This window comes from Nelumbo lutea, chromosome 3 (genome assembly GCF_056320005.1).
Source record: "Nelumbo lutea isolate HS-2025 chromosome 3, American lotus-T2T, whole genome shotgun sequence".
NCBI classification, from domain to species: domain Eukaryota; kingdom Viridiplantae; phylum Streptophyta; class Magnoliopsida; order Proteales; family Nelumbonaceae; genus Nelumbo; species Nelumbo lutea.
In genome coordinates, this window is record NC_142686.1 from 7,984,067 (window position 1) to 8,056,155 (window position 72,089).

General features: G+C 39.0%; 2 protein-coding genes and 1 pseudogene across 7 annotated transcripts; 1 reads left to right on the forward strand and 2 right to left on the reverse strand.

Moving 5' to 3' along the window:
* Window positions 1-881: 881 nt before the first annotated feature.
* ABCB26 (transporter associated with antigen processing protein 1) lies at window positions 882-25,398 on the reverse strand. Of its 5 annotated transcripts, none has more exons than XR_016109904.1 (20): window positions 24,319-25,283; window positions 24,172-24,198; window positions 23,682-23,809; window positions 21,733-21,775; window positions 21,090-21,134; window positions 20,847-20,969; window positions 20,650-20,753; window positions 19,903-19,957; window positions 19,739-19,809; window positions 19,485-19,587; window positions 10,873-11,083; window positions 9,362-9,435; window positions 6,693-6,749; window positions 6,529-6,603; window positions 5,219-5,293; window positions 4,852-5,133; window positions 4,708-4,772; window positions 4,574-4,634; window positions 3,871-4,071; window positions 882-1,005 (listed from the first exon to the last, which is right to left on the reverse strand). XR_016109904.1 is itself a non-coding variant. In XM_088978028.1 (19 exons), exons 1-19 carry the CDS (start codon window positions 24,766-24,768, stop codon window positions 3,991-3,993), a joined length of 2,130 nt encoding a protein of 709 aa, XP_088834154.1. In that variant the 5' UTR covers window positions 24,769-25,283; the 3' UTR covers window positions 3,572-3,990. The 5 variants fall into 5 exon arrangements, 2 of the variants coding, with proteins under 2 accessions (XP_088834154.1, XP_088834155.1); XR_016109903.1 differs by lacking the exon at window positions 882-1,005 and adding an exon at window positions 2,910-3,187; XR_016109905.1 differs by lacking the exons at window positions 882-1,005; window positions 24,172-24,198 and adding an exon at window positions 2,910-3,187 and having other exon boundaries at window positions 24,319-25,398.
* A 10,830-nt stretch (window positions 25,399-36,228) lies between these two features.
* On the forward strand, window positions 36,229-37,003 carry LOC148862714 (large ribosomal subunit protein uL15x pseudogene; annotated as a pseudogene). The gene has a single exon (XR_016108895.1). The product of XR_016108895.1 is annotated as a large ribosomal subunit protein uL15x pseudogene (transcript).
* A 5,551-nt stretch (window positions 37,004-42,554) lies between these two features.
* Window positions 42,555-54,236, reverse strand: LOC148862715 (protein DETOXIFICATION 29-like). The gene is made up of 10 exons (XM_088974251.1): window positions 54,032-54,236; window positions 53,891-53,948; window positions 46,613-47,101; window positions 45,976-46,517; window positions 45,019-45,105; window positions 43,862-43,918; window positions 43,523-43,761; window positions 43,292-43,410; window positions 43,111-43,197; window positions 42,555-43,021 (listed from the first exon to the last, which is right to left on the reverse strand). Exons 3-10 carry the CDS (start codon window positions 47,015-47,017, stop codon window positions 42,953-42,955), a joined length of 1,605 nt encoding a protein of 534 aa, XP_088830377.1. The 5' UTR covers window positions 47,018-47,101; window positions 53,891-53,948; window positions 54,032-54,236; the 3' UTR covers window positions 42,555-42,952.
* Window positions 54,237-72,089: the final 17,853 nt, after the last annotated feature.

The following is a 72,089-nucleotide window of genomic DNA, read 5'->3' on the forward strand; positions in this document are numbered from 1 at the left end:
GTCAGTTCGGCGAAGTGTATTCCGAGCTGTTACAAGGTGGGTCAGTTCGGCGATGTTTATCCTGAGCTGTTACAAGGTGGGTCAGTTCGGCGATGTCTATCCCGAGCTGTTACAAGGTGGGCCAGTTCGGTGATGTTTATCACGAGCTGTTACAAGGTGGGTCAGTTCGACGAAGTGTATCCCGAGCTGTTACAAGGTGGGTCAGTTCGGCGATGTTTATCCCAAGCTGTTACAAGGTGGGTCAGTTCGGCGATGTTTATCCCAAGCTGTTACAAGGTGGGTCAGTTCGGCGAAGTGTATCCCGAGCTGTTACAAGGTGGGTCAGTTCGGCGATGTCTATCCCGAGCTGTTACAAGGTGGGTCAGTTCGGCGAAGTCTATCCCGAGCTGTTACAAGGTGGGTCAGTTCGGCGGTGTGTCCCCTTGTCCCCGCCTAGGCTTGGCCCCTTCTGCCAAACTGTCGTTTCTGCCACGTGTCACATAATGAAGAGGTCGGGCCAAATCTTCCTTCATCACGATTGATTTCATAATTTTGTTCAAAATCATATTAATAATGATTGGGTCGGTTCGAGTTCTTTGTCTTTTCCGATATGAATATATTATTAAATGTATATAAGGCTTTTTATTTTTATAATTTTTGTTGTATTTAATATTTGAAATGATAAATTTAATAGATAATATTAGTTAAAAATGTCTGTCCAATTTATTATTACATAAATAAATTTTAAGATTTTATTATCATTTTTATTAAGATTATATTATCAATTTTTAATTTTTAATACACCCGACCTTTAACCAAAATGATATTAGGTGCCATAGCATCCTTTCTCTAAAACAGAATAGACATATAGGGGACCCAGATGCGACAACAGAGCAGGTCCATATCCACCGCAGACTTAGATGAAATTTCCCCTTCAGGTGGTGTTTTTTTCTACATATGTTGGTCGGATCATGGAGTGGACTGCAAGAGGAATTAAGGCACAACATTTGATATAATTCACATCGCCTGTCCAAAAATTTAGGAGAATAACAGTTCAGCCCAGGGTTAGAATTCTTAGGCTCAAAGTACAATTGGATATGTTCAGAATTTTTATAAATCTTCTAGGAAAAAAAATCTGCAATAGAATTTAGCCTATTTTCTCATTTTTAAAATTAAGTGATTTTTTAAATGATATGACAGATAAAGGTGTCAATGGACTGGTTGAATTGGATTTCATCCAGTCCAAAATCAATTTGGACGGACCAACATGACATATTAGATTGGACCAATCTAGTTCAAAATATTTAATAAATTAGATTGGACCTGGCCCATCTGTAAAAAAATTATATTGAATTAAGTAAATATTTAGTCTATTGATATAAGATAAGAATATAAGTGTCAATGAATCGGATTTGACTTAAAATCAATATAAATCAAAACGAATTTGACCAAATTAAACGGTCCAAACATTGAATTGGATTGATATCCACCTGATCCCTTTATTGGACTGAATATATTGAACCAAATCCAATCCAATTGACCATGAGACAAACCCCATGTACTTTGCTTTGCGACAAAGACCATGACCATGAGACAAATACCCCCTTCCTTAATTTTCGTTTAAATCTACCATTTTAATCCCTATAATACCCTTATAATAAATATTCGAAGGGAGAAAAGTACTGTTTATCTTCTCCAACCTCGAACAACAGCGGCGGCAAAGATGGGTCATCATCGTCGCAAATGGTTTGCCATCCGTCGTCGATGAGCACCAGCCCCGGCGGGCAACCGCCCTCCACTAGACCCTTCACCCCCTCACACACTCCATCAGGATGTCCTTTAAGATAAAAGGCGTCCCAGGTGTACCAACCAAACTTGTCTACTACTCCTGGAGGAGTCTTCTCGTCCAGGAGTCTGAAGGTGAGCTTGTCACTTGTGTCGACCCGCTCGCTACACAAATGTTAAAGTTGTCGTCGGCGCCTGGGTGGGGAGAAGCACGGAATGACCCTTCAATGAGGGGAAGCAGCAGAACATAAGGACGGTCGAAGTCCGACTTGTCCAGAATCATGATCTGGGTCTCGTGTTCGACGTCGCTGCCTTTGTCTCCCACCCAATGCGTCGTCCACCAGACTTTGAATTTAAAGATGCTCATGAACTTAATTCCCCTGAGCTTGCCTACAGAGACGACGAGCCTACTCTTCGATTCTTAGGCATCAAAACCCACATAACAACCGACCGTGTTTGTTGCCTTGTCCGTAGATGGAGTCGCTACAATATCCAAAGGGACACCGGTGAGGTAACCAACGATGGCTCCTTTGAACAAACCAGGGGCCATGGGATGTGGAGATCCAAGTTAAGTACAACACGCACACAAAATAGAATGAAGAGATGAAATAGGTTTATATAGACAGAAAACAAAGAGCCGAGTCCGATCAAGATCAACGCATGCAAGGAAAGGCCCAGGAATACCGCCTTAAATAGACTAACCAAAAGGGGGAATCTGGATGAGATCACGGGGAAGATGAACAGTGCTTTATCTCCTCACAGACTGTCAGTACCTAACCAAAAGGGGGAATCTGGATGCGACAAAGAAGGGGCATTGTATCTCGTAAATCTAAGAGATCACGGAGATTGCAACAAGTGGGTTTCTGAGCAGTTGGTCTCTCTTTATCTCCTCACAGACGATCAATACCTAGTTCTCATAAAATACAACAAGAACTTCAGTTTCCGCAGAGAGAAATAAAAAGCAGACGATGACTAGAGGGGGATTTAAGGAGACAATCTACAGTCTTTTTTGCAGGAATTCATTAATAGCTCTGCTTTTTCACAAACAAATTTGGATTCAAGAAAGGATATTGCAAGGAGAAAATTTTTACCTCTGTTTTTCACAAACAAATTTGGATTCAAGAAAGGATCTTGCAAGCAGAAAATTTTTGGAAAAATAAATGGAATTTTATAGAAGAAAGCTGTGAGGTAAGCGTTTACAGAGAATGGTTAGGACTAAGGGCCAAGGGAAGAAGAGCCGATTGTCCAGAAATATATATACATGGAGGTCGAAATTTACAGGAAAATTAATATCCATTTTTTCCAAACATAAAAGAAAAATACAATCTACATCAGTCAGAACTCAAAAGAAGCCTGGAAGAAATTCCCGGATGTGGTGGTGGCCAAAGCCGACAATGCCCCTTCTTTGTCGCTGCTGCTGTTCCTGTATCGCAGAGGAAATGAACAGTGCTTTTCTCCCAATTGTTTCAATATTTATTACAAGGGTTGTATAGAGATTAAAACGGTGAATTTCAAGGGAAAACTAATTTGTCTCACGGTCATAATACAGGAGGGTCTTTGTCACAGACCGAGGTCTTTATAATTTACCCTAAAATATATAAATAAATTGGAAAACCTTTCTATAATTGGAATCAGTTCAAAACAGGCAAAAAAACAAAACGGACACAACTATTAATTTGGACAAAATCACAGAACCCCTAGGGACAATTGACGGAACGAGTGAACTACGACAGTTTAATCAGTTATCTGACGACTGACGAATTCACGAATCACGATAATGTTTTCAGATATTAAAGCCATGGACTGCTTTGACAGGAAATAAAACCATTTATTAGCCTCGAAATGAGAAACAGAAGGGGCACTCGGATCCTTATTTGCAGCTACACATAGTTTATAACTTTACTTTTACAGGTATATGGCCAGCAGCCTCCACCCCACTCACAGAAAAAATAAATAAATGAATAAAAAGTTTATAATTTTGAAAGCTGAAACATATTTCATATTTGGAAATTATTGCTAAAAATGTCGTTAATGTGGGTGGATCCAACCTTAAAAGCTGACCCCATATAGATGATGATGATCTATCCTTAAAGCTGTGAAACGAACCTGCAATTCAGCATTCTACTGCACGATCATTTGAAGGCATCAACCTTTCCTTCGCTTACTCGAGTTTTGTCCTTAAAAGCCGTAAAACAAAGTTGCAGTTGCATCATCCTATTGCATGGATCATTCAAAGGCATCAACCTGTCTTTTTGTTAAACGTGCGTATAAGCCATCTTTGCGAAGAAGCTCCATGTGGTTGCCAATCTGCAGATGCACAGATATTATTGTTGGACTCCAATACTTAAAACATGAATGAACATGTTGTCCCAACAAAGCTTTCAAATACGTTTTGAATATTCTATTCCTTCATTTTAATTTGTTACTACCATAAACTTTTGGAACATTAAAAGTTTCCTCTAGAATTTTTTGAGAAAATTTCTAATCAGTAGAAGTATGGACTTATCATTCGTCCACAGTTTTCAATTATAACTGAACTTGATGGTGGAACCATGGCTTTACTTAAGTCAATTATAACAGCTAATGATAGCATTCCTATAAATGTAGGACCATCAACAATTATAGTGGTATGAAGTTTACTGAATAATTTGCTTAGTCAAATATAAAACATACCACCATTAATTAGTGTAAAAGGGATGGGGCAAAGTATCCATTGTTAAAGCTTAATATTTTAAATTGTTTGGATACCAACTTCATGAAATAATCACAAACCTAAATAAAATAACCCTACAAACTCTAAAAGTCTCACCTGAACAATTTTACCACCATCCATAACAATTATTCTATCAGCAGATTGTATTGTAGATAACCTGCAAGATGTGTTTAATCAAGTTAAGATTTTTGAAGACATAGGGAAGGAAGACATTGTGAGAAAAATTTTACCTATGTGCAATGATAATGACAGTCCTCTTTGCCTTGGAGTCATTTCTGACAGCATGAATAACTCCCTGAGGATAAAGAATGATGCAAATATCAAATCATCAAAAATGAACCAACAATTGGTATTTTACGATGATAATATTTTACCTTAACATAATGTTCACTCTCTGCATCTAATGCACTGGTAGCCTCATCAAGGATTAAAATGGCTGGATCTCTAAGAATGGCCCTTGCAATGGCAATCCGTTGCTTTTGTCCACCACTGAGTAGATCATCATCAATGAGGGTTTTGTAACCATTGGGAAGAGATAAGATGAAGTCATGGGCATATGCCTGCTTAGCAGCCCATTCAATATCTTCCTGACTAACGTTTCTGGTGCATCCGTATCTTATATTTGAATTGACATCCATTCGGAAAAGACGAGGTTCCTGTGTTTTAAAAAGAAATTTTACAATAATGTTTTCTTCTAAGTTAATTTCATTAAAAGTGAAATAATGATGTATCTCTAAGAACCTGTCCCACGTATCCAATTCTTTCTCTCAACCATTTGATGTCCAACTCTTTAAGACAAAAGCCATCAATTAGTATCTGCGTTTAAATGGAGAATTAAAAACATTAGATTGAACTACCAAACATTGTATGCCCCAAAAAAATACCAACATAAAATATTTATGATCTTGGAATGTAGTTCTTCATATGGATGCATGTGTGCACTTGGGAACCAAGTATGAAGCCCAATCCAGCAGGCCTACCATGAAAGAGTCTAAAGAGAGCATTCTAGAGTATTTTGTATTTTGTCTTTATTTATTTTACTTACTGTCCAAACCGGGGTTTCCTTCAAAGGAATCCAAGCAAACTAATGTATAGTTAATGGCAGATCTCAGATTTAGGTCTTCAAAGTGTTCTCATTTTGGATAGAGTTTTCCCTCAAATGGTGGTGAAACTCCATTATTTCCATTGGGTTAGACTCCAATGTCCAATCCCAAGGTTAGAACGGGATAATGAGACTTCACGCAATAACCGATCCTTATTTCTTTGCCTTCCTTCTTTCCTCTCTCCCCCTTTTCTTCTTTCTTCTTTGTTTACCACCTTGGAGACAGTCCTATATAAAATACTTTTGCTCTTGTGCTGACTGTGCTGCAATTGGCCTTTAGAACCTTGTAATTGCATCCAGTCTCTTGGGGGCCAAAGGCTTATTCCCTATCTTAAGGAAGTAGCTATTAATACCTTATTTAAGAATAAATAAGGTAATGATTTTAGGGCAAACATGATTGGTCAATAAGAAGTGATACAAGATCATTATACATGAAGTTTAGATCTGCCATAAGGTAGAACAACATAAAGAGTCACAAAAAACGGTTCTAACCTTGTGCAATTTAATCATATGTCCAACTTAAACTAATCACACTAAAAGGTTGAGTCTATAACTGGTAAGAATTATCTCATCTCCCATCTGGAAGCATAAAGTTACAAACTATTTGATGGGTATGTGTCAAGAAGGGTGTACATCAAAAACATAAGAAGAACAACAGAATTCTTCAAAGCAGCTTGAAGTTCCTCTGTTTACATTTAATATTGGAGCATATATAGGGTCTGTGGTGCCAGATTAGTTGTTTATCTCATATATATAAGTATATATTATGCAGGTCATTTTTTGGGCCCTCTAGGAATCAAAACTCCTTTATCTTCTCTCCCTTATGTAATAATTTGTTCATTATTATCACATTTTCTTATGTTATTGTTTAGTTAGTAGTTAAGTTCAAAAGCATCAGTTGTTTTAAAGTACTTAATTTCACAAGAAACTAAATCTAAACGACACTTACCTGGCCATCTGTTGGTTCATACAGACGAAGCAGAAGATTAACAAATGTGCTTTTCCCACTACCACTAAGACCAACCTACCAAAATATTAGAAAGTGATTATATTCTTTGGAGAGAGAGAGAGAGAGAGAGAGAGAGAGAGAGAGAGAGAGAGAATTTCCCTTACAAGTGCAACTACTTCATTTGGGTGTACTGAAATGTTTACATGTTGTAAAACAGGTACCTGTTCAAAGGTAATATAATTAGTATAGATGATAAATTCTGTCAAAAGTAGCATCTAAGCGATCTATGGAAATATAAAATCACAATCAGATTATAATTAAGCAAAGCAAGCTAGAAAAAGAGAAAATACAATATCATTTGATTTTTTGCTCTTATCTCAACTTCAACAAGTTGTTGCATATGGAAGATTCTTTATGTTGAATCACAGCCTTGTACTGTAGAGAAAAAAATGGAAGGAAAAAAAGAAGGATAATATCCCATTTCTTCAATAATCATGAAAACCACCATCCCCTAAAAAATTACCAAAATGATTTGTTAGGAAGTATTTCGAAAAGTTGGCTCTTTCACATTGTCTGAAAGGAACAAATATTTGTGGTATCATTGAAGATTTCCATTTGATTTTAAAATGATCATATAAAATTTATTTTCTATATTCTCCATGCATCCTATTCCACCACTAGTAATAACTGTCTCAACATATATTCCCATTCAGTAAGAGAGTAAGCCTTAAGACGAAATTAAACTTCAATTTACTAAATAGAAACTGACATTTCATATTTTGGTCTGATAGCATTGCAACCACAAGTATCACAAGGTCATGTCTTCAGGTTGCCCAGCAAAATTGAATGTTTACTTATGTTTCTTGTGCTACACAATATTTTTTAATGTTTGACCATCTTAATTGTCAAAGTATCTGTTTGGCAAGCACATGCACCACCATTGCTTTGTAATTTGGCTCCTAATGCCTTTGTCAAGGCATTGAAAATTGAAAAGGGTCCAATACAATTCAGTTTGTCTTTTTAGCCACCGTTTTCCAGATAACTTGAGCATCTTTTGATTGATAGGCAGTCCCTTTTGAAGGAGTTTTATTCTAGTCAGGATATCCTATGAGAAGATTCAATTTGCATCTCTCCCTTTGTTGCACTATATTATCCAAAAACAAATAACACACCAAGTTCAAACAGCTTATACCTGTGGGAGTGTATTTGGATGTCTATTGTATACAATGTGCATGCATAAACTCATATGTTCTTATCTTTATTGTCTGGGGATTGGGGAATGCTTTCCATCATTTACAGATCATGTTCTGTCCGAAGGGATTATTGCGGTAAAGAAGTTACAAGCTTTTCAAAGATTGTTTCATTCTAGCATTTTCCCTCTTTATTCGCCTTGGGATTTTCCATGGGTCACATGTAAGTGATCAATAGCATATTTAGACTACCAATTCTGCTTCAGTACTTGTGAGCATTTGGTCTTCCCTGGCTGTAAATATTATTTTTAATGGTTGTTTTGTTCGGGACTATTTGGTATCAGAACTTTCAACATTCAAGAACAATTACTTTGTGGTCTAAGGGGCAAGGAGATTCCACATGAGCAGAAACTCACCATTTTCATATCCTTAAGTTCCCCTTCTCTTAGTTTGGAGAGGGTTTTGATTGAAGGTAATCCATCTCTTATGATTGGATGGCATGGCAACTTGACCAAAGACCCCCAGAGGTCTACATAGTATATCAGAGGGGCTTGTGCCTTTGCTTCCAGTTTGAACACGACATCCCCATCAAACCTCAGGTATGATAGCTCATAACCAAATGATCTTCCCAAAAGCATTACTAGTTTCAACATGTACTTCTTCTGCTCCCTACTTTTCTTTTTTACTTAAATCAATGGCAAAGATCTAATAATAAGAAGAGATAAGTAAAAAAAATTTGAACCTAAATCCACAAAAATAGAGGAGGTTGGCCTAGAAATGTAAACACAAATAAATAATAAGAAAAGGCTAACATAGCACAAGCAGGAATATTGGGACCCTGACAGAGAGTCATTCTGAAATCTCCCCTCTCCTTAGCAAGATTATTGGCCAGAGATTTAGTGTAATTTGGAATCCATCAAAACCAGGAGCAAATGGATAAGAAAGCCATTGCCTCTATAATATGATGTCTCATGCTTCAAGGAACATTCTAATACTGGAACCGGTTGATATTCTGGAGATCCCCTTCCTCTCTGTTCTCTTAATACCAGGCAAGAACCTCAGAGTCCAGAGTAAACCATGATACCTCAGCCCCATGATCCCATATTTCCATCCCTAATGACGCACCCTTGCCAACTAAAGGATGGTTCTTATTTTTCCTCTTTCAAAGATCATTCACTTTCTGTGCTTATTTTTAGCTTCAAGTGGTGATTTTTTAATGTCTACTCTCCATTCTTCTAGTAAAATTGATCATTATTAGAAGATAATCAAGCATATCTTTGCAATTGCAATATATAGAAGACTAGCGCTATAGAAGAAAAATTTATCAGTTTTAATATGATAATGTTTCTTGACAAGATACTTTGATTTGTAGACGGAATTTAACATCTGTAGCTCCAATACCTACATAAGAAAAATACTATGCATATCAGGTGCATTCATTATTTGGCATATTCTCAACTTAGTTATGCATATGAAAACTTCATGCAGTTGGAATTTATACAATAGATTACATGGACAAAAAAAAGTGCATCTCATGTTTCACATTAGCTGACCCCATATAGTTCAGATAAGGCTTGGATGATGATGATGATGACAATGTTTCGCATTAAATAACATAAATGATAAATAAATAAGCCATATACCGTTATCCTTGATGGATAATGAAATGATACATTCACAAACTTAATGTTCCCCATCAACCTTTGCAATTTCACTCCTGCAATATGGTAACAAGGCACCGTTAGAAATGACTAATTAGATATTTAGTCCTTCCAGAAACAGAAAGGCTAGCAGGATATGGGTTGAAGTAATAAGAAATGATTTAAGTGCTAGTGATTTAACAATTGATATGACACTAAACAGAATGGAATGGCAAAACAGGATTATGTAGTTGACCCCATATAGTTGCAGTAAGGTTTAGATGATGATGATGGGAAACTGCAAGGCTAGCAAGTGAATATATATTCACAAAAAAAAAAAAAGAATAATAAGAAAAAGTTAACCAAGTCTCTGAAGGCAACATATCTTTTTAGTCCACTTGAAAAGAAATTTGGTTCTGTTCAGCAACCACTAATACAAGTATACAACTAAATGTATGTATGGAAATACAGAAAAAAAACACATATCTTATTACAAAGGAACCAACTTATCTGATAAAGTACAATATGTAAAATAAAAACACAAAACATGGAACATAGAAGCACCATAACAAATAAATATAACCACACAATTAGGTCAGCCAGAAAATCCTCTAGTTTCTACACCATGTTATCCTGAAGAGTAAATGAAAACAATCTAAGGTCTCCCTATTTAACTAATAAAGAGTATCCAGCAGATGAAAGTTCAGTTGGCAAATATTGTTCAAATGAATGCCCTATCTACATTGAATAGTTAGTACCAATGAGGCATAATGCCCAATTGAATCTTTAAGAAATTTTACATATTTAACACGTTCTACAATGGAACCAATTTGTTAACTGTAGCTAGAAGATCAGGTAAAAGAATGGAGCATTAACAATATCAGAAATTTAAAAGAAATAGAAAGATATTTTCACAAACACATGAAATTTATAGATATAAAAAAGGAAAGTAGACATCAAAAATATATGCAGCATTAAGACAAAATTACTAGCATATTTATTGCTTTCAATTCAAATGCATCAATATATGACATTTAATATGACAAACAACCAGACTATTATGAAGTTAAATATGTCAGAATGCAAGATAATGCACTGAATGTTAAATTTGATTAAATTGGCAAAAGTTTCGCTAACATTTCCGAAACATTCATCAACCCCTGATATAACGAAAAGGTCCCTCCATCAAGAATTTCTTTATTATTAATCATGAAGAATGAAATGGAATGCAAAGACAGATAAAGATGACCATTCAACATGTAATGCTTGTAAAAACAGCAGCTATCACAAATCTGTCTCTTAGTTTTCTACGGAATTTTATGCAGATGTTCTTAACTCTTACTAACAACTTAAGAAGGGAAACAGTAGTGTATTTATCAGTTGCAAGGTCACTTTTCCCACCCACATATCAAACAAGAACTAACCACTGATAAATCTGAAAGAGTTAAACTAAAGAATAATTCTTAAAAAATAAAACCTAGCAGGAGCCTTCATTGAAAAGATTGAGTGCTTGCCTTCTGATACAAATTGGTTACTAGGCAATAGATCCATCATTTGAAAGACCTTTTCACTTGCCCCAACAGACTGCATTAAAGATGACAAATTGTCTCCCACCCACCATGTTGAATAGATCAACCATTCACAATACAATATAAACTTTGTAAGTTTCTCTGCAGTTATATGACCAGCCATAATTGACATTCCACCTACCACCACAGCTATTACCTATAAAAATTGAATTTGACAAATTAGTTTAAATAACTCAGAGATAAACATAGAAATTCACTTCTCATGTAAAACCATGTGCAAAGCATTTGGTTTTATCCAATGGAATTAATTGACAACTGAATTAAGCCTCAACATGTTCCAACGAATTATAAATTCATTTAAATCCAATTGAACTCCAACAGTATGCTATGTTTTAAAGAATGATTTTACACAGTTATAGATTTTTATAAGCATGCAACTATATGTGAATGTGCATCAGGAAACCAGTGATAGATTGTATTTTAAATCCAATCAAATGATTGATGTTTGACATGTATTAAAATGGGAAGACCTTCATCCATGAACTACAAAATAAAATACTTTCACAGGTTCCTAGAGGTGTAAAACGGGTCATGCCGCCCTCCCCAGGGATAATTTAGGGGGTCGGCCCAGCATGGCCCATGGCCCAAGCCCATGCGGGCCTGTGCCGTGCTGCAGGCCTGGGCCGGGCAGGCTGCAGGCTGTGCCGTGGACCTGGGCCACAGGCCGGGCCTTGGGCATGGGCCCAACTGGGCCAGACTGGTTTTTTTTGGCAATTTTTATTTTTGATTTCTTTTTTTTTTATATTAGCAAGAAATTTTTTAATTAATAACAGAGAAAAAGTTACAATCAGTTACAATTGTTACAGGTTGCAAAAAAGCATTAATCTAATCTGCAACCACATACAATCAACTACAATTCTGCCCAATACAAGGTAGATCTATTTGCCCCCTGTTTTGCTAGGGTAACCGCCATCCCATTTGCATTCCGTTTGACCCAACCAAATTGAGAGTTGATCCTCCTTGCAAGTATGTCTTTCTCTGAAGATAAATTTGAGCTTCCAAGGTACTTATATGATGTTTTTATCCCAAGAAATGACCATTAGTGAGTCTCCTTCTATTTCTAAGTTTGTTGTTCCTATCTGCTCAGCCATCTTTAGACCTTGAAGTAGGGCTAGAGATTCAGCCTGTATTGAGTCACGAATACCTATTGGTCCTGAGAAGAGTGCCACCACCACACCCAGATGATTTCTAATCACACCCCCTATGCCTGCCCTTCCTGGGTTACCAAAAGAACTGCCATCAAAATTTAGTTTTAATTTGTTCAATGTCGGTGGCTTCCATTCCACTCTCACAATTACTTTGGGTGCATCTGTTTGTGCTACTTCAGCCCAACTTCTTAGAATCTCATTCGTGGAGAAATTTTTGAATAGCTCCATGGTCTCACCCAATGTGCAGTTCTGAATTTTATGGCTCCAATAACTTCCTCCTTTGATTTACTTTTTTCAGAGAAAATTCTTAGGTTTCTTTCCTCCCATATAGTCCATACTGTAGCTGCTCTTGCTACCTTCCTTAAGCACTTTCCTCTTTTCTTTGTTAAGTAAAACTAAAACATTTAACTTTCCTTTGGGAACTATTTGAAAAAATAAGAAATCTAACAAAGAAATAAAAAAAAAACCCTTAACCAAATAAGAAGTCAAAGAGACAAAACCTCTAAGTGAATAACAAATTGAAAGAAAAGTAGGAATTTTATTTCATTTAAATTTGAATGATACAAAGCATACAATGGTTGGATGAATGAAATTTGAAAAATGGAATAATTAATAAAATATAAAAAATACAATATAGTTACAAATTGAAAATAAAAAAATACGTTATTAAAAAATATCAGATAAATTAAATAAAATAAAAAAAATTACAATAATTTGAAAAAATGCTATACAACTATTGAGTATATAAAAAATATTGACTTCATCATTTCCTCCTATTGTTCTTGACTTTGATCATCTGCTTCAGGTGAAACATCAAGTGTAGTGTCATGCCCTCCTTTGTCTTGTAATTTATCTTCAGCATCTAACCAATCTTTAAAGCAGATGCACTTCTCTAGACTTCCATCATTCATACAACTTCTCTTGTCATCCAATACCTTAGTACTTGCACTATAACAAGACTCCAATGGAATTGTAGACATCGGAGGGGTTAGTAGATCACGTGCCATGGTGGCGAGAACTGGACAATTTTTTGCATGTTCACTCCACCAGGCTAAAATATCAAAATTATTTATTCCCTCCGAGGTGAAGGAAGAATCACTTAAAGTAGAAAAAATTGCTTGTAAATAAAAATTAAGTTCAATAAATGAACTTGTTGTCAAGGCAGTGGATTTCTGCCTCTTATTAAATAAAAAAAGTTTTTCTCTTCCACTACTGGACTCAAGTTCAGAAGTGGAAAATGCAGTTGTACAAGTTATAGAATTTTTATTATTCCCTATTACTTCAACTTCATATAAACTATACATTTCAAATATAAACTATTAATTTCTTTTTTTTTTTACTTCCAATTTCAATATTCATATTTTCACAATATGTTTCAAGTAAAATATATAAACCATCTTTCCTAATCTTAGGATCTAATATTGTAGCTAAGCAAAAAATAGGAGAAATGTTCTCTCAATATTTTTTAAATTTATTTTCCATTATTTCAACAATACTTTTAAATTGCGGATTCTTTCTATATTTTGCAAAACAATCACTAATCATCATTAATTGATAAGCTAAATTACAACTAGTTGGATAATAAATACCCGATAATTCATTAGTTGCATCATAAAAATGTTTTAAAAAATCTCTTATACAAATTGCCATTTCCCCGTCTTCCTCAAAAATATCAGTAGGCATTTTTAAATTATAAAAAACAAAGAATTTGTTTGTGAGAAATACAACTTTCTGACATAGCATAGGTAGAATTCCATCCATGTTTAACATCTGATATAAAATGTTTATATTTTAAACCATAATTTTGACATAAATATTTAAATTCTTGTTTTCTTGCTCCAGAACTTTTAATATAAAATACAATTTCTAATTTTAGAAATATGAGTAGAATAATATTTAAAGCATCCTGAGTCCATAAATTTAAGATGTGACATTCACATCTAATATGAAATAATTTACCATTTAAACATGGTTTCAATTGAGATTTTAAAATATTTATTTTTGAATCATTATTACTAGCATTATCAAAACTAATAGAAAATAATTTATTGTCAATTCCATAAGCATGTAGAGTATTTAAAATACATACAGAAATAATTGGGCTAGTATGTGGCCATTCAAGCCTAGTAAAACTTAAACTTCTTTTATTTAAAAGCCAATTTTCATCAATAAAATGACCAGTAACACAAATATAACGTATGTTAAATTTAGAAGTCCAAATATCAAAAGTAATTGCAACTTTAGAATTAAGATTTGATAACATATAAATTAAATTTTGTTTATATGAATAAAAAAATTTTAAATCTTCTGATCTAATAGTATTCCTATAAACTTTTTAAAATTGTGGGTTTACAGAATTACGTAACCATTTTTCAAGTTTAGTATCTTTAGCTAACAAAAATGGTTATTCAGCATGTACAATGTATTTTGTTAATTCTTGCCTCATTTTTTCTTGAGAATATTTAAAAAAGTACCAACCCTCACACCCAATTTGTGTTTGCATTGTTTCTCTCCCTTCTTCTTTCTCATGGGTGAGCAAATGTCTATCCAAATGGCTTATCACCCTTGCTACAATAGCTAAAGTTTTTCCTACATTTTTGGCAAACAACTCTTTTCCCTTTCCCTAAACCTCCTTTACTTTAAATATTTTCCAAACCGGGCCAATAAACTTAGTGGCCATCTTTTTCTTTCCCAAGTATCAATACTAGGAGTGGAAATTCCGTCAACATCCATAGCATCCATATTGGTGCTAACACTACCATGCTGCGACTGAATATCGTCGACACTGAACATGTTAGGGAATTGGTTTCGGGAGGAGCCGGCCATTTTTTTAGCTTCTAAAAAAATAAAAATTAATTTAATTGCACTTACCCGGATTGTTGGTTTGGAATCCCAACTTGATTTCAACAATTGAAGCATTTCAACTCCAATAGTCCAAGCCCCCCAAATTGCTAACTTGAGATACTTGAGTTGTTGAGCAAGCCTTCTTCGTGTTGAAACTTCAATAAAGTTGAGAATTGGAGAATCAAAGAATGTATGAGAGGTTGGGAGATTGAGACTTGAGAGAGTATGAGAACTAGAGAAGAGATTAAGAGAATTGTTGAATTGGTGTGATGAGAATGGTGGAGGATAGGGCTATTTATAAGAATTGAAAATAATTCAATTGCCCAAAATACCCTAAAAACTAGCTATTTTTTAGTTGTTGGGAGGGGTATTTTGGTCATTGTAAAGTTATTTATCATTTTACCCCAAATGCCCCCCTAAACTAGCTATTGTATAGCTGTTGGGGGGCATTTGTGTCATTCTTTCTCCCCCCCAAAAAGCTGAAACTATGGCTAGTTCATCGGGCAGGTCGAGTGCGGCCCGCTACAGGCTCACGGGCCATGTCGTGCCGCTTGTCATGTCGCGGGCTGGGCCACGCCTGCACGTGAGTCGCAGGCGGCATGGCACGCACAGTCATGTCGTGCCATGTCGGCCCGTGGACCTGGAACCCCAGGCCCAGCACAGCTCGGACCATCATGCCAGGCTGGTCCAAATTCGAGTGAGGCCATGTCGGGCCATGGGCGGCACGGCCCAATTTACACCTCTACAGGTTCCAGTGTAATGAAAGCCACAAATAGAAAGTACATGACTCATTTCTCATCCACAACCACTAGAAGGTCCAAAACGACTTAAAGAAGAGATTTTCTTGCTTTAAGACATCATCCCATGGTTATTTAGCATAGATGCCCAAAAAACGTACTACCAAAGTTCAAGGATTGCAGTTTCTAATATATTGACATAAACTTAGGAATAATATGGGACTTCAAGTGAGTTGAAAATACACATGTGGGGTTGCAACCTATGCAGGACATGCTTCAATTTACCTTTTACTATCCCCCCTTCATGCATGTTAAATGGATCACATTTCACAAAAAATAAAGAAAGAAAAGGGGGGAAGAAGAAAAATGCCAACATCTTAAATACATGCCACTGCCTTTTCTCTTTTCCTTGCACAAATATGGTAAGATTTATTTGCTAGAGCACCATGTCACCCTCCTCCCCTCCTTTACACATTTATTCTTCAAAACATCCTAGATCAGTCTCTCTCCCATCTAGGAATGGCAATTTTCCTCATCCCCACCAGGTACTTTGCCTCCCTGACCTGGCGGGGATGAGGATAGATATTGCTTTGGTGGGGATGGGGGCAGGGGTGGGGACTAATACAGATACCTGATCGGGGACGGGGAATGAAGTCCCAACCTCGCCTCAACCCCGATTATATATAAAATATATAAAATTATTTATATTATGTATCAAATATATTTAAAATATTATTTATATTTTAATTTTTTCATTTATAATAAATATTTTTCCAAAAAGAAACTTTTAATTAAAAAATTTGGGGATTCAGGTCCCTGATGAGGAACCATCTCCATTGGGGACCGGGGGTGGAGGCTAAATTTTTCCCCGACAGAGATTAATGTAAAACTTGGGTCTGGGGACAAGGAGTATGATCCCCGCCACAAACCTACCCTCTTTTCATTCCTACTCCCATTTACCCACCCCCTAGAAAAATACACACACACAAGAAAAAATAATAAAACTACAAAACAAACACCAAAAATCTGGAGTGTGCAAATTTTAGCATTTCAATCAACAACTAGGCATTGTTTTCCACTCCACACTTCGGTGACTTAGGCCATTTACCTTTAATTTCCAAGCAGTCTTGTCTATCTTCATTGGTAACTTAAGGGACTTGAGGGAACTTCAGTAATGCAATGAAGTAGTCACAAAAGTGGGTGATGCAGGCATGGGAAGCGAGGAAGGAATCCATGGGAGAAAGAAATCAGATTTCTCCCAACTCCTCATTTGGAGTGTTTTGAATTTTAGTATGCTTGAGTCTTTTCAATTTTGGTTTATAGTTCTTTGGCATATTTGGAAAAAAGGGCTTTAAGTCTTCTAGAAATGTACTTGATGAAAATCAAAATTACTATTTATGGTAACTTTTGTGATTTGATATTTTCAGTAACTTTGGAATCTTAATTATAAGTCAATAAATTGTTAATAAAGATATTTGATCGTCCATATGGGTTACCTACTAGGTTGTCTTATTTGAAATAGTCAGGATTTTTTTAGGTTAGTTTCCTAGTTGAAATTGGAGTCTATGAATGAAGATTCGAGCCATTATGATTACTCTATAAGCAGAGAAACCATATTTGAATTTGAAGAGTGGAATTAATGGAATGAAAAGTTGTTTTAGTCAGTTTCTTCTTTCATTTCTCTCTTTTCTCATAAAAGTACAATCTTTCTTTTCTTTCTTCTCTATCTCTGATCCGAATCTCTTTCTTTTATAATTCGGATCTTTAATTTCTTTCTTCCTACCATGTTCACCCTAATAGAACTTTCTCCTTCCATCCTACATCAGCAAGTCTTGAAGTCTAGCACAAAGATCTTAACCAATAATGAGAGTTCAGAGAAGAACTCTTACAAAGCAGAATTTGATAGTAGATAGTCTTGCTAATCCTAGGACAGGTAGGTTGTATAGTGAGTTGGAGACATCTCTGTTCCATAGATAATATGTATATGTGTGTATGTGTTATAGTGGGTTGAGCTGCTCATCCATGTAATCTACTGTAAATGATATATAAATATACCCATTACCTTCTCCAGAAAGGAAGTCCTTTTTGTTTCTCTTATGTCAGATTATATGGTTCCAATTTACTCTTGAGGTTAAAATGCTACAAATTATACAAAAATAAGTTGATTTTAAAGTGAGACAAAAAATTCCCTATGTTTTGGAAAAACATATTCCAAGGTATGAAAGAAGACATCAACAAATTTGTTTAGCTTTAAATCAAGATAAGCGACCATCAAACTTTGTCTCTTTTATTTAAACGAAAGAAGTTTAGAATCAAGACCAAATACCTTTCAAAGGCATTTACCAACTAAGTGAAAGTGTAAAACAGGGTCCCTAAAAGAGATAATCTAGTGAATTTAAGAAACGTATTAGAAACATAGACATATCATCTATCTACGTTCTACAATGATGAGTTTAAGAAGTTTCAGATGCAATGCATGTTTAGGGAGTCTTTTGTCTTTCTTAATAACAAGTTCAGTGTAATATATGCACAAATTTTGAACTTGCAATGTTTTACATTGACTATATATGAGCAAACTATGCATTGGGAGAATACAATGGTGTATGTTGCTTGTTGATGCCATGCTTGATTGAAAAGACTATGAACAAAGTAAATGTCAGGTATAAACAATGGAAAAATGTTTTAGCATCAAAAGTCTTCATGACATGCCTGTTCAGCATTAGAAAGTAAGGAATGCAGTCGTACTAACAATAGGAGAAATGAGAGAATAACCAAAAAGATAGACCTAATGGTGATGTTGCCTATAAACTAAAGCAAGGCAGACATAAATATGTGCTTTTAAGTTTTAAGATGTTGAATGCTATGCAGAACAATCAAAGTGAAGAGAATGTTATAATACTTTATAGGATCAGCTATACCCACATGGAACAAAATATTGGAAAACCAAGCAGCATGCCCAAAGTGTGAGTGGAGATAGGTATATTGACATTGGAAAGGAAAGAACAGGCAAAAGCAAAATGAATGCATTAAAGGACATTTGGTAATGGATGAAGTTGTTAAAAGGACTGATTTATTGTTTTGTTATTCGGTGGACAAAGTAGTCATAAGATAAATATCTGACAGCATAGTAATCATCCAAACATGTCATTCAGCCATTTATCCAATAAAAGGCAAAGCAATAAATCACTCGGTTCAACAATTCCAGCCATTATCAAACAACACCATCATAGGAACCTAGGGCCAGCTCCTATGGGAGATAAGAAGAGAGGAAGTAAATTAAAATGATGGCTTGTCTACAACAAAATTGGTGCTGGTTACTGCCATATATAAGTATAAAGTGGAGATAGGAAAAAAGGATATAGACAGAAGAATGAGCAAAGATGAGCCTAGGAACTTAACACATTAACGATAGCTTGATGATTAAAAGTCACATGACTATATGAAGCAACAAATCCTAAGTTCCATCACAAAGTTAAAATATTTCAGAGGTGCATCCACAAAGAGCAAGAAAGAAGTAAATATGAAGTTACAACAATAGAAAAAGCAGCAGAAAGAAATAAAAGTTGGCACATCCAGTAAAAAGAGGAAGTTGGAACAGTCAAAAGCCAATGGGCGTGGCCCTTTCATTAAGATTTATATTAATATAGGAAAATTACAGCTTAACCCCTAGTAGTAAAGAAGAAAAAGACAAGTTTCCCTTAAAGTGGCGCCTCTATCTAAGAAAAATCAGTAGCAGAAAAACAGAATTCTTGAGAACTGAAAAAGAGAACTAAGTTTGGCCAATGGGGTAAATTAAAAGCACTCAGACCTGAGTTGAATGATAGAGGGAGTTGAAACTTAGATTCCAAATACCATATGCCACACTTTGTCGCAAGCTTATGTCAGCTAATTTATTCAGCCAATGCTTGTACCTGTCCACCACAGCAAAAGAGTTTGAATAGGTCTTTTGTGCTTATCAACAACTACTGACATTATTGTCTTTTTAGACATCTTTTTCAAATAGAGAAGACAAGTACAGGAGACCAGATAAATGATGAAAATATATTACTGTAGCATCATTGCCTTTTAAATTCTTGTTTCTCTGTTCCATAAACTCGGACAGTTCTCATCAAAGAAAATGTCTCTTGTGCAACCTGAATTTAAATGTGAAAAAGGAAACGTTAATGCTAAAGAAATCATTCAAGCTACAGAATTTACTTGATCTGCCCAAAAGTGTCTGAATTTACTTCATTGGCACAAGCAGTGTATTCTTGGGTTAATTTTGCTGCCTTTTTCTGGTACCTATCCAAGAGAAGAAAGTTAAATTTATCTTTCATTTATACTCCAAAAGCAGTTGAAAGATGAATATAATAGGAATATATAAAGGATAAAAGTACATCCAAAATCAGCTGTGAGCATAGAATACTAATCTTACATGGCGATACCATAACACCATTTTTCTCTAGACTTGAGGTTGTCATCCTTCAAGATTTGATGCGATTAAATGCAGTAAAAGATCCTTTTCTATGTGAACCTCCTCAACACTACTGTTGTAAGAGGGTAATAGTTCCTTAACTTTGATATGGAGATTACTTACATCATATATATTGGAAACCTTTTAAGATACATTTTGGGGCCACCCCCCCCCCCCCCCCCGGGGAAAAAAAAGGTGGAAATATACAAAATTTTGGGGAAATCGCATCTAATACATGTGGAAAATTGTGGGGCGATGGTTGAGTAAATATGATCCTTGTTTTTCTAACTTGTTCACTTGCCCATTTTCAGAGATTCGAGATAAATTATCCAATTGTCTATCCCACAAATTTTTTTTTGCAGTTTGTAGTCTGAAAGCAGTATACATGTAACTGTGATCTGCCTATTCATACATCAATTAGTTTCACCTTATTGAAAGAAAAGCAAGAGACTCTCAGGACAAAGTTTAAAAGGCATGTTATCCATATAGGCGAATATCATAATGGCAAAATAACTCTTACTGGCCGTAGAGCAGCATGATTGTTCCTAGAACAGAGCAGATTGCCAATGTAGCTAATGCAAGTCGCCAAGATAAAGTCAGTAAAAAAATCAATGCACCTGTCCCCTGAAAAAAGATGATGTGATTGCAAATTATATCCCCAAGTTGTGTGTAGAACTGGGTAGATCACAAAAGAAGGGGCTATGGCAAGGAAAAAACCTGCAGAACATTGCGTAGTATCAAATTAAGATCATTTCCAATAACACGAGATACTTGCTGACAATCTGCTCCAAGCCTACTTGTCAAATCACCAACTGTTTCTGTGTCGAAAAAGGAGATTTCCTATAAAGGTATAACACCAAATCAAGGTATGTACACCAAGAAGCTAGCTAAATATTGTTTGTACTAGAAATTAAAATTGAGAAAATATATTAAACTACTAATTTTAAACGTATAACAGACCTGGAAGAGAAGAGATGAATACAGTTTCTCTCTCATGCGCTTAACCTGCAGAATGTTATAAACTCACTAGTTGCTATTATGTTCATATTTGCAAACTCCAGATAACAATTAGGATAAATTCAAAGTCCTGGAAAGTGTGCTGCAATAATAAAGGAATGAAATCTTTGAGACATTAAAACCATAAAAAGAACAGGTTCAGTAATGCATCAACTACAGCCACTTCTTGGATGGTCAATAGCCTAGAAGCTGTAAATTTTAATCTATATATTCCTAACTTGTCAATGCCATGATATTTTTCTCCAAACAGTGAAACCAGATTTTGCTTTTAGCTGTCCCTGTTCTGAAGGTGATTTGGGCACATCACATTTTAAGGCAGTAGTTAAAAATGCATGTTTAAAAGAAAATTTGGACGTGTACCAATCAATTTCTTCTTTACTTTCTAATGGATGACCAAGTAGCAGTCAATGAAAATCTTGGACTAGATGGCTCAACATTTGGTGGTTAGCTCTTGCAAATTATGGAATAATGCATTGGGAGCCAGATATATATCATGCAGCATAGAAGATTAAAGGGACAAGTTCTCAAAAGAAAGTCATCTTTCAACTTTCATAGACGAGAACTCATGAGCCAGTCAGGCACTCACCAGGATCATGTTTGCAATACCAAAACAGCAACCCCGTAGACCACTGAATTTCACAGAAAGAAAATATGCTATCAGTGCTTATTCCTACAGCCATTCTTTGCTGTGAAACCATAACACTAACAGTTCATGTTTTATATCTACTCCATACATATAGAGGAGAAGTTTTATGTATGGGAAATCTCCTATGCCTGAAAATGGTATTACTAAATGGTAAACTTGGTGATCAATCTGATGTAAATATATTCATGAGGATGGAGAATTTCCAAGATTGAGACCATTAAAGATCATCCCTTCTGCAGATTTTTTTGGAAATTAAATGCTACTGCACAGTGGTCTATTAGCATTATTACGAATTGTCTAGAAACCATCTCAAATGAGAGTACCTTGTAAACAAGTTTATTCCCAATCTTTATGCTAAGTGGGAATGAGGAACATAAAAAAAATAGAAATATTCATCAAAGAGTAATAGTTAGCAATAAAAGGGTAAAATACATCTCCAATTCAGTTACAACTTGCATGTAGTTAAGAACCAGAGGTATGACTTTGTCCCAAAACACATGATATTTTTGTTTTCCTTTCCTTTTTTATCAATAAAACACATAACCTTTTTGATAGATCACTGCCTTATTGTGATTGAAAATTATTAGATATGATGCTATTTCAGGACAGAAGGTGAACTTCTGGAAAGACACTTGGTGAGAAAATTCTCCATTCTGTCAGTCCTTCCCTAGAATTTACAACCTATCGAGTTTCAAAAACAAAGCAATTGCTGAATTGGTAGTCTTGGATGGGAATGAGTTGGTGTGAGATTTGGGATTTGAGGAGATCTATGTGAGATCATCAAACTTGTGAGGAGATTCTGTTAATTGACATCCTTCAAGAGGTTAATCTTTCTCCTGCGGTCGGGGATGAGAGAGTGTGCGCTTCCACTGTGGAAGGTACCTTTACTTGTGCTTCCTTTTTTTAAAACCTTTTATCCAGTTTTAGAGGAACCCTCCTTCCCTGCTAGAGAAGCGTGGCAGGGGCCAATTCCCCCTAAAGTCAAGGTTTTCCGTTGGGAAGCTGCTAACCAAATCATTAACTCCTTTGACAGACTCCAAAGGAGGTGAAAAAGTTTGCATCTATCCACATTTGTGCATCCTATGCTTGAAGAATGGGGAGAGCACCAACCACCTGCTGATCCATTGTTCCCATGCCTCTCGTCTGTGGCAACATTTTTACTCTTTGGTGGGAAGAGATTGAACTGGATTTGTTTAAAAAGAAGTGATGGGTGCTGTACTTGAAGGCATAAAATCAATGCAATAATTTTTTAGGAGAAATATAAGTTGGTCGAGGGAATGATAGAACTTACAATGATAAGTGTTGCATATTGGGCTTTGTCAATGAAGGAATTTAAAGGGGTGTGTCTAAATGATATGTTAAGGGAATGACAAACTGTGGCGAGTTTCCAAATGAGTAAACATAGAAGGTTGATGGAGTGGAGTCCCCCAGAAGTGCAAATAATGTTAGCAGATTTGTTGGCAAGAACCGGGGTGGTGGGGAGAGAAATTCTTGAATGGGGTTGCCCATGGGCCGGGCTGTAGTGTGTAAAAGTCTGTTTCTTTTGTTGTTTTGAGGATTTGCTTGTTATAAGAGCTGTTGTACTGGTTGGCTTATAAGTGAAACAATTCATTAATTGAGGAAGCCAGTGAAAAAGCTTTTTTTTCCTCTTTTGGCTTGTATCCATACAATAAAAAAATTCCAAATGGAGCTCCCGTTTTTGGTAGGTAAGATACAATGAGCAGAACAATATCACATGGTCTGCCAATGGCAACTGCGGATAAATGTTGTATTTTAATTCTGATACACCAATAATAATGAACAAAACCAATAAATTGCAAAATAAAAGAACTAATACATAATTTAGATAGAAAGGGAACTTTGTGGCTTTGTCCAAACAAGATTTTGACCTGAATATTCCTGAAGATAAACATAGTATAATCAAGAGTCGTGCATTTCTACGGAAAACCATGGTTTCACCGCTCTGTGCAGAGAAAATTGATGCTGTTAAGAAATGTGGTATTGAGATCTCCGAAAGCTGCAATAAATAAGCATAACTCAATATTCATTCAAAACAAAAGTTGAAATAATACAATATTATAAATTTCAGATATGAGGAAAGGAAATTATCCATATTCGATGAAGTGCTGCTACACACTAATCTGTATGAGATAAAAGGAAATTTTCTTTTAGCTAGGAGGAGATCACATGTACAATTGGAATAAAGTGTCCTAGTAACTTGCACCAATGAATTGTCCACAGATACAAGTTTTACACCTATCGGTTTCAAACTGAACAACCAAACTACATTCGCAATACTCTGTGAATACACAAATGGCGATGATTCATTCATACATCACGGCCACGCGTAAACCATCAAATCCTAATAAGTTTTGTCACCTTGTGTATATAAGTGTCAGCTTTTACCTATATGAACGGATATTCATATGTTAGTTAATTCGCATTATGGAAACTATTTGGTAGTTATTTGACAACAATTAATGCAATATGAGGTACAATTATGGAAGAGGGATATAGAACTCGCACCGCTGCAAGAATTAGAGCAGCGAATGCAGCGAATATAATCCATCTATCGTTGGCAACCAGCTCCCACATCCGACGAAGCGCAAATAATACAGTTACAGGCTTTGCTGTAGAAAATACTTCGACATCATCGGATAACCTCCACCAATTCCCTCCAGGCACGACCGATCGAAGAAACACAACCCATCCTCGCCAAGTCTCCAGAAATCCAACATTGTTCTCTCCATCGGTAACCTCTCCTGAGAATTTCGACACAGAGAATCCATCAATTGAGGCAGATTTAGGAGAAGAAATACGGTTGCCTCTGCTTTTAAGGCAGACGATAGGAGGAGAGACCCGAAATCTAGCCTTCCTATTTAATAACCGAAGCCTGTTTTTTTGTGGGAATGACGGAGGTTGTCGAAGTGAGAAAGGAAGACTGCTGCAGGGTTTCAGGCCCAGTAACAGAACCATGGTTGCAGTCGGAATTTGGACACGGAGTAAGTTGAGTAACTGCTGTAGTGTGGTACTGTGGTCCGGACTCCGGATAACGACGATCAGGAAGAGAGACGGAAAATTTGGGAGAATACAGCCTGTGCTGTGCACATGATTCAGGTCGGGAAATTTTTGGTCAAAATTCAAAAGGGCTCAGTATCAGTGGTAGATGCATTTTTTGGGTAAATTGACGTGCCATGCAGTGAGAGGACGGCTGACAACCGAGGCTGTCGAATACAGAGAGGCAACGTTTTGGCGTACTCCCTTGAATCCTTTGTGTTTGTGGGTTATTGTGTTATGTCTTAACCCCTGATTCCCTGAAGCTCCATCAGAGAATCGCCGAATGCTACAGAATTGCCGGTCCGGTAAAACGTGAGATCCATCTACGGATGGTACACGTGGCAACGTAAGGTATTCTAAAAAATTTTAGGCAAATCACAAATGTAATTAGGATAGGGAGAGGGGAGGCGGTGAATCGTCCACAGCACATTCCGATTGTCACAGCACATTTCGACCTTGTATTCGAAGCATCTCCCCATCTAACAGAGATGAGACATCATCGGGACATATTCCCAATACAAAATCGGAGTGTGCTGTGGGGCGCCTCCCTGTGAGGCGCTGATACCAATTCCAACTTTGGCTGTTGGGGGCAGCATCTGGCCATCTGCTGTTGAGAACATTTTTGGAAGGCCACATTATCAGAAAGTGGGGTAAAATAGTAGAGCTGCAAACGGACCGAACCCGATAATAGGCATACCCAAATTTGATTTGATTACATTTGAATTCGAATCGGATCATATCTATCAGATATATAATGGATTCGAAACCGAATTCAGATTATAATCGGATATTAAATAGCATAGATAAATTAGATTAAAATTGACCAAAATATTATATATTATTAATAAGATGGGCTAAAAATGACTTTAACATTATATTTTATGAACAAAATGAATTAAAAACTACTTATTTTAATACTTGAACATATGACAATTTACTGAAAATATAATATTAAGACAAACTTCAATCACAGATATAATATATTTTTAACTATATTTGAGCATATATATTTAAATCGAATCAAATCAGATTATATCATATAAGAGTATATCCATATTTGATCCAGTTATAAATTGGTCAAATTTAGATTCAAAATTGGATAATCAGATCCCGTTTCTCAGCCCTATTCAGCAGCATAGGCTGTTGGCCCCAACAGCCAAATTAACTAAAAAAAAATGTACAAATTGGGAAAAAAAATCATTTATCGTGGGTGGAGTGTGACACCTTTTTTTCTTTTTGTTAAATGGCTGAAACCTCCCTAGATCTTTTAGCTTTTGCTGAAACCTCCTCTGATCCTTCACATTAATCACCATCTCAAACCTCTCCTATCTATTTTTCAACTTTGCTTTGTTTCCCAAATTTTCCCTTCATATCAATCTCTCAAAGGTAAAACATCAACTTCAAACTCTCTTTTTTTGTTGTCCATAAAGCTTGTATTGTTTTTTTCTAATAGAAATAAGCTTCAATAGTAATTGTATGGATATTTTGGAAATTTCTTTTTGTGTTTTTTTATTAGAGGATTTTAACATAAGGGATTTGATGAGGGCAGATTTGGCCCTCAACTAACATCATGACACATGGCATCTCGGAACAATTGGGTGACACTCATAACCACCTAGGCGACAATTTTCCTTAGCCAAAATGATGGAGTCCCAACTAGCAACCTGGCACTGTCGCCGACCTGGCAACCTGCCTCTAGCACCGACCTGGTGACCTGCCCCTGTTGCTGACCTGGCGACCTGCCTCCACCGCCGACTTAGTAGAAACCTAGCCAACGACCTCGTCCACGACTGAGGGCAGCTAACAGCACCTCATCTAGGCCCGACCTATGGTACCTCGTCAGTATCGCCTGAAGCGACCTCGACGTGGGGAGCGACCTCTCTCGAGGGCTCGACCTAATTGAGGTCCAAGTGGTGACCTACGAGACGTGCTCACCGTCGATTTTTGCATGCATCCCATCACTCTTGGGTCTCTTGGAATCGGCTATCACACCAAATGTTTTGGGAGAAATTAAGTAAGGCACAAAGATTGGCCTACGTACACGACTACCTTCGAAGACTTTAGAGCAGTTAGGCACGTCCTCTCAGAGATCCCAGACGTTTTTGCGTGATGCTTACGCCAAACAATGCCTATATAAAGGCCTTACCTCCAACTCCAGGGGGAAGATGCACAATTTTTAGTTCTCACAGCTCTCTCACATTTAGCTATCTTAAAATCTATGATTCGCTAACTTAAGCATCGGAGTGCCCACCCTAGGTAAAGCAACCCGAGCACTCTGACACAGTTTCCTTGCAGGCTGAATCAGAGCCACCTCTCCAGCTCGTCACCATTTAACTAGGCATCAGAGCCACATCTCCAGCTCGTCACTATTCAACTAGACATTAGAGCTACTTTTCCAGCTCGTCACCACTCAGTTAGACATCAGAGCCACCTCTCCAGCTCGTCACCATTTAGCTATGCATTAGAGCCACCTCTCCAGCTTGCCACTACTCAGCTAGACATCAGAGCCACCCCTCCAGCTCGTCACCACTCAACTAGACATCAGAGCCACCTCTCCAAGTCGCCACCATTTAGCTAGGCATCTAATGTCACCTCTCCAGCTTGTCACTACTCAGCTAGACATCAGAGCCACCTCTCCAACTCGTCACCACTCAACTAGACATCAGAGCCACCTCTCCAAGTTGCCACCATTTAGCTAGGCATCAAAGCCACCTCTCCAACTCATCACCATTCAGATAGGCATCAGAGCCACCTCTCCAGCTTGTCACCATTCAGCTAGGCATCCAAGCCACCTTCTAGATAGGAACAATTCAGCTAGGCATCCATGCCACATTCTAGGTAGGGATTATTCAGCCAGGCATCCATGCCATATGTGAAATTATATATATATATATATATATGGGTTCGACTATGATATGGGAAAGATATCATATGTGAAATTTTTTACCAATCAATTGGTATCATAAAACGTGATAGTCAATTAGGTGTTATTTATCAAAATTCATAGGTGGGTTTTAATTGGTCAAAACTCTTCCAATACCATATTTTTTTCGTATCATAGATTTTTTCCAAATATATATATATATATATATATTTGATAAATAGGACTCTTTTTATTTAAAAGCAATTGTAATACAATAGCTCTCATTCAAATGCACCAAATCAATAATTTTACAATAATGTTCTTGTCTTTCACTACCCTCGATTAGAATGAAGCAAAAAGCTTTCAAAAAAAAAGGCTGAACTTTTCCATTTGTCTCATGAAGAATCACTTTTGAATGAATTTGCCATATGAAATGAGGGTGATAAAGAAAAAGGTGAACCTATTTTGGGCTGGCATGTCATTTGCTAAGGCTGCATTTGGTAATGATGTAAAATGGAGTATAAATCCCAGTTCAGAGTAAATTTGCACTCTGGTTCACTTTTGCCTGTGTTTGACAACATTACATTTAGGGATTGTAGCTGATAAGGGAAACTTTTGGCCCTAATATCAATAAAAATAATTTCTAAAATAGGTTAATTTTAAAAAATATATATATCAAATAAGAGAAAAATCATTGTTCATATTCTTCCTCCTCCAAACCACTTCCACCCAGCCCCGCGAACCTCAAAGACCACCATCCATCAGCATCGCCACCGCCGCCTTTGCCCACCTCCGGCAATGCTAATCTGCCACCCACCTTTGCCTCTGCCTTCGCCCACCAACACCAATGCCACCCTCCTCCTTCTGCTTCGATGACCAAGAAGATGAAGATCTCCAGATCGACCACTGCCCTAGTCCCTCGACCTTCTTCTTCGTCAGACTGTTGAATGGGTGGAGGCGGCCCATTCAACAATAGCAATCCCACACTGTCTACATGAGCATTTTCTCATAAAACAATATTTTACATGAGTAGCACCGTTTGATATTAGTGCCCAAAACAACATTTTACATGAATAGCAGCAGCCCCGTGACCTTCTTCTCCAAATCCACAGAAAAAACAATATTTAACATGAGCATTGCTGGAGGTGGACGGAGGCGGCAGTGCTGATGGATGGTGGTCATTAAGGTTTGATGGGGCTAGGGCGAAAGTGGTTTGGAGGAGGAAGAAGATGAACATTGATTTTGCCCTTATTTGATATATATTTTTTAAAAGGTTAACCTATTTTGAAAATTATATTAAAATGATTATTTTTATTGATATTAGGGCCCAAAAGTTGTCATTTTCAGCTATAATCCCTTACATTTATACATTGACAAATGATAGAAAATACATTTTCCAATGCATAGTTACATTGATAATAAGATGTAAAAATACATCAATAAAAAAGAAATAAATTTGCATCGAAGTGGGCTTTTGATAAGAAAAAGGCATATACTTTATTGGAATTCATGTTTGCATCCGTTACAGTTAAATGTTTGTTTGTTGAGAAGATAAATTTGTAAGTGTAAAACTAACCCAACTTTCATGTAAAAAGTTGAATGAAGGTGCTAACTGTAAGAAGAAGAACAAGGAGGATGAGAAGAGAGAGATGGTATCTCGCTAGTGGAATTGTCAAGTTGGATGATCCCACTCGGTTGGGGTACTGCTCGAGGAGGCTGGCGATGGCGAGTCGGTACTTATCACGGTGAATGCTCCAGTTCATGGCATAGATGTGCCAGGGGGCTGGTTGGGGTACTCGCAACAAAGGCAGCTGCAACTGGAGGGGCTGGTTGGACTAGCGTTTTTTTTTTTCCAGGTCCTCTCTGGCTCTCCCTTCGGAGGTGGGTTCAGATCTGCTCCTACAACTGGTTGCAATGGCAGTGACGGAAAGAGAAAAAAGGGTGGGGGGAAGAAGAAGAGAGAGAGAGAGAGAGAGAGAGAGAGACTGATTGTAGTGCTTTTTTCTTTCTTTTGGGTCCTTTCCGGCTCTCCCTTCAGAGGTGGGTTCAGATCTTCCGCTGCGACTGATTGTAGCGGCGGTGACGGAAAGAGAAAAAAGGGGAGAGAAGAAGAAGAAGGAGAGAGAGAGAGAGAGAGAGGAAGAAGAAAAAGAAGGAAAAGAGAGGAGAAGAGGAAAAGAGAGGAGAAAAGAGAGAGAGAGAGAGAGGCGTTAATTTTACATCGAATATCCATGTATATATTAGATCAATTATTGGTGTAAAGAAAATTCAAAATGAAAATTTACACCTACTCTGTCTCTTCGATTCCACTTTTGAGTTTGGTCTTCTACTCTTCTTCGCTCTTCGCTCTTCAACTCTTCAGTAAAGATTAAAACAAAACCCTGTCATCTATCCACTCCACCAGCACCAGGCACCGGCAACTGGCGAGCAATGATGCCGACGAACTTAGTTGCAGACTTGCAGCAGTGAACCTCACAGGACTCGCTAATTGCACTGCTCCAGCGACCTCAGTTGCAGACTTGCAGACTTGCACGATTGCACATCCACATCTAGTAAATCTATCCTGTCTGGCACCGGCAAGTGACAGTCCGGCGAGTGGCGAATTTGCAGTATACATATTACAAACAAGTAATTTTTTCTTTATTTCTTCTTTTTTTCCTTTTCTATTCTTCAATTCTTCCCCTGTATTTCTTTCTTACCCACCGGATTATCTGAGTGAGAATGTGAGATAGTGAAAGTGTGAAACCGAATGGTGATTACTGATTTCAACTATGAATGGTGATTACCATTTACTTTAGGTATAAAGAGCCCTACGTGTAGAGGAACATGCTAGATGCTTGCAAAAAAATATTGGAAGAGCAGCAAAAGGCTGGCAACACCTTAATCCCTGCTTGCGAACTGCTGTCATTCAACAACCAGCGACCAGATTCAGAGAGGCAGCCTGTGCCTCCATCTACCTATGCCTTATCCCAACGAGCTTAGTCTAAAATTGACTCCCCAGACCCATCCCTTTCAACAAACCATAAAGCTACAGAAACGGCTTTGCCATGAAGCCGGTCCAGAAATTGCAGAAGCCAAACAAACTAGAAGTAACATCTGCATTTTTGCACAATGTTTTCCACTTAAGCTTTCAATTAAACAAACCGAATTAACTGGGAAAAAATCGGTTCGATTTGTTCGGTTCCAGTTCAATTTACCAAAATGACAAATCAGTTTTTAAAACTCTTGTTTTGAACCGAGCAAATTGAATGCTCACTCCTAATTGCAGCTGATGGACGATCCAGTTCGAGGCTTCGAGCCACTGCTGTCACGGAGCTAGTCGTTTGGGCCCCGTGTGGCACTCGATTGTGTTGAGTAAGCCTAAGCAACAAGCAGCAACACAAGAAAATGCAATGAGATGACACGAATTAGTCAAAAGGCATTTTGTATTGCATAAATTGGTGGCAAGCACAATCACACAGTTTAGTATCGAGGGGATTTCGTGCTTAATCTTTACACATTACTGATTCACTCTACAACCTACCTCCCCTCAAAGAGTACGTTAAGCTTTTGGTGGAGTGACAATAAGAAACATGAAAATGGTGAAAATCATACTACGAAATTACAAGATTGCCATTGACATTTCCCCCATACAAGATACATGTAATGTCCCACCCAAGACACACACTTGGACACTCGGATGGCATGTTGTGGGCGTGGTGATGGTGCTTGATGGTGTGGCAAAGTGTTCACTTGTGACATTCTCCCCCACTCAATTTAGTCTTTGTCCTCGAAGACTGGCTTTTGCTTGTGGTTCAAATCTGCTTATTGATGAAGGAGGGTTCTTTAGCTGCTCCACGAACTTGGTCTCTTCTAAGGCCCAGGCATAAGTTTGGGTGAAAGACTTTAGGGTGTTCTTGATGGTAGGAAAACCTATGGCTAGTCCAAACGTTTAGTCCTTGCTTGGCTGCTTCGAGGTAGGATTTTGGATGTCCGATTTTGATGGAAGGTAAGGTTGTGGCCAAGGCTAGGTCAAAATCAAGGTTTGTATTTTTTGGGTATTGGTCCCCATGATTATTTTTCTCCCAAGAGTTACCCCTCACTAGGTTCCTATGAGGGTTGACTTGATCAATGTGGTGGCGGACAAGGTACCTAAGTGGATTTGGTGGTACTCGCTCTTCCTGATGATGGTCATTGTGAAGGTGGGTGTGGTTGGAAAAGGCCTTGGGTCTTCCAGGAGTCTTGGGCCCATTAGTTGCGGGCGTATGCAGCTTCTGCTGATGTTGGTGCTAATGTTGATGCTGGAGTTGGTGCAATTGCTAGTGCCAGTTCAACTATTGGTGCTGGTGCTGCTTGGGAGGAGACTTCTTCTTGGTGACTACTGTCCAACCCGCTTCGGTGTTGATGTGAGATCTTGGAGTGGGGGTCTTCATTGTTGGCATGGCACTGGCTTCATGTTCGCTTGTCTCTTGGCACAGCTGTAAGGCTAAAAGTTGCTTCCCATGTACCTGGAGGGCTGATGTCATCGGGATCATGCATGGAGAATGCTCATCCAGAATGAGTAAATGGTCAAGGTGCGGCATGAGGGCTGCTTCTACCTGCGTCAGGAACTCTACTCCAAGGACCACTTGAAAGTCATCCAAGGGAACCACAGATAAGTTGACCTTGCCTTTCCATGGTCCCATTTGTAGGTCTATTCCACGAGCCATGCCTTCTACTGCTTTGGCCCTTGAGTTGACAACCTTGATTCACCCGATTTGTTTGGTGGTGGTCAAGCCAAGACGCTTTGCCTTTGCAAGTGAGATGAAGTTATGGATGGCCCTAGTGTCCACCAATGCTTGGGTCGGCCTACCTTCGAGGGTGATGTCCACATACTTTAGTCCCTTGTGGAATTTGGTGGGCCGCTTAGATGTGGCATCTTTCTTTACCATGGCATTTATAAGTTGGAGGGCACATACATTTGGTGCTGGTGCGGGCTTCTCCTCATCACTGAGTTTGGTGATGAGGGCATTGATCTTCTTTCGCATGGGACAATCGCTAGTCCAGTGGTTTTCATTGCAAATGTAGCAAGGTGAGGGAGGAATTGCAGGTCTCCTAGTGTACTGGTGGCCTTGATAGTTGTAGGTTCCTTATGGCCTCCTCCCTTGTTGATAATTGTTTGGATTGTCACTGTACATTGGTTTTTCTTGTGTGGAGGCCGATTGTTGATCTCCCCCACTCAAACTCATGGTACATAGGCTGGGTGGCTTTTGGTCTTCTTCATCCAGTGTCCTTAGATCGACAAGTTGCTCAGCTACAGCCATGGCTGTGGCAAGGTCCTTCACACTGCGCCGTTGAAGTTCAAGCTCAGCCCAGGGCTTGAGACCGTCCATGAAATTGAACAAGAGGTCATTGTTTGACATGTTGGAGATCTCAAGCGTCAAGGCCAAAAATTCTTTAACATAGTCATGTAGCAATTCTTGCTGTCTAAGGTTCTTCATTTTTCTACGCGCCAGGTATTCCACGTTCTCAGGGTAAAACTGACACTTGATCTCATTCTTGAATGCAGCCCAGGTGTCAATGGTGCGGGTGTCACGTTCAATGTCTTGAAAACACCTATGCCACCAGAACATTGCAACATCATTCAAATACATAGCAGCTCTACGTACCTGAGTTTGTTTATCAATATGCCAGCGGTAGAGAAATATTGTTCTAGTTGCCATAAGAAATTATCAAGCTCCCTAGCATCCCGAGCGCTTGAGTAGGGTGTTGGCTCACGGATCTTGATGTGCATGGAAGCTAGGGTGGCTGAAGTGATGGTAGAGTTGGCCACCACCCTCTTCGGGAGAGTCATCTCATCTCTCATCTCGTCTAGTTGTGTTTGAAATCTGTCTAGCATGCCCTGTAGGCTATTGTGGGAAGGCCCCACTCCCGAGCATTGTAAGGTGGCGTGCATCTGGAGGCACCATTGAATCGCCCTTCTAGTTCAACCACTACATTCTCAATAGTCTCCAGGTTGTGGTGTAGTTCATCCACCTAATCTCTGGTTTCACCTACTGTCGCCTCACAATGTAAGATGCGCATGTCCATGCTAGTTAGTTGGTCGATCGATTTGTCACGCTTGCTAGCTTTAGTTGTGCGGCCCTTCGGTGCTTTTGTCTTGGCAGGTTCGTTGAGTGGAGCCTCATTGGTGTCATGGGCTTGGTGCAGCCCGTGTAGTATGTCATCGGCAATGTCGCGGTTGCTCTTTATTGTGCTGAGTGAATGGCAGTGGACATGGTCTAATGTGCGTGTAGGAGCTCCTACTCTGATACCAACTATCACGAGGCTAGACGTTCAGGCCCCGTGTGGCACTCGATTGTGTTGAGTAAGTCTAAGCAACAAGCAAAAACACAAGAAAAGGCAACAAGAAGGCACACAAATTAGTCAAAAGACACTTTGTATTGCATAAATTGGTAGCAAGCACAAGCACATAGTTTAGTGTCAAGGGGATCTCGTGCTTAACCTTTACACGCTACTGATTCACTCGACTACCTACCTCCCCTCAAAGAGTATGTTAAAATTTTTGGGGGAATGACAATAAGAAACGTGAAAATGGTGAATAACTATACTACGAAACTACAAGATTTCCATTGGCATTCCCCCATACAAGATACATGTAATGTCCCACCCAAGACACACACTTGGACACTCGGATGGCATGTTGTGGGCGTGGTGATGGTGCTTGATGGCGTGGCAAAGTGTTCACTTGTGACAAGCAGGCAATATCAATAGGGGTGATCTTTAAGGTTCAGGGCCCTCATATTAGGTGTTTCTTATTGAGGGTATTCTAGGTATGTTAAATAGTCATTTCCCTTGATATTTTTATCAAATTAGGCTGTGTTTGTTTCAAATGTAAATTCAGTTATACACCGACGAAAAAGTTGGCGCCGGTTCAGTGGTCGATGGAAAATAGAACGAGGTGGATTTAAATTTTTATGATGATGATGTTTGGCCATCATAGTGTAAAGTAAAAAGCTTCTACTCTGTTTATGCTCTGGAACTCTCCCTATCCCAGCAACGCCATGCCAAAGATTAACGTGTCATTGCTAGATAATTTCTTCTTTGAAAAATATGAACTCGGGAACAACTCTCTCTTTCTCTCCCTCTCTCTCTCTCCCTCTCTCTCTCTTTATATTCTCTGCCTTAGTCTAATTCACCGACATCCTCTTTCTCTGTGAGGTCCCACTGTCCTCTGGCTCCGCCCAAGAGAAAGAAGATCATTATTTCAATATCTTCAAAGTCATCACCATCATTATAGTTGTTTATCTCTTGGCCTTTAACGTCACCAGAATCCATGGTAGTCTTCTTTTTGTCGCTTTTTCCATCATGCTTCTCATCCTGCTAATTGCATGCTTGGTTATCCCGTTGTACTTTGCATTGTGGAACTGGAGATTGAAGTCGAGATCCAAAAATCTTGAACATCAAATCAAGGATTTGTTGTTGATTCATGGAATCACACCAATGACATAGCAGCAAAAGCCGCATGTGAAGATGGGGGAAGTGGAGATGAGTTTGTTGCCCCCTATGATAGGAGAACACTTGATCCTATAAGTGATCGAGACCTTGGATTTATGGATATTGTTCATATCGTTTCTTTGTAGTGTGGGTACAGGGTTGATAGTAATGAACAACATAGGTCAAATGGATTAGTGCTTTGAATAATGTCCTCTTCGAATGATACCATTCTCTAGTAAAATGGTTGCTGAAAAGGATAATGACGAAGCAAAGGCTATTTGACCGTTGCAGAGTTTTACACCAAAGACAATGGAGATTTTCATCGATTTTATCGATGGGAACTTTCCAACGACTCTCGATGTAAAGCCTACCCTAAGTGAAGTTTTACATTAATTTACGGTGTAAAACAACACCTAAAACAAATGTAGCTAAATTTGAACCAGAGTGTAAAGTTTACCTTAGTTCTTATTTACATCGAAAACAAATGCGACCTTAAGCAAAATTTTTCCTTGTGGATGACAATTAAGAGATCACATTAGCACCCCACAGAACACATTCCAGATCTGCTACCCACAACTTATTCCCACATCTATACCCACAGAACACCATCACCAGGTATTGGGAATATCTCCCCATAAAATGACAAGGGAGATATTCTCGATGTGTAGATGTAATTAAAGTAGGGATGCTATAACAAGTAATAGGTAACATATCCGAGCCCCATAAAACAATCCCCACAAGTAAATTTGGATCTGCTCCTCACATTCATCACACAGAATGTCATGGTCGCACATCAGAAACATCTACTGCACTTGTATATATTATTCATTGGGAGATGCTCCCAACATATGACAAATTGTGGCTGTGAGGTTGATTTGAGGAGCGCTCTGTGAATATCACACCCCATTGTCAACGGATGCCCTATAATACATCCCAGCCGTGTATTGAGAACATCTCAGGTGCACACTGAGATGTGCATGTGAGGTGCAAACGTGAACTCGACAATTAGGGCTTTTTCGTAGTTATGTAAAATAAGAAAGGAATTAAGGGCAAAATGGGTAAACAAACCAAACTATAAGATCATGTAAAACCCCAATTCTTCCCTGGCCGCCGCTCTGGAGCGAGAGAGAAATGACGACCCGCTTCAAGAAGAACAGGAAGAAGAGAGGGCACGTCAGCGCCGGGCACGGCCGAATCGGGAAGCACCGGAAGCACCCGGGAGGTCGTGGTAACGCCGGAGGCATGCATCACCACCGGATCCTCTTCGACAAATATCATCCTGGTTACTTCGGTAAAGTGGGTATGCGTTACTTCCATAAGCTTCGCAACAAGTTCTATTGCCCCATTGTCAACATCGACAAACTCTGGTCTATGATCCCTCGAAATATCAAGGATAAGGCCTCCGCCGATAACGTTCCCCTCGTCGATGTTACCCAGTTCGGTTACTTCAAGGTGCTGGGCAAGGGTGTCCTACCTCCATCTCAGCCCATCGTCGTGAAGACGAAGCTCGTATCCAAGATTGCGGAGAAGAAGATCAAGGAGGCCGGTGGTGCCGTCGTACTCACCGCTTAGATTTACTAATGTATGGTGACCGAAACCGCTACTCTTTTTTTTTGCCTTTTTCTCCTTTTATTAGGGTTTAAATTTTGGATATTAATATTAAAATTTAAGTGAAATGACTCAGAGTATCAATTGAGTACTTGGTTGTCTTCATTAGTCTGTCTGGTGATCTATACATGGGAACTTTTTCATGATTTTTGGTTGAGTCTTTATTTGATGTATGCTATGGTCTTACAGTGCTTATTATTTCTTGCTAGGCTAAATGGATTTTGTTCATATCAGTTGGTCTGAATTTTTTAATTTGTTTGCGACAACTTACTCGGTAATGATAAAAACGGTTAGTATTTGTGTGAATTAGGCTTGGATTTCGAAATGAAAACCTCTAAACGTTATCCCATTATGACGTGCTAACAAATGTTGACCTGAAATCAAAGTATGCAAGTGTTTGTATTTCGCAAAGTTAAATGTGCTATACAAGCATATCTGCTGTTTCCGTTTTATAGAAAAACAGTATTTATAAGCTTGATTTTATTTCATTGATGAGTGCTGATTCATGTGTCAATATTCTCAATATTTGTTCTTAGTACTAGTTTCCTCTCTGAGTTGTTCTTGCTGTTTGCTTGGATATTATAGTGTAAGGGTTGTATAAGACCACTGGGCATGCCTTTCCCTTCTTGGTATTATAAGCTACACAGAAACTTAGAAAGCTTATTGTGTGTTTTGCTGGAAGTTTGCTTCTGCATTAATTTCACACCCAAAGAAAAAGCTTTGAAGGTTATAGCAACGGTGCCAAACAGTTTCTGTCCTACCTAATCAAATTCAAAAGCGCTTTCATGAAACTTGAACCTATGGTATTTTAGTTATAGCAATGGTGCCAAACAGCTTCTGTCCTACCTAATCAAATTCAAAAGCGCTTTCATGAGACTTGAATCTATGGTATTGTAGTAATGGTAACAACATTGAAACCAATTTCAATAAAAAGATGCAATATGTTGATATAAGCACATAAGTTCGGATGTTATTCGGATTGGGTAGGACTGAATCCATGTTTCATATTTGATCCAATTATATAAGCAAATCAAATGCCTGTCTGTGAACGTGCCGGAAAACCGCCTGTCCGACCAAAAACTCTCCCTGAAGTACTTGGTGAAGTTGGCGTGGCAGTACTCTGGCGCCCCTACTGTTCTAAACTTGAGGCAGGTCGTCCATAGTTTCGAAACATCGTCTACCACCACAAGATCAGAATCCAAATATATAACCTGGCGAACGCAGGGCTCGAGAATGTCCGCGAGATAAATTCCTAGCGTAATTCAAGGGCTGCTCCAGGGCTTGCCTCACCGAAGTGGAGATCAGGTTCCTAACAATCTCCGGATTGAAGAAATAAGCTTTGAATTTCAACTACGAGAACGTAGAACGAACTAGGGTTTCGAGATTGGTCTCCGACTCCGACACGAGAAAATGGAAGAAAATGTTCTTGGGACAGGGAATGCTGCAGGATAGAGTGAACGGCGGCGATGGAGCCAGGGAGGTACTCAATGTCGAGAGCCATGGCGATGTGGACGAGAGAGGGAAGTAGCACGATTATCGAAATAATACGGCAGTTCTACTGATATCCTCAAACTTTAGTCAAATAATACTTTTGGTGAGCCGATGAATTGAAACTCCGTCGAGAACTGAGCTTTGGGAAGTGGCACGATTATCAAAACAGAACTCAAGTTTCAAAATCACAAAATCTTTTTTTTTTTTGCGGCATATAAGATGATCTGAAGCCTTCTCAACTTAAGGTTGACGATGCTAAATTTCATGTAAATTGCTGAAATCCTTCCACCCGTGATGATTGTTTGTCGTTGGGGTGGTGATTTTACTGTCGCTACCGGGTGGATGGGGAGAGAGCGTGAGATTTGTCACAGGAGAGGAGTGGTGAGGAGCAAAACTCGTGTTTTACTTAACTTCTTACATGATTTGGCCCTTTGCACGATCCGGAGACACGTGGCGCGTCCTTAGATTGCCTGAACACAGCGCGCCTGGACTGAAGCGGAACTCCCAAAATTTATGTTGGATTTTGCTTGCACAAAAAAAGATATGCAGTATGCGATGCCTCTGTACCTCTATGACTTGGTTTCTTACACTTCAGCTCTAAGAGTATTCTGTTTGGTTTAGGAGAGAGCAAATCAGCCCCCCACAACGTTTTACAACACATCTCCGCCGTGTATTAAGAATATCTCTCAATGATGAAATAAAAAATGATGATATCATCATCAGGAGATATTTACAAGACAAAACGGGGATGTTCTGTTTGATGTTGTGAGGGGCTGATTTGAATTCGATTTAGGAGTGGAATCATTGTAAGGATGGAACGTTTTGACCCTCGACTAAGGCATTGTAGGGATGGATTGCTTGCCTTGTCATGCGAGGAATTTGTGCGAGGCCCGAGTAGAGCTTCAGTGGTTTGCCAGCAGAAATCCTGTGTGGGCTTGGTTATAACTTTTGCCATGTGTACCGTTAGATACTTTATATTTTTAAGAAATGTATCGAAATATTTCGTAGGTAGAAATGCATGCTAAATGTTTTTTTTGGAGCCTAAAGGTCATATAATCTGAAAGGGCACTGGATAATCGGGAATCGGCCAAATGGTCTGGCCATGAGGTTGATCTATTGGTCGATGTCCTTATCTATATGAATGGTATGATATTCTTATAAGGGAAAATCTATGACCAATCAAAGCATTCCGAATATCACCTGATTGGTCACTTATCATATCCAGACTCTCCGATTTTTTATTTCTCAATGCTCCTCTTCTCGTCTTGGCCATCATCGTCTCCTCTCCATTGTTTAATCATTATTTTTGCTCGAAGACCTATTCCTATTTTTTGTGTATTACTAAGATCCCTCTATTTTGTAATCTCCTTGCTTATTGTTCGTTCTTTTAGATAGAAGTGTAAAATGACATTTTGGCCCTCATTTCCGTTTGATCAAAATAGCATAAAAAAAACAGTAACAACAAATGACAAATAGTAAATTAAAACTGAAAATAAAAATAAAATATGCAATAAGAATATTTTTTTCTATTATTATCTATTTTATTTTTATTTTTGTCATTTTCCTTTGTTTTCTTCTTTAATTATGGTTTTTTTATTTTCAACATTACCTTTGGCTTTATTTTCAAAATAAAATAATATCAGCATGGGAGGATTTTATATTTAGAAGTGTTACAAGAAACTCTTAATGATATTTTAGAAATAACAAATAAACATTGCCGACAAAAGATATACAAAGGGTTCACAATAGAAGAAGGATACTGTTTATAGGGGGAGCTACTAGTAAACTAAGAGGGGCTGCAATTCAAATTTCTGAGGTAGATTGCAGTCCATTTATCCTTTTAAGTAAAAAGGGAAAATTTTTTATTAATACGTTGTAAGGGCATTTGTATCTTTTCAAATGTCATTTAATGGTTGATTGACGACTGATTGAGGGTAGGTATTGGATTGGCATGCTCCAAAATGGCATAGGTACCAAAATGGCACTAAGCCCAAATTACAATTACTAATATCGGCAAAGAGTTGTCTTGAGAGTTGAGAATACACAAGGAACAAACTACATACGTAGGTCTGTCTTTATTGGAAACAATAGAATGCGACAATAGAGAAAACCCATATTGTTTCTAATAAAGGACCTATTTGGTTATTTTCTGAATGGTGAAAAAAATTTCTTCATGTTGGGAGGAAACTTCAAAAAGTAAGCTAACATGAAGGAAACTTTAAAAAGTAAGCTTTCCCCAACTTATGGCTCACATACAAATCAGACAAACATTTCTTTAATAAATGATTTAATCAAACGGCGTTTTAGGAGAAATGACCATATTGGCATTGGTGCCACTTTTCAGACAAACACCATTAAATACTAACGCCTAACCAATAGTGAAAACTGATAGGAGTTGGAGGCTCCTCCAACCGAGTTCAGCTGGGTTACACATCCACATGTTACAATGTGGGCTGCAATTCCATCCGCGTTGTAATACATAGATGGTTTAAGTGGCGTATATAAAAAGTAGAAGACAAGGAGTGTTAACTTTTGTTACTTTTTTTTTTACATTTTTTAACCTAAAAAAATAAAAGAAAAGCTTTGAGTTATTCATGGTTTTTGAACCGTTGTTGATTTAGACGATTAGACCGTTAAGCTCGAGAACCATGCAGGGCGATTTTATTTTACCTCAAACCTAGTTCCTAGCCAAAAACCTTTGAATCAGTCAATTATCTATCGACTTGGGCAATCAAATCGTCAACCCGTTCAACGATTTTTGACTATTTTTATTTTATTATTTATTTTAAAAAAATTTAAACTTTTATGTTAAAAAGGGCCATTCATTTGAATTGGACAGTTAAACTGTCATTTCGAAAATCAGTGACCAGAATGGTTTTATTTTTGGGTCAGTTTTTAATTGTCAACCCTTTCTCATTTTCTTCTAAGGGAATAGCCATTTCCCTCCTCCCTTGGGAATGAAATCCCATCCTAGTTGATTCCAATTCCTATCTAAACCTAACAAACCATAGGATTAGACCATTCTGAAACCAATTCAATCTATGAACCAAATGGACGTTAAGCTTCTTCGTGTGAATACACTTGAGCCCATTTTTATTTCTACATGTCTAAGCCTAAAATTATGAATGAATTATAAGGTTACATAGAATCATGGTTTTCAAAATTGGACTGGATCAGGTACTCAAATTGGAAAATTGGGAACCGGTTCTGTTTTACCTCAGAACTGTTATTTTGTCAAAAACCATTAACCCGGGCATTCGAACCGTTCAAAACGATTTTGACTGTTGTTTATTTTTTATCAGAATGAATCATCCATTCGATTTGAATGATTAGACCATTCAACCCAAGAACCGGAGTTCTGACCGATTCGTTGTTTGGTTCAGTTTAAAACCTTGCATAGAATTGATATGATAACTTTTTTTTTAACTTTGGCTTTACATTGAGTAATATGGTCTGATTAATACAGTGTGAATTTGTATTTCTTTTGTCAAAGTTGGCCTTACATTAACTAATATAGTCTGTTTAATACTGTATAAGTTTCTTTATTAGGATACATAATAATTCACTTGTACTTTTGTCAAGTTGGAACAACTCGTCGACGACAAAGCTTAACGGATAAGTTTAAAGTTTTTCTTTCATTCTTTTGATTGAAAAAATGTTAAGAAAATAAGTAACGGGAGTTGCATTACTTTTTGATACGTCACTTGAAACCATCTGCGTGTTACAACTCCAATGGAAGTGCAGCCTGCGTTATAACATATGGATTGTAGCTCATCAGGTCTCATTTTGGACGGGAGAGTCCACTTGATGTAAAACATGAGGAAAATATCACGATGACGGGATCATCTCTGGGAAATGTTTTCAATACACGATTGAGATATGATGTGGGCGCATTCGTAATTTCAGAAGCACAATTTTTTTTTGTTTCTCCAAAAAGAAAAATAGAGGTGATTATTTCAGGACGGCCCAAACCCATGCATATTATGCATATCTATATATCTATATATATACAAAAAAACAAAAGGAGTACAGACGAGCTCCCTTAGTTGGCTAAATGGAATATCTTCGCGTGCGAGCTTTAAGCTTGCACGTGTGGATTCTAAGGTTGGCCATGGACCGGGGGCGCGGGCAAATGATCATCCTTACTAACGGCTAATTCGGATTAGCTGAATGAACTGTGGAATCATGAGACCAGTAATAGAATAAAATACATGGGATCCGCACCTAAGTTGATGCGATCACCCGAGTTGGTTATCATCATCGTCATCACAATATTTTATTCAATAGGTTGCTTCAAAAACCGATCTCGTTGCATTTAATTTTGATGATTATGCGTACTAGAACTTTGAATAAAAATAAATAATATTACATGAAATATTAAATAATCTTCTCCGGATAGGTTGCCGTTCTTGCTACCTTGCGTGCATTCATCAGCACTTTTTCTGTGATTGTGAAGCATGCCTCCTGAACCAGGACTGCATCACTCTGTAGAATAAACCTTGATGATAATACAGTGGAGATGTTGTTTACACTTTACAGAATAATCGATTTTTCCATATCGATTTGGTGTTCAACATTTTGAATTTCGAAAAACCCGCTCTCTTTTCGCAGAAACAATTTCATCCCAAAAAACAGAGAGGACGTAGGAATTTGATACTTCCACACTCCCCGATTTATTATTATTTCTCAATGCTCCTCGTCTTTGTCACCATCGTCTCCTCCCCATTGTTTAATCCTGTCCCCGGCAATGGAAGCCTTCAAAACAGCATACCAACCACTCAAAGATCAGACCCATTTTATAAAACCTATTTGCCATTGAAGTAGTCGTCTGGTCGGTTAGTTACCTCTTTATTCCAGTTAGTTCTGTAAGTCATCCAGAAGAGGACGGCGGTTTGCAAGATGGTCCCAGATAGCATTCCATACCAAATCCCCTGAGAAATCAGAAAAGAGGGAGTTAATTATCAGAGAGATTCATCCAAACACATGCCATGCTGTGTAGTTGATAGTGTTTGATTAGTTGTTTACCGTGACGCCCATGTCGAGCTTATAACCCAGTACGAGCCCCAAAGGAATTCCAAATAAATAGTAGCAGCTTATGTTGACATAAGCTACAAGAGCTTGCCATCCGGCTCCAATGGCCACCCCTGCAAAATAGCTTCGGATCAGAGGAACCGAATGAAAATAACAAATAAAAGAAAGGGATAGATCATGAATTCCCCTAGACTGAGAATTGGGAATAGTTGGATGGGTGCGTACCGGAGAGGACTGGTTGGACATTGTTGATGATGATGGAGATGGCAAGCAATGGGGTGAGCTCAGAAACAAGCTTTCTCACATCCAAACTGCTTGAAAATATTACTGGGAATTGCTTTCGAGTAGAGATTAGAATGATAGAGAGTAGGAGGCCGATCAAGCATGAAGTGATCACAACCACGACGACTGAAAACTTCGCAATCCTTGGGTGCCCAGCTCCCAGTTCATTCGAGATTCTCACACTGTATTTTTTTAAGATGCACAAAGTAATCAGGGATAATTACCGTTCAATTTGTATATAGAGATGAACAGATCGAGAGCGACTCTGCTTCTGTTACGAACCTTATGGCTGCATTGCATCCAAGAGCCACCATAACTGCCCATCCCAATATGTTCATGCTGCAAATTCAATCAAATAATTCAATACAGCATAAACCAGCAACTGATCCAAATCCAAGCTACTATATGTTTATGCTATCAACTACCAATCTGGGTCCTTTAACCCATCCCTCTACAGTCTACTCTAGATTAAAATGATCAGGACCCACTAATACCTCCACAGATCCTACTTTGAAAGAACAGAGATTAGTTTTTGTTTTTCTTGGCAAGCCATTTTCTGGCTAGAAATTGTTCTTCTGGGTTCCCACCTGGCAAACCTTGTACATTTTTCAATTATTCAGGTTTCTTTTTTCAAAAAGGAAGCCATCAGCTCCCTTGTTTTTTCTGCAACATAAAACAACTATCATTTTCATCTGTAACCTATAATAAATCCACCGTTGAGGGGGTACTGCAAGCTCTGCAGATGTGAGTTTATTTGCCGACAGTCTCTTTTCAAACCCAAGACTGGATTTCCACCCAAAATGTATAATAGTTTGGAGTTTAATACTTATGTGTTCCGCTCTGTTTCCTTTTGGTTGTTACTCTGATATTCAAGAAAACATGTATCTACATTGCAAATCTATTATTATATATATAATTCATTTGGGCTCAGTTTGGAAGGAGTACAAATACAAACAAAAATACAAAACCTTGTATTTTGTAATTGGTACTATTTTGTATGCATTGTATTTTTTTGTATATTTGTATTTATACTTTTTCCAATCTGAGCCTGAAAATGAAGATGAAAACATCTGTGAAAGTGAAATCGCTCGGAGACAGAGACAAAATCCCAAGTCAGTTTCGGTTTTTCTAGATGGCAGGTCTTGCGTAGTCCAGAGGTGATTATTTCTAGGCCGGTCCGATTCTCATTATTTTGCTATATTACCAGTCCAGCTCTTCTAAGCCCTGTTGCCCTGGCTAGCACTGGCCGGTGGAAATAGGGTCATGTTATCACGTGAAGTCTAAGATTCTTTTTCAATGTCTTATCCACCGTTTGGCTTTTCCTGTATGCTGGCAGGCTCCCTGACGCGACGAGGCAATCAAGTGTATAAAACAAATAAGATGAGCTACCATTGTTTTTGATTTGATAAAAGGCCAGGTGACAAACTTAGAGAACTTACCATATTGACAAGGCATCCACCGAAACTTCAGCGTCCTTCAGATATCCAGCAAAAAGAATTAGAGCCATAAAATACCACACCTCCAAGCTGCGCACATCGTATATCATAGTAAGATTGAAATGAGAAGAGTTACACCATAACACCAACTTAATAATTAAGTTTCTGACAATTTCGAATGGGCTCTCTTAAAGCTTCGAGTAGAGATTAGAATGATGGATCATCAGAGTCCAATACTTACACTTAGGACCAATTTGATAATAGCCGAATTTGCTGGATTCAAGTAGCATTTATTGCTTTATCTTTTAATTAATAAAATAATTAAATATTAATATTTTTAAGGATACAGTGATTCAACTAACTTAACAAAGGAGTTGGAAGTTAGGAGTGCACAACTTGCTTAAAAGAAAAAGCAATAAGCATTTAAGTTCAACATTTTCAACTGTTATTTAGATAAAGAGAAGAGATCGTGGGGGAGATAAAATCATAAAACAGGCCCGACCCCATCATTGTTTTATTATTATTTTTTATAGGCAAAAGGCCAAAAATTTCATTAATGCGTTGATTTACAATTCTCTCAAAAGAGGGAATGTCGATATTTTGAAAAAAAAAAATCATTTCCCAAGGCTTAGTTTGGAAGGAGAACAAATTTGTAAAGTAGAAAGCCTCTTTCCAAACTGAGCTTAAATGGATCATAATTGAAGGTACATCGAGTTAAATTATTTAGGTGAAACAATAGGCTGTGTGTCATTCAGTCAGAGACCGAAACAAAGATTCTTGGGCAGACTAGCATGAGTCAGGACCATGATGGATCATCAGTCATTAATTATTATTTATTTATTTTAAAGCCTAGCATGAGTCAGCGACAGAGAGTTGTAACACGTGAATCAAGGAAGCGATGGTTAGGTGGAGGCGGTAGTGACTAGTGAGGAGTGAGAATGAGTAATTAGAAAAAGTTACCAGAGCATCACCGCCGATGCCAGAGATAACCTAACGAATCCCCATAGGTTCTGAAAGGCCTTCATTGAGAACCCAGACCAAGCTCGGCCGCATGTGCCGCTAAATATGTAAACCAGCTGAGCCACCACGATGAAAATCCACGACGCGTTGAGAACCACAGCCGCCCCCACCAGACCCCATCCAAGCCTCAACATCAATAGCCAGCTGAAGAAGGTATGCAGGATTAATGCCACCGCGGATATCACCGCCATTACCATCATCTTGCTCTGAGCCTGCAAGAACTTGGCAATCGGAAAGTTCATAGCATAGGCAAAGAGCTGTGGAATCATCCATACGGAGAAACTCCCTGCCGCCTCAGCGATCTGATGCTGCTCGCCGATTAGTTTCAAAAATGGACCGGCGAATATGTAAAGAAAGCATAATACGATGGCCGTCGTATTAAGTATGACCCACGATCTCTGCATGTAGATCCCCAGCATATCGAGCTGTCCTGCTCCGAACGCCTGCCCGCACAGAGTCTCGAGCGCGCTCCCCATGCCCAACTGTTCCAACACATGTATAAGTAAATTGTATATATTAACGCAAGAAGGCGTTAGTCTGAGATTCAGATCATAAGCACGGAAGTGATGTACAGTACCATAACACCGAAGGAGAATCCGGCAATAACGGAATTCTCGACGGAGACGGCTGCGAGGTCGAGAGTTCCCACTTGACCGGCGAAGACCTGTGTTATAGCGCCGAGGGAGTACTGACAAATAGATGTGAAGATGGCTGGGCCTGCCAGAAACCAGAGCTTCCTCGATTCGATCCCGAACTCTCTAAAGAAGTCTCCAGCATTGATTATAGGATCGATATCGCCCGCTTCCGCTGTAAACGAGGAACCGAAGGAGCTATTTCTGCTCTGCTTGGCTAGTTCATATGGCGCTTCATCCCGGTTCGACAGGAGTGGCTGACGATTATCCTCCATGACTCCTCGGGTGGACTCCAAAGACGCGCAGAGATACGGGGGTACCCGGCCGGATAGGGAGGGAGCTTTGCTCATTTATTAAGCTGGAAGCTGAAGCTACTAGCGTTGGATGTGGACAACGACTCAGGATCTCCTGTACTCTTCACTCTGCACATCTTACTGCATTTCCAATGAAAAGAGGCCACGTAACCTTTATATGTAACAATGTTGTTAATCGTTTCAAGATAAACAGAAACGATTCATGATAATATTTTAGTTATAAAAATGAAATTGATTAAAAGTAAATTGGTTTTTATTTAAATCTAAAATGCATGCATTTATAAAAAATGGTTGTATTTGGTTTGACTTATATTTACAAGCCCTAGACATGGATTCCACCTATGGATCCCTCAAAATTGAATCTAGATTTGTTAAGGTAGCAATGCCTGAATTTCAAATTGGGACTTGGATTTTGTTAGATGCCAAAAATCTTTTATGATCTTTGTGATTATTTTAAACTTTTTTTTTTATTTTTCTATTTTTTTGAAAAAAAAAATCAAATATGAGAGCATCTAAACTTGCCCATAATCGACCACTTGTACGAAGTTCAAATTTTCTCACACTCTTAGAGAAGGGAATAGATGTGCAAGACAATATGAATCTTCCTTGTCTTGTATATAATCTTAGTCTGTCTACCTTTCATTTTTTGAGATACCTGTTCCTTGTTTTCTTGTTTTTTTGTGAGGGTGGAGAGAGAAAAGATGTGTGTTTCATTGTCCGGATTAGGGTTAGACACTTAGATGGACCAAGTATTCCCTTTATTAAACAATGGTTGATCAATAAAATTTTAAGATAACCTTTTCTCCTTATAAGAAAATTATGGAATCCTAAAAGGAAAAAATAAAACCTTGTTCCACAATCAATTTCAGTGTCATTTAACATTTTTTAATTAGGAAACCAAATCTAATCAGTATTCACATGCATTATTTTAAAACCAACTAGGGCAGCCGTGTAGGATTACTCTAGTTTCATTTCAAAACCACTTTATTAAAAAAAAGACATCTCTTATAAATCAATATTTTTTTTTCCATTAATTCTCTCTGAATTCTTGTTTGACTAACAGCCCTCTTAACTCTCTCCATCTCTAATTTTTTAGGTGGGGATTGACGGTTATCGTCTAAAATGGAAAGGATGCTTGATAGAGTCCACTGGTCACCAGAGCTTGTTTTAATTTGACTGGTAAGTATATAATCTAGAACAGTAATGGCTAGGAACAATACAATCCATCTCTCTGCAGACCACACATTGATTAAATCTTATCTAACATCTCAGAAAGGCAAATATTCAAGTGCCGATCAATGGAGAAGGCGTGTCAGACAATAACGGACAATTATAATGACGAAGGCAGTGACGGCACCAATAACATATGCTGTGTTTGTTTGTTAAAAAAACTCTGCAACATCGTATCACATAAATTCTTGTTTTTCCCAATTAACAGTGTCAATTGATGGCTTTGGTTATCTAAACCTTATCAAATCAGATTTCTACACTCTATTGGATTGTGTCCATTCAAAATAAATTAATCATATTTCTACATTCTATTGGATTGTGTCCATTCAAAATAAATTGGTATTAGGCTAAAACCCTTGCCCAATTTGAAATCAATCAAAATTAAAGCCAATATAAAATTACTTTGATGAAAGTTATTTTATAAAAGCACTTTTATAGAAATAATTTTACAAAAGTATTTTTATAAAAGCATTTTTCTAAAAGTTCTTTTACAGGAAAGCACTTTATGAAATCACTTTTACAAAAAAAACTTTTACAAAAGTACTTTTATTCACAAAAGCACTTCTATAGAATTACTTTTATAAAAACACTTTTATGAAAGCACTTTTATGGAAACATTTTTACAAAAGTACTTTTATGAAAGCACTTTATAAAAACACATGTAAAAGTACTTTTATGAAAACACTTTTACGAAAATAATGCTTTATAAAAATCTATGAAAGTACTTTTCTAAAAGTGCTTTTACAAAAGCACTTCTACAAAAGTGCATTTATATAATTTTTGATATTTTATTTGGTTTGGATTGGATCCATTTACATTTTAATGGATTAGATTCGATTTGGTTTGTATTAGATTTGGACTGAATTGGGTCTAGTCCATTTCTAAGTGGACTCACATTGGATTGGATCGGGTTGGACCAAATCCAATCCAATTGACACCTCTACCCCCAATGCCCAAGTGTTTATTGAAACCAAATGCTGATCTGACACACTTTAATGGGTATTCATTTGAGGTAGGGAATAAAAAATATATAAAGTGAAACCCAACCAAACAACAAAAGCATGAAACATTTATATTTAAAAAGTATAAATAAATGTTTAAAGTAAAAAAGTACAAATAAACGACGTATCCATAAATGCCCACAGAACCACATACATAGATTGCTATTGTTTGTTCAAGAAGGGCCAAGAACCATGGGCGATGGGTTATGGTCCTCGTTAGACTTGTTCATGGGCCGGGTTAGGCCAGGCTTTCACTCTGGATTAACAGAATTTTCTAAGACCCAAGCCTGAGCCCAATCCAACCATTGAGCCTACAACTTGGGCCCGAGCCCGACCCTCATAAAAATCCCGAACTTAGCCCATACTGTTAGCGACTGAATAAAGAGAGAGAGAGAGAGAGAGAGAGAGAGAGAGAGAGAGAGAGAGAGAGAGATTATAAAGAAAAGAATAAAAAATGTATATATTAAATTATAAATATATATTTTATATAATATATAAAATACATATTATATATTTTATAAAATATATAAAATACATATTATATATTTTATAAAATATATAATTCTGAATCGGGCCGGATTTCTTTGACAAATCCCGAGCCCAGTCCGAAACACAGTCGGACTTACTATGTTAGGCCTGAGGTCAGGTCCACGGGCCTATTTACATGACCAAGCCCGACTGTGGTGCGGGCTGGGCCGGGCCGAACTACCCGGCCCATGAACAGGTCTAATCCTCATCATGAACATCCACGTGATTGTGTGAGTACGATGATGATGTTGTACGGCTGTTTTACACTTCTGTGTAATGAAACCGTAGGGATTTGCGACCGATAGAAAGCTCTCAACACTGTCCCATTAAGCCACTGCAGCTACATATTGGGAACATCTCCCTTGTCATTCAAGAGAGATATTCCCAATGTGCGACTGTAATGATATGTTGGAAGAGAATTGGAAGCATTTGTAAATCTGAACTCATAGAAACTGATTAGTGACTTGACAGGTGGACATGAAAGGGTGTGTTAAAGTGGAGTATGGATTCAGTCCTCACAGAACCGTCCTTACAGCCTTTTGGAGCCGTTCATCAATAACATCTTTTTATTTGTATTTTTTTCGTGAGAAATATTTCCAACGTACAACTGCAACTGGCTGTTAACAGGGTGCGAGGACTGAATCTGAATTATGTTGAGTGTTGTTCCGTTCTGAGCATGCGACATAGCAATTATTGTGGCACGTTGGAAAATGAATAAAGTGGAAAGCTTTTCTTCTTATTGAAAGGCACAAAGTTTTGAATGCCTGGTTATCAGAAAAACATGGCTCATCTCCTCCGGGTTCGCATCTGCCCCCAACAGATTTGCCACTCAAAAACGTCCCACAAAATCTATGCGCGACACGTGTTGTGGCATACGTGCACTAAGCACAACGCGTGCGGACTCCATTTCATGCCATTTCCAGAACCTCTGTTAATTCCTCTCTCGCCCAAAAATGTTTCTTCTCCCATTCTACTTCGAACTGAAATCCTTAGCGCCTAAAAGGATTTCCAGCACCTCTGTTTTCAGTACCTCCGGTCGAGTTCCGCTGGCCGACGCCGACGACCATACCGGCAGGAGGTAAGTAGATATATGCTGTTTAAGAAGTAAAATAAAAGAAAACCGGTTTCGATTAATAAGTGTTTGAGTTTCTAACTACTTCCCACGAAAACTTCGACGACGTAACCTTGTTATGCAACTAATGTTGTTTAAGAAGTAAAATAATATATATATATATATATATATATATATATATATATATATATATATATATATATATATATATATATATATATATATATATATATATATATATATGTTTTTTAAGCCCAGGCGGTGAATTTTTTTTGGGGGAAAATGCCCACACTAATTCATTCAACAATCAATTGTAAGATCTTAATTGGAACAAAAGTAACTGAGAAGGAATTGGGGTGATGCGACAAAATACACCTGCAACTAGAAATGAGCTTAAGATTAATGCTCCAAGGAGAGTGAGAAGAATCCCCCAACAAGAGTTTTACGATAATTTCTGCATCATCTTCAAACGTAGCATTGGAGAGACCAAGAGAAATTGCAAACTGGATAGCTTCAGACAAGCTAAGGTGAGTGAGAAGAACCCCCCAACAAGTGGTGCTTTCAAAGTGAATTTTAATGGAGCCTGTAAGCGGTCTCGTCCAGTGTGTAGGTAAAGCATGAACCAAAGGGGCAAGAGGTAGTGATGTGGAGGTAATACGATCAACTCGGACGCCAAGCAAATCGATTAGGTCTGAGCTAATCGACCGGAGGTGCTGGAAACCCTTTTGGGCGCCAAGGGTTTCAGTTCGATGTAGAGTGAGAGAAGAAACCCTTTTGGGTGAGAAAAGAATTAACGGAGGTGCTGGAAACGGCGTGAAATAGAATCCGCACGTGTCGCGCATAGGTTTTGTGGGATTTTTTGGGGGCATGTCTGGGGGGCAGATCCATATTCATTATGGTCCACATTATGCGAGGGGTCAATGTGGACCATAAACGTAATTAGTATTTTCTCAAAAATGCTCAAAAAAAGCCTAAAATTTTACATTATCAAAAACAGCTTTATTTCCTGAGAAAGCACTTATTCATATGTTCCAAACATCTAAGTGCCTATTGGTGTGATCTTGATCTAAAATAAGTGCTCTTTTCAATGAATGCTTGAAAATAAGCACTCCCAAATTCCCGGGGGATTATGAAATGCTATTGCTACTTTTTATTTATTTATTTATTTATTTATTTATTTATTTATTATTATTATTATTATTATTATTATTATTATTATTATTATTATTATTATTATTATTATTGTGGTTTTACTATAGTGTGATAAATTTTATGATAAATAAAAAAAAAACCTAGCCGCTTAATTCATAAGAATTGAGGTCACATGTCAACAAGTGGACAGTTTACCAACTCACAGGATGTATGGTTTATAAAAGGGAAAAACAAGACCATACACATTGGCCAATACTCCCTGATGGTTTAAAAATATAAAACTTTATCGTCCACATATTATATGATTTTATGGAGCATGATATTAAATAATCAGGAAATATATATATATATATATATATATATATATATATATATATTCTTTAAACCAGAAATCATGAACATATATTATATGAATTGTGGAACATGATATTATATGATCAGAAAATATATATTCTTTAAATAAGAAATTCAAGAACAAATATTATATGATTTATAGAACATGATATTAAATAATCAGGAAATATATATTCTTTAAACCAAAAATTCCAGAACAGACATTATATAATTTATGGAACATGATATTAAATAACCAGGAAATATATCCTTTAAACCATAAATATTAAACAACACATATTATATGATTTATAGAACATGATATTAAATAAACAGGAAATATATTCTTTAAACCAAAAAATTCAAGAACATGTCTTTGCTTTTGATTTTGGAAACAAGAAACAAGTTAATTTGTTTTAAAACCGATGATTTTAATATATTTTTGGAAGTCATCACAACAATAAAAAAAAAAAAAAAACAATTTACATTGGAAATCACCACCGAAAATTTACATATTATTATAAGCATGTTTTAATTTGTTTTCAGTGAAGCAAAGGTTTAAATAAAATTTTCCTACAATAGGAGAGACAATAAAGATCAATGAGGACAGCAAGCCATGCTTTGTCACTTTTTAAGATTGATGATCGTTGAACCACTGGTCAACCAAATCATCCCCAATTATTTTCAGGAATAGTAGATGAATGATGTAACAAAACAAAAGAAAAAGGAAATAAACCCAACCCCCCTATGTTACATAAGAAGAATTCTAACAGAAAAAAAGAGAATGAATTAGCTTTCTTTTTCTTTTGATGGCTATGGGACCAATGATAATACCCTATTCCATCCATAAAACACAAATGACCAGCAACCTCTCACTCTCGCTTAGCATTTATGACTAGCATGGGACATAATGATTCGTCCCACAGCTATTATTATTATTATTCCAAAAAACAGAATGAATAACAATCTAATTGGACAATGGGGTCAGAATCATATTTAAAACGGTATTAAACATCTTGTTAAAGCATGAACTGGCCAAGATATAAAACATCTTAGTTTTGTTTTGGTAAATTTAAGTAATTTTGTTTAATTAGGTAATTAGTCAACATAGTTTAATTACTTAATTTTATTTGTTTGGTAACTTTAGGTGTCTTACATAGTAACTATCATATGCTTGATTAAAGGACACTGTAAGAAGAAGAGATTGAAGGCTGCGTAGCACATGTTATTACACGTGGTTTGGTTTTGAGAAATGGGTATAAAATGGTTTTGAAAAATTGAAGCCAAAATAAAAAAAGTATTGAAAAAGGGTCATTTCATACTAATCGGTTTTGTAAAGAGGGTCACCTCAAACGTAGTATTACCCATTTTCATAATCTTCTTCACCCGTAATGTTAATATGGATTTTCAAAAAAAAACCCTGGATTTCTCACAACGTATTAAAACTGTACATTTAAGTCGGCTTTTGACCATTGCTGAAACATATCTAGGGTGCTAACCAGCATTTGATTGTTTAGAATTGATAAATTTAATCTTATATTTGAATATTTTGTAACAAAAACATGTAAGTGAAAGTATAAATCAAGAATCTACCTTTGCATCGCATTGCAGAAGCTGCTGTCTTCTATACAGATTCAATCTCAAAAATTATCTGCACTTAGAACATGTTAAAACAAGTAACAAAAGAAAGATTCAAAGAAAGTAAAAAAAAAAAGGAAATATTATTGATCTTACAGATAGAATTTTTGAGGCCAACAAGAATATACGAAGTTCCTCTCCGGCCAATTGTACTATGCTTCACCACCATTGAAGCTATCGTCGCTATCTCCTCGTTGGCTTCCTTCTTGGTTTTACGTCTCTAACCCACCCCCAAAGACATAAAGGAGAGAAGGAGAGAAGTTTAATCCACTATATACTGATTCGTATTCTAACATATTCTATCCTCGTACAAAAATAGAAACCTAGTATCAATAATTTACGTGGGCCAATGCTTTTGCCAATTTCCCGGTCAATTATGTTCCTAAATGGCTGGGAACTCTATTTTAGAAACGTGTAGGGGATGGCAAGGAGGGAGAGGGATGATGGTGTGTAGGGCTCTCAATGGTGCGTGAAAATTCGAGATCCAATCTCACAATCTGAATTCAAGAGATGATCTCGGATTTATATATGTAATTGGATTGGATTCGGATGTTACAATTTACATACGATTAATAATTGGATTGGGTTTGGATTTGACCCATTCAATTCGATTAAAATCCGAATCCGATTATGATATAATATTTATTAATTCTAATATATAAGTTTTATACCATTATATCTAAAATTATAAAAATATATTCTATATAATATATTATATGTGAACTTATATATATAATAAATTTAGTGTGTTATATTTATATTAATTTATTATATATAAAAGTTAAAAAATAAATAAATATTTCAATATAAATATATTAATATAAAAGATTTGATGCAGAATCCGATTAAATTTGAATTTGATCCGAATCTATTAAGATTCGAAATTGAATCCAATTGAATTTTAGATCGAATTCCGATGTATACTATCAGTAATCGAATCAGGTGAAAACTTTACTGCATCTGATCCGATTACAACCCTTCTCACGATAGAACTGGAAAGGGGTATCCGAGAAAAGAGAGAGAGAGAGTTTGAGGTTAAATCAGAGGAATGGAAGAAGGGAAAGGAATGATGACATGGACAACTTCCCAACTAGTAAAAGAATAACTATAACAAACTAATTATAGTTACTAGCTCTATCCACCATTATTGTGGAAGAAAGGAAAAGAATAACTATATGTAACACACTAATTATCAATTATTATAGTTATTTTCTATTCATTTAATTAATTGATAATTAGTTTATTAAAATTCAAATAAGCTTTCTCATGTCTATGTTTAAAATATTCCATAGCCATTTTTCATAACTCACCATTTAGATAATTAGATTAGAGAGGAACATAGCTACCAAAAAAAAAGATTAGAGAGGAATATAATCCAAATAAGTAAGGATAGGTCCATTGTAGAATTCTGACTTTCACTGCACATCTACAACATTTTAAAATATCAATTATCCCCACTCTATGCACTAACCGTGAATTGGTTTGTGCCTACGAATTCTGACCTAGGCTGAACTGTCACTCTCCCAACAGAATCTGATTGTAGGCCTCGCAGTAAGTACAATTATTGTTAGAGTTTTAAGAGTGATTTCAGACTGGACAAAAAAGGGAGAATGACTGATCAGCCGAAGTCAGAATTTTTAAGCTCAAAATACTATTGGGGTGGTTGCCAGATTGGAATTGATGCCAATTCACCCATGGACGTTAACGCATAGAGTGTGGGTTGTGGTCATTTTGAATGATCAGAAATCTGCATGGAACAAGTATATATTCAGACAAAATAGAAGTAATTCCGGGCCTGTGAGGTCAATATTGCATATATATCTTTTTATTTTTGGAAATGTACACTCCCTTATTTGCCCCTGCCCTCTGCCAGTCTACGTTGAATATAATGCTAATAAGGCCGGTGGTTGTGTAGTGTAATGCGTAAGGAATGAAGGGTGACCGGAGATATCAATTGCTCGATGAACAGATAAGCCGTTCTCAAGCCACCCTGAAAGTGAAAACAACAGAATCGGTTGATATGAGCGGCCAGCAGCAAACGACGATCCATACATACTTTCAGTTTTGTGGCTTAGTTTGGAATACAACCGCACGTATGGGTAACGCTATTATTGAAAAACACTTGTCCCAACCTCCTTTATCAGGTACAAATTGAGAAGATCGATCTGTCAATGCTTTTCAGCATGATGTGTGGTGTGGCAATATATGCTGCCTTGTGGGTACATGTCACAACCGGTCGGTTTTGGGTCGGAACCACGTAGAATAGGTCCCGGAACTGATAGATAACTCGCGGACCTGGAATCGATCCAGAACTTATAGGGTCTGTAATTCTGGACCCAGGACCGAATCGATCGGTTCTTGGAACAATGGGTCCAACCTGATGGACCCGATTTTGATATGTATGCTAATAATACTTCTGCTAAAAAATAATAAAAAACATGCTAAAAAGGAAACTGATAAAAAGATTAATAACTGTATTGATGTATATATATATAATCAGGATTTTTTAAAGAACTGTAATCAATATATCAGGACAAGTTCTAGAACCAGAATCACCCCAATCGGTCCTGATGGTGTGCAATCTGGCCGGTTCTAACTGTCAACGACCTTGCCTCTGACAGGAGCAACAGGTGTCTGAAATGGAGAAGGTGAGGAATCTTCGGGGAGGAACTCGGTGAGATTGCTCCGAAACTCAAGTCAGTATTCTCTCAAAGGCAAGATAAAACCAGATGGCGTAAAGTTCACATACCTTGTTCTTGGGGGGTAGAGAGCCTTTTATAACCACTTCGCGCACTCACTCCTAAACTTCTGTCAGGTCGGGTATGATTACCACTGCGCTCCTGCCAGTTCGGGTGTCATCACATCTGTTGGGGCAGAACCGCCACTGCTCTCTTTGTCGGAGCCGTCTCTGTAACTGGACATGACGGTGGTAGGTGGCGGTGGCACGCGGCCGTTGAAATGCGGCTGTCAAGTGTCAGATCCCAAGTCAGTTAGGTGCGTCGTCCCTGGATACGGACTCCTTCGGAGTCAGGTACGGTACGGTTGTTCAGTTCGGCGTCCTGGAGGCAAAGTGCTGGAGTGGTGTGTGAGGTGAAGTCTTGAGTTCGGATAGAGGTGTGGCCCGAACTGCCATGGGGCAGGCCAATTCAAGTTGTTGCCATTTGTGTTCGTAAGGCTTGGAGCCTAAGGGAGAGCTCGGGCTCCTTACGGGGAGTTCGGACCGCTGGTTCCTCCTTTCGGAGCTCGCGCCTTGGGCGTGCTATTGTGCCGAGCTGTTGCCTTTGCCACGTGTTGAGTGGTTACGAGGTCGAGCCAAATCTTCCTTCATCAATTGCCCCCCACTCCTCGCGCTAAGAGACTTGCCTTGGCGCGGGAGTTCGCGAGGTGGCGGGTGGATTTGTCCCGTACTTTGAACTCGTTTTTTCAGGTTTCTCGAGCGCCAAAAATATGGGAAACGCGCAAATCTGTCTATAAATGCTGACAGACGTGACTGCGCGCACTTATTTCAAAATTCAAAAAGCGCGCCACTGGGAGACGTGATAATGGGCGTCTTTTCAAATTTGAAAAACGCGTTGCTGTCGCATTTAATGCGAGGAGGCGTGCGCTGGCGCTCATTTCAGTTTCAAGAGACGTGCGGCCAGTCACGTCTCGGTCTCAGGAGACATGCGGTCAGCGCAACTTTGGGCCGTTGGATTTGCTTTGATCAGAACCGTTGATTCTCGATTACTGTGGGTATAAATAGTGGGGGACCCCAGTCACTGTCATTATCCTGCGTTTTGCTTCTTGAGCTCGCATCCAAGTTTCAGCTTGCGTTCAAGCCTTTAACTCGCGTTCACGTTCCCGTGGTCCATTTGCTTTTTTCCGGGTGAGTACTTTCTTGGAATCCTTCTTCACCTTCCGATGTCTAGATCGGATAGCTCAGACAGTTCTTCAAGGGGGTCAGATGCAGGTTCTATGAATCGAGTTGCATCCCCCGACAGTCCTAGTGAACCTGAGGTAGAACTCGAGGAAGAGTTCGAACCTGTAGGCCGAGTAGCCTCGGGTAGTTTGGCGTCTTCCTCTCGTCGAGGTCGGATGTTAGACAAGTTTGGGCCCTCGACCATGACGACTGAGGGGCTTCACTCCCTTATTAACCAATTCAACTTGCCTAGGGAGTACACCTACTTCATACCCTCGGGCAGTTTCCCTTAGGAACACAATCCTGATGAGATCGTGATATTCCGAGAGCAGCTCGTTGCGGGGTTGCACCTGCCTTTCCACCCCCTCATTGTCGTTGTTATGAACCACCTCGGCGTTACTGTCGGCCAGCTTCACCCGAACTCTATTCGTAACTTGGTGGGGACAATCTCCCTATTTTGCGAACATGTCTTGCCTTTAGACCTGGAGATCTTCTCTTCCATTTTAATGCTTAAGAAGCAAACGGGTCCCCTTCCCAGGCGTAGGCGGGCGTATTACCTGTCTCCTCGCCCGGGTTTTAAGCTATTACACGAACTTCCCAACAAGGTCCCAGCCTGGAAACGGGACTACTTTGGAGTGCGAAGTGCATTGGGGTGGCCGTTCCAAACTGGGTGGGGGATGGCTACCCCTGACGCCGGTGTTACGCTTGATAAGGAAATGGCGAAGGGCCTCCGGCAATGGGCACGACGAAGGGCTAAAATGCCACCATTATCTGACGGAGGCCAAGCTCATTGAGGCCAGTCTGAGCTCGGGTAGGTTCCTTACTCAGAGGTTTGTCTTTTGTTTTGCTCTGTTCTTTTGTTTTCCTGATGCCGAACTCTTTTTGCAGGTGTGATGGACTCAGAGAAGACTCGTGGCGGGAACCTGTTTCACGTCATGAAGAGGAGGAAGCGAGTTGCCGAACGAACTCGTGCCGAGCTGCCCCGAGATGCGGAGCCCGAGGTACCGGACTACCCGTCAGTGGATCTGCCCAGGGAGCCCGAGATGGCCCCTCCAATACATGAAGCGGTAGGGGCCCCTTATGCCGAGGCTACTTACATGGGGGCTCCCGCTTACTTTGAGTTTGCTTATACGCGAGCTAGGCCCTCAGGCTCGAGAGCCCAAGGCGAGTTCAGGAGCGTGTTGTCGCCGAACCACGCTCTTTAGAAGAGTAGGGAGGCCGTTTATCCTGAGGAGGTCGCGGCATGGACCAAGCTTCCTTTGAACCAGGTAGCTTGTCGTGCTGCCACTCATGCCATGGTGGTAAGTCAGCGATTTCTTGTCGGGCTCTTTGCTTTTATCTTTTTTGCTATTGTTCTTTTGATCATTCGTTCTTTCCTTTTTGTAGGTGAATTCTTCTATCCATTACTTGGAGGCCCAAGTGAAAAGGAGCTCGAGGCAGGCGCGAGCTATCGAAGAGGCTTTCCGTGTTGCCGAGGTGGTTTCCCGAGCTGCTGAGGCGGCTTCTTGCGCTGCACAGGCTAGGCAGGCGAGGTCTCAAAGAGATGTCGAGGCCATAGGAGTTGTGGTGAAGCATATGAACATACTCGATGCTGGATTTGCTGCATCAGGTTGAATACCTTCAAGAGGATATTAGTGAGAGGACACAAATCTTTTCTCAAGGCATCGAGGATGCCAAGAAGAAGGCCGTCGATGAATATATCGCATCGTCGCGCTTTGATGACTTGATGGTGGGCTCATACAGAAGGTGCTTTAAACTATGCCGGTGAATGATCCGGAATACATACCCCGAGCTCGATATTAGCGCTATAACCACTTCGCGCATTACTCAGGAGATGGCCGATGCTGCAAACGGTGAACCGGACTCTGAGGATGCGGCAGGACCTTCGGGTATTGTCGATGTGCCTTCTGATGGTGAAGAAGTACCTCCGGGCCTGTGAGCTCAATATTGAATATATATCTTTTTTTTTTGAAATGTACACTCCCTTATTTTGTAATGGAATGACTCTTTTGGTTAAGTGTAGGTCGCTCTCTCTCCTGAACTGACCGTATTTGCCGAACTGATCATATGCATGATCTGTTTTGCTTGGGTTACTGTACTCGTGCGGCTTGTTTCGCCTTCACTTGCCTATGCCGAGGACCTTGTTAACTCAACATTGTAGCCTTCTCTGGTAGCGGCTTAGTCCACTTCGCTTAGTGATGTATAGATAATATTGTCTCAAGTTAACGACGTTCCACGCTCGGGGTACATGTTTGCCCTCTAAAGTTTCGTGCTGGTATGCCTCCCCCCCCCCCCCCCCCCGAGCGCTCTCTTTACTCGGTAGGGCCCTTCCCAATTTGGTCCAAGTTTGCCCACGTCGGGCTCGGGTGCCATGATCTTACGAAGAATCAAGTCGCCGACGCGAAAGTTCCGCTTCTTTACTCTGGCATTGTAGTACCAAGCTACTCTTTGCTGGTAGGCTATGGGCCAGATGTGCGCGATGTCTCTTACCTCATGCAGTAGGTCAAGGTTGGTACGTAACTCGTCTCTGTTTATCTTATTGTCATATGCTTCAATTCATAGTGTAGGTATTTTGATCTCCGTCGGGATTACTGCTTCAATGTCGTAGGTGAGGTTAAAGAGGGTTTCTCCTGTGGCGGTTTTTTCTGTGGTTCAATGAGCCCATAGAACACTTAGTAGTGCATCCGCACACAACCCTTTAGCTCGGTCTAGTCGCGCTTTCATTCCTCGGAGGATAGCTCTGTTCATTACTTCTGTCTAATCGTTTGCCTACGGGTGTGCGGCCGATGTGAAGTTCTGTCGAATTCCCATATCTTGGCACCATTCCTGAAACTTGATATCCTCGAACTGCTTGCCATTGTCGGAGATCAGTACCCGAGGTAACCCGAAGCGACATACTATGTTCTTTCAAAAGAAGTTTTGTACGTTTCAGGCTGTAACTGTTGCCAGAGGTTCAACTTCTATCCACTTTGTGAAGTAATCTACTGCCACCACTAGGAACTTCCTCCCACCTATTGCTGGCGGGAATGGCCCCAGGAGGTCGATGCCCCATTGCGCAAAGGGCCATGGACTGGTGAGGTATTTGAGGTCGATGGTAGGGTGATGGTGGATATTGGCATGCTTCTGACATTTGTCGCATTTTCTGACGAGCTCGACGACCTCTACCTTTATCGTTGGCCAATAGTACCCTTGTCGAAGTGCCTTTTGGGGAAGGGCTCAGCCTCCCAACTGTCCGTCGGATAGACCTTCATGAGTGTCGGGGAGTACGAGCTCAGCTTCGGCAGGTCACAAGCAACGCAGGTAGGGGAGCGTGTAGGGCCATCGGTACAGTCGTTCGTCCATTATGACGTATTTGGCTGCCTGGCGCTGCACCGTCCTAGCTGCATTGTGGTCCGCAGGGAGGGTTCCATCTAGCAAGAAGCTCGCGAGTGGGTTGATCCAGTTCAGCTTTGCTTCGAAGACAGGAGCGACCTCCTCTGCCCCACCGAGAATGCTAGGCCAAGGTAAGTCCTCTATGTACACGGTTCTCATGGTGTTGTGACTCGTGCTAGCTAACCGGGATAGGGCGTCGGCCTTAGTGTTCTCTGACCTCGGGATTTGCCTGATGAATTGTGACTGGAAGTTGAGCAGAGCCTCCTTTACTTTTGCCAAGTAGGCGATCATAGTCAGCTCGCGTGCTTCGTATTCGCCCGTAACCTGGTTGACCACAAGTTGGGAATCGCTACAGATAACTATGTGTTTTGCTCTTACCTTTTGCGCTAGGTTCAACCCGTTTATCAATGCCTCATACTCTGTCTCGTTGTTGGATGCTGCGAACTCAAAGTGTAGTGCGTATTTCAATTTCGTGCCACCCGGGTCACACAACACTATTCTAGCCCTACTGGTTCGAGGAGCCATCTATGTGAAGGATCCAAGGCTCCTCATCCCAGTTCGTGTTTCACCTAACTAGGAGAGATGCCATACTGGCTGCTACTTTATGGGGTCCAGACTCTATTGGCTTTAGAGCTTCGGGCTCACCCGAACTGGGGATTTCGGGCTCAACCGGCCTAAGGACTTCAAAGCTGAACGTGCACTCAACGAAAAAATCTACTAAAACTTGGGCCTTAATAGTAGTTTGTGGCTTATGAATATCATTTGGCCTTATTTTTAATAAAATCTTTTATATTAAGAAGAATGTAAATAAATAAACTAGGGGAGGGGCTTGTGAAATGGTCATTCCATCCCCCTCTCTTTGGAATGAAAACCCATTTCAGTTTATTTCCATTCCGATTCTAATTCGAGTTACTATTTGAGTTAAATAGGCGGGATTTCGATTCTGATTCCCGGGATTTCAAAACTTATTTCAACCATGAACCAAACAAATACTAAATATAAATACAAATTACAAAGTTTTTTCATAACAACTACGTTTCAAATAATAAATCAAAATATAATAGTGTGGGGTAGGTTTGACAATTATAAAGTCTTTAGTGAGTAGTTGTACGCTGTTGTCACTATCAACATCATATATCCGGACAAAAGGGGAATAGATAGATAAAAGTGCAATGATTGCAATATGTAGATAAGAACCTAAAGGGGCTAAAGTACTGTCGCGGTAGGTTTGAATGTTTATAGTTCTTTAATTAAAATAAAAAATCTGGGTCTATCTATACTTTTCTGAAATATAATTAAAAGAATAAATATGGGGTAGATTTGACAAATGAGAAGTCTTCAGTGAATAGTTTACACATAACTAAATTATTCATAGACCTCTACACTAACAGTACAATGATGGTTATAAGCTTTTGCAAATATTCAAGACATTATTTGGTATTATCCATGTAACAACCACTTTAAGCTACATTTGGCATTCCTTATATTAAGGATTCATCTCCTTTTTTTCAATTCAAAACTCAGTATTTATAGGGACATTTTAACTACAAAAAAAAAAAAGATAAATCCTTCATGCCAAATGCAGTCTTAATATAAAAAAAATCAATATCATGAGAAGCAAGTATGGAGTATTGAAGATAAGTTATTACAAAGCACCCAGACCATGCAAGAGTGAGTAGTGAAGGGGCAGTATGGCAATGCATGAATTCTTTACATCTAGAAGAATGTTGAAAGAATTAAGCAATACCTAGATTGCCTTATCCCTAAAACAAAAGACTTGAGAAATATCTGAATAGAGGCCAATCAATTTTTGCAATATTTCATATAAAATAATTGCCCAAGTGCCTATATAATAGAAATACAAATATAAAATAATATCATGATTGCAAATGAAAATTTTCATCTGATTAACAAATCTAAGTAGTACAAATGCAAATATGTATAACATAAATATATACAAAAAATTCAAAATATAAGATTTTGCACTTTATATATTTACATTTTTGCATTTGCATTCTTTCAAACTCATTCAAACGAAAAAAAAAAAGCATTGCAACTAAGTTATACATAATAAAACTGTATAAACGAATTAAATAGTCATTTGTCAGTAAGGTCTTGAAGAATGGAGTTTGGGTCAACTTGAAGAGGCTGGATTCATTAATGTGTTTCCACTACCTCTTATAAGATCCTAGTTAACTTATTCATTATGATTTTTAAATCACTATTAGTAATACTTGGCAAATAAGGGTTGGGTCACTCTTAATGGATGTCTTATCAATTTCTCATCAATTCTTTTCAAATAATGGTTATATTTTCTCTAAAATTAAACTGGTTTGATTGGATGGGAAGAAATTCTCAAAATGCTTTAAATTGAAAGTGTGCTTTAGGCTGTGTTTACTTGCAGAGCAAATCTGAATCAGATATAAATTTTACACCCAGTTCAGTTTTGCATTTATTTATTGTTTGTAACTATGGTTTGCATCCTACTTGAAACAAAACTTGTATTTAGCCTCATTTGTATTCATTGACATTGTAAATTTTGCATCTCAAAAAATTTGTACCACCCTCTTATCTTAATTATCTTTTATATAAAGTGGAGACCTGATCACTTGCCAACTATCTACTAACATAATCTTACATCACACATCTCATACATGGCAGGTCCCACTTTTATGGTCGATCCCTTGGAAGAATATCTCAACTCATAAAGTGGGGGACATGTCATGCATCTTGCTTCCTCTCTCACTCCAAAATAAAAAACCATACCAGTGCAAACGATGCACTGCAACCAAATGCAGCCTGATTTCCAGCACTCATAAAATCCAAAGGATCGTAGCTAGAGTAATATGGTAGTTGAGCACTGGGCCTTTCAGTGTGGTAGGTCGGTCAAAAGGGAAAAACCTTTAACTAAGGCTGTGTTTGGTTTAAAAGAAAAGGTAAGGAAACCTACAATCTTGTATAGACTTTCCTAACTTTTCCTTCCTTTCCCTATCTTTTCTTTCAAACCAAATACAATCTAATTAAATAATCGAAAGTTTTTAATGGAGTACAGTGATGGAGAAATTCTTGCCACCTTAAGGGAAGAAAATCTTTATCAAGTTGATAGAATTAGCGCTCTTTGTATATTTTAATTCTATATCATGCTTTCTTATTCCTCAAAAAAATTATTATCAAATCTTATATACCCAAAGAAATTTGTGGGGTTGTCATTCTCTTTGGAAGGAGAATAGATTGGTTGAAATAGTTCCTTCTTTGTAAAAATAAAGAAATTAAAGTGAGTTAGGTTTCAAACATTCAAGATGCTTATTTTTAAGGAATTTCCTTCTTTCTTTACATTTTTGTTTTCCAATGGACCCTTTATTTATATCAAGGTTTTTTAAATGTTGTTGATCCAGATGGTCGTCTTAGGAACCGCCCAGGCAATTGGTTCCATTTTACCAAAAACCCAATTTAGTAAAAAATGATTTAAAAAATCAATAAGCAGTTGACTCGGACAGTCGAACCGTCGATCCATTCAATGGTTTTGACCTTTTTTTTATTTTTTAATTTATTTGTCAGAACAGGCTATCCATTCAAACCGAACGATCAAATCGTCAACCCAAAAACCAGTGGCCAAAACGATTTCATTTCCAGATCGTTTTTTAAAACATTAATTTATTTAATAGTGCAAGCAGATAACTTATTAATATCATTGTATTTGTTAGTTTGTATAGTTAGAAAGACAGCTCCCAATGGTGGCTTACAAGTTGTGGTAGTAGCAGTGTCCACCAGGGTTTGCTTCTATCATGTGGTGATCGGTAATTCCTGTCTAAGGGGCCTATGGATGGTAAATGGGCATTGGGCGGGTTGGGATCGGGTTGAATTTCAACCCAAGATTAAAATTTCTATATGATACATCAGAAATGCCAACCATTGATCATTATAAAATGGGCCATCCATGCAATCTGCAAATACCATTTAAATAGAAGCTTGTTGTAATTGCATATTTCTATGGTATTGCTTATATATAAACAACCAGTAAGGGCATCTCCCTGTGCAGTCTCCAGATAAGCCAACCATTGCACGCCAAAATCGTATTTTACATATCTCTGCCATTTGGAGAGATTATGTGGCCAATCCAAAAAACCCATCAGACCAGACTCCTTTTGGATTGGCTTTCAGCTTAACTCCAGACCTCACAAGTTGCTTGAAACTTGAAAGCTGATGGGCCTCAGAATGAGACATGAGAGATCCTCAAAACCTAACAAAATGGCCAAGGCAGGACCAACTGGGGAGTCCACTCTTCAAATTTTACTATGGTACGTGCAGGCAGCAGATTCTGGGCATTTCTGAATTAGAAACTAAAAGAACAAACTTCAATATCACAATCTCTTGAACAAAGCGCAGGATATAAGACTAATAAGCGCTGCTCTGGACGGGACCGGATCCAGTAAGCACAATGAGTGAGTATTTTATAAATATTTTGATAATTATTAAAAGTTGTCTTTTTAATCTTTTTCAAGGGTTGAGGTTATTTCAAGGGACAGGTATCAAAAAAATTTGAAAGTATTCATTTAACGTGACTACAATGACGTGCCTACCTCACAGTCAGGACTCGCTCTGGACGGGAAAACGAACAGTGGCCTGTCCAGTGGAACCCGTATGTGATCAATAGTTTAAGATTGGCCACATCATCTTCCCAAATGCCAGGAATTAGGTTAGTTAGGTCGTGTAGAGAAGAAGCCTAGGTGAACCGTTTAGAAATTTTTCTTAAGGTTTTTCTTTCCTTGCGTCACTTACTTTCGTATGGCATGTTTCAGCCAAAATCAGGATTTTCATGCCAAACGCAAAAAAAAATGAAAGAAGATCGATCCTTATTTATTTATTTGAAATTTTATGAAAAAAATTAGGCCAATCGTAAGAATTTTTTAAGAAAATTTAGGGCAATACAAATAGGAGATTGAAAAGAATCCATTTATGATGTCATAAAAGCATATTACGCAAGGATTAAAGTATGTGGTCACCGGCCGAAACATGAAATAATAGGAGTTTGGAAGTTTTGAATGTTTCAGATAGGGTCTTTAGACTGTGTGCTATAAGTATATAAGAATCGATATGCGTGACACCAATTTTTTTTGGTATGATGCTAATCAATATTTTGAATCTTAAGGCTCAGTTTGGAAGCAGTACAAATGTAAATACATACAAAAGTATAATTTTGTCTCAAACCATTGATGGTTTTTTTTCTTTTTTCGATTCCAATAATTCAAGGATAGAAATTTATATTTAAAAGTATGTGGTCATATCGTTTAAAGCATAATCTTAGCCCAACAACAAATTAGATTGGGTTCATATTATTCAACCCCATCCCTGACCTGACCTTCAATCCAATCCAACATTTCTAGGTTTGGGCTTGGGCTAACCTGGCCCAAGTTACACCCCTAAACAAACAACCATGTATCTCACATAGAGACCGATCAACTTTCATTAATAATCCCGTTACCCTAACAGTTGATGAACCTCTAAAGCCAGTTATTATAGTTGCTAATAATCAGGAAATTGCTGCAACCGTAGTAGTTGTAGAAGTTTAGGGTCAATTTGGTTTGGAATTGGAATGGTCCATTCAGATTCCAATTGTTTAGTTGGACAGAATTAAAATCTTATTTTCATTCCTGGTGGAATGACATTTTCCCATAGGTTATGTTTGGTTTGAAGGAAAAAGCAGGGAAAGGAAGGGAAAGGCAAGGAAACTTATACAAGGTTTGTAAAGTTTCTCCTACTTTTTCCTTCAAACCAAACACAGCCATAGAGAATAGTGATTCCCTTTCCCTCTCCAGAAATGAGAATCCATTCCAACCAATTTTGATTCTGAGTTTTTATCAAACAAGTGAAGAGAATATATAGAGTGCAAATACATAAAGAAAAGGTATGGACAATCCATGTCGTATGTATATCCATGCAACAGTTCACTTCGGATACGTATCTTATTTGAAGAATTTACATTGCACTGGACCAAGGCTTTATCTTAGGAGTGAGTACATACATCAAAAGAAAGAGGGGAGAATCAATTCTAAATGCCAAAAAATGGATAGCACAATTAGCTCCCTGCCGTGTATATATGAAACACTAGATGAGATGGAAGGCGAGTGAAATAAGTAATGATGGTATGAATGCATCAAGGAGAAACAAGAGAAACAAGAAAGCGAAACTGAGAGACAAAAAAGGGACTATTACATTAATTAGGAACATCTCCCATGAATAATAATCTGTAAATATGGATCTAGAAGCTTCTAGCCGGAAGGTTGTTTGGACGTGCTCACGTGACAAGCTTGATCAAATTGTAAAACAGGGATCAGAGAGATTGGGGTGGATGACCTGGCGAGGTCGCTCTGATATTTAAGTACTGGGTCTTGGAGGGGTTGATGCCCTTATATAGTTGAGCTACCGTGGGTCTCACGAAATAGTTTCAGGATATTCGACCTGAGTAGATGAGATCCGTTTCCGCGTTAGCTGGGGAGTAACGTATCAATCAATGAAGTTTATCGTTACCGCCCGATCCGGGCGAGGAGAGGATAAGGCCTATCGTTATGTGGTGTGATCCCGTGAAGTTTGGAGTCCACTGGAAAGCTTTTGGAAGTCGATTACGTGTCACTTCAGTTTCGGAGCTCCGAACTGGCTTAGGTGCCGAGGTAGCTATGTACTGAGGTGACCGAACACCCGAGCTCAGGAAACTATTGACTAGGCTTCTCTTGCTGAGTTGTCAATCCTATTGGCAGATCGTGCCCACGTGACGTTTACTTACTACGTTGTGCCAAATTACCCCTCATCAATTACCCCCCACTCCTTGTGACAGGGGTCCTGACCTGACGCAGGGAGTTCATGACTAGCCTAGGTGGATTTGGCACGAAGTCTAGGTAATATAGAGGAAGGACCATTGGTCATACCAGTTCGACCGTTTGGCTCAACCAAGAAGTGACCCAGATCGCGTTCCAGGTACTTGCAAACGTCAAGCCGATTATAAACTCTACGGATGTCAAAACGCGCACTAAACTAATTTCAACCTCGGGAAGCATGCAGCTGGTTTTCCTGGGAGTCCTTGGATCACGCAGATCTCGGCCGTTGAGCCTTGGATGGGCTAGTTATAAATAAGGACCGAAGGGCCCATTTTCTTTGCCACAAAACCGTGAATCCAAAGTCCTTGAGGTCGCGTTCAAGTATCCCATCTCGGTGTCAGCTATTCCTGGGTCCGAGGTCATCCTTCTTTCTTCGATCTTCTTTTGGTGAGTTCGTCTCCCCTTGCTTTCGATTCTGTTGTTCTTTCCATTAGAATGTCTAGCCTTAGCTTAGATAGCCTTCTAGATGGGAGCGGCGAGTCTGCTGAGGCCGAGGTGGGGACCTCGACACAGACCGCGAAGCCTCATCCTGCCGAGGTGGGCACTTTGGCACAGGATGTGGACTCCAATCCATCCGAGGCGCACTCACCTTGGCGAAAGCAAGAAGCCTCCGGCAAGTCGGCCTCTACCTCACAGCGAGGTCGCCTGCCAGATAGCTTTGGTCCATCTTCGATGACAGCGGACAGGCTCCTATCTTTAGTAGCACGGTACAGACTTCCCAATGACTTTGTATACAGTATTCCCTTAGACAAATTTCCTTGGGATCACGGTCATGACGAGATCGTGGTCTTCGAGGAGTAGCTCGTTGCCGAGCTGCGCCTTCCACTCCATCCTTTCATAATCGAATTCATTAAGTTTTTTGACATTGCCATAGACCAACTACATCCGAACTCCATCTATAACATCGTAAGTACCATTGCCCTTTTCCACGATTACAACCGACCTCTAGACCTTGACATTTTCTCTTCAATCATTTCCATAAAAAAGAACTTGTCATGTGTTCTACCCGAGCACAGGCGAAGTTACTATATATCTCATCGCCCCGGGTACAAGCTGTTGCACGAGCTCCCTAACAAGGTCCCAACTTGGAAGAGTCGCTACTTCATGGTTCGTAACACCGAGGGGTGGCCTTTCCTGACTCAATGGAGGGCAGCCATTCAGGACCCCAGCGTCATATTGGACCCAAAGACAAGGGAGGAGGTCTGATCTTGGGTGAAGCTCGGCCTGAAGTTCAAAAACTTTGTGACCGAGGAGAAGCTCGTGCAAACCGGTCTAAGCCCTCCTGGTAGGTCGCTAACTGTTGTACATTTTTCCGATTTGTTTTACTTTGGTGTTGTATCTGACTTAGTACATCACTTGTTGCAGTTGCCATGGACGATATCCCCGCTAACGAGCTCTTCAGAAGCATGTAGAAGGGAAAGAAGAAGAAGATGACCTACAAGAAGGCTCGCCTCCATGCCGAGACTACCACCTCAAACGTTGGCACCCCCGTCCTCGAGAAGCCACCAGTTGCCGAACAACGCCCTATGATCAACTTGGTTGAGGAGGACCCGAGCAAGGCCTCTCCAAGCCACGTGCCCAAGGAGACCACGTCTTTAGAGCCTCAGCCTGCACCAACAACCGCCACTTCTTCGGGCAGCAATACTTTAGTCTAGAGCATTTTGACTCCGAAGTTTGGACTTCTCAAGAGCAAGGATGCGGTGTTTGCTGAGGAGGTCACTCGTTGGGCTGACTTGTTGGTTGTTCAGCTCGAGGCCCGAACGGCCACGCAATGTATAGTGGTACATACTTAGCCTTCAAGTTGTTTTATACTTAGATTTTTCTTCATATTGATACCTGCTTTCTTCCTTTGGCAGGTGAACTTCTCTATCCATGCCTTGGCCTGCTAGTTTGAGGTGAACTTAAAGCGAGCTCTCGAAGCTGAGGAGTCCTCCCGAAGCGCCCACTCCGAGCTCAACTTAGCTTGCAGCGAGATCATTCAGTTGAAAAATGACGCACGAGCTAAGAAAGAGCTATTGACTTTGCTTATGGCAAAGAAGAAGGAGCTCGAGGAGCGCAAGGTGGCATTGAAGAGAGAGAATGAAAACCTCGAGGCTCTTGTGAAGGAGCGGACCGAAATCTTGCTTCAGGCGATGGAGGAGGACCAAGTCAAGGCAGTCGAGGAGTATAAGTCTTTGGCAAAGCTTTGAGAGAGGTTGGTCGAGGCTGGGACAGCGGGTTACCGCAAAGGGTTTAAGCTTAGTAGATGGTTGACCCGACATGAATTACCCCACCTCGACCTCAGTGCCATCACCACTTCCAAGATCACCGAGGGGATGGCCATTGAAGCCGCTAAGGATCTGAACTTCGAGGCGGAGAGTGACGATGACCTTCTCGACAACGAAACGGCAAGAGAGGGAGGAGAGGCTGATGCCGCTGAGGACCACATGGAGGTAGATCCACCTGTTGAAGCCTATGTTGGGGATGAGGAGCCCTAAACTGACAGATGCCTCTTTTCTTAGACCCCCCTTTGTAAATACTTGATGTCCTGAGCCTCTGAGCTTGGTGAAACAATTTTAATATTTCTTATTCTTTTTTTTTACAATGTACTCAAAGCATTTTTTCAATGGAATACAGGTTTTTTGCAAAACTCTTTGTGTACAAAATTTTTCTAAGTGTAGATTTCCCTCGAGCTAGCGAGATCGACTCAACAAAGGAATAATCTAGTCATTATCGTACGCTGGGGCGAGCAAACACTGTAGGGTACTTGCCCAACTTATCTATGTCTGGGCTACTTTGACTTGCTCATGCAAAAGCGACTCAGTTTTAATGAGCTCGTGCCGAAGAGGCAACCGGGTCTTAAGCAGCCTATGCTGAAGAGGTGACTAGGACTTCTCTACCCATGCCAGAGAGGCGAAAGGGTCTTATATCGTGCTGGGATCTTTTGTCAGCTTGGCACTATAGCCCTTTGGCTTCTAGGAGTGACTTAAGGTCCTCTCTCCAGTTCATCGTCCATAGGATCAGCTCGGTGGTCTTATGGACTTGGTCATTTTTTGCTTGTGTTGAGATTTACAGGTAGTATCTCCTTAGGTTGTTGATATTCCAAGCTCAAGGTACCTACTTCCCTTTCATGGTCTTGAGCTCGTAGGTTCCTTCTCTGAACACCCGTCTCACCCAGTAAGGACCTTCCCAATTCGGACCGAACTTACCCACACCAGGCTTGATGAGGTCCAGGTTAGTTCTGAGCTCATCGTCGTTTGCCTCTTCGTCATAGGTTTCAAGCCGCAACGTCGGTACTTCAATCTTTGTCGTAATCACAGCTTCCGTCCCATATGTGAGGTTGAAGGTTGTCTCACCGATCGCGGTCTTGATGGTAGTCCAATAGGCCCAAAGGACACTGGGCAGTTCGTCCACCCACAATCCTTTAGCTTGCACGAGGCGAGCTTTCAGTCCGTAGAGGATAGCCCTGCTCATCACTTTGGCCTGTCCGTTTGCTTGTGGATGTGTTACCGAAGTAAAGTTTTGCTGAATCCCCATCTTGATGCACTAGTTTTGGAATTTGATGTATTTAAATTGCTTCCCGTTATCTAAAATCAAGACTTTGGGCAGTTCGAAATGGCACATGATGCTTTTCTAGAAGAAATTCTGCACATTCTGGGTTGTAATGCTTACCAACGATTCAACTTCCATCCCCTTCGTGAAGTAGTCCGCTGCCACGACCAATAACTTCCTCTGCTCGGTTGCTAGCGGAAAAGGATTGAGGATGTCGATTTCCCACTGTGTGAAGTGCTACGAGCTAGTAAGATACTTCAAATCGGCAGTAGGCATATGGGGGATGTTGGTGTGCCTTTGACATCTGTCGCATTTCTTGACGAGCTCGAGTGTATCTGCCTTCATTGTGGGCCAATAGTAGCCCTGTCTTATTGCCTCCTGGGTGAGGGTCCTGCCCCTCAAGCGTCCTCTACATAAACCTCCATGGATATCACGAAGTACGAGCTCAGCTTCTGAGAGACGCAAGCAATGTAGGTTGGAG

Coding starts and splice junctions, on each gene's coding strand:
- ABCB26 (XM_088978028.1), bottom strand. CDS start 24,768: ATGGTTCTGTTACTGGGCCTGAAACCCTGCAGCAGTCTTCCTTTCTCA. Junction 19,588..19,738: donor GAGAAACAAGAATTTAAAAG/GCAATGATGCTA, acceptor TGTGGTGGACAG/GTACAAGCATTGGCTGAATA. Junction 11,084..19,484: donor CCCTCTATCATTCAACTCAG/GTCTGAGTGCTT, acceptor CAATTTTTATAG/GTAATAGCTGTGGTGGTAGG.
- LOC148862715 (XM_088974251.1), bottom strand. CDS start 47,017: ATGAGCAAAGCTCCCTCCCTATCCGGCCGGGTACCCCCGTATCTCTGC. Junction 43,919..45,018: donor GTGGATGCCTTGTCAATATG/GTAAGTTCTCTA, acceptor TTGAATTTGCAG/CATGAACATATTGGGATGGG. Junction 43,762..43,861: donor GGATGCAATGCAGCCATAAG/GTTCGTAACAGA, acceptor AAAAAAATACAG/TGTGAGAATCTCGAATGAAC.